This window comes from Cygnus olor, chromosome 3 (genome assembly GCF_009769625.2).
Source record: "Cygnus olor isolate bCygOlo1 chromosome 3, bCygOlo1.pri.v2, whole genome shotgun sequence".
Classification (NCBI taxonomy): Eukaryota; Metazoa; Chordata; class Aves; order Anseriformes; family Anatidae; genus Cygnus; species Cygnus olor.
In genome coordinates, this window is record NC_049171.1 from 19018435 (window position 1) to 19081625 (window position 63191).

Genomic DNA, 63191 nt, shown 5'->3' on the forward strand with positions numbered 1-63191 from the left:
CAGGACCCGGCAGCCCTCGTGAGGGAGGCTGACGAGGCGTAGGCGGAGCCAGCAGCGCCCCCTCCCCGGCCGTTCAAAAGCAGCCCCTAGGGAGCGCGAGCGACCAGGCCGGGCAAACAGGGCGTGGCGCGTCAGAAAGGCGGGGCGCGGCAGTGCGCGCAGGCAGGGCGAGGAGGGAGGGCAGAGAGCGCAGAACGTTCCCTCCGCCCATAGGAACAACACCTTTAACGGCTGTCGACCGCTAACTAGGCTGCAATGGTCTACACCAGGCAGAGCGCTCTCTCCAGAAAGTCAGTAACCACCCAGACTGACCGCCTGCTCAACAATGCGGCAGTTCAGGTCTCTGGGTGCAGGGAGTGTCTGAGCCTGTTGCTGCCATCTGAGGTAGGCAGAGGCACCGTGTGTGTGAGGTGCGAGCAGGTGGATGACCTGGTCCGCCTGGTGGCAGAACTCAAAGAGGAGGTGGATAGGTTGAGGGCTATCAGGGAATGTGAGCGGGAGATAGACTGGTGGAGCGACTCCCTGCAGGGCCTGAAGGAGAGGTACCAGGGTGAGACACCCCAAATGGGGGTGGACCCCCTGCCCTGTCGCTGTCGGGCAGAGGGAGGTGACCTAAGAGTTGAGGAGGAATGGAGACGGGTCCCTGCTCGACCTCGCAGGCAACACCCCCCCCCCACCGGCCCCACCTTCCGAGGTGCCCTTACATAACAGATTTGAGGCCCTGGAGCTTGAGAGACCGGTGGGTGAGGACGAGGTAGAAAGTCTACCCAGGAGGATGCTTAGGGCGAGGAAGCCGACTCCACGCGTCAAGACTGCCTCCACCAAGAAAGACAGAAGGGTGATCGTTGTAGGCGACTCCCTTCTCAGGGGAACAGAGGGCCCTATTTGTTGACCTGACCCTACCCGTAGGGAAGTCTGCTGCCTCCCTGGGGCCAGGGTCAGGGATGTTGCCAGAAAGCTTCCCAACGTGGTTCGCCCCTCTGACTACTACCCTCTTTTGATAGTCCAGGCTGGCAGTCATGATATTGAAGAGAGAAGCCTGAAGGCTATCAAACGGGACTTTAGGGGACTGGGACGGTTAGTGGATGGAGCGGGAGTACAGGTGGTGTTTTCGTCTATCCCTGCAGTGGCAGGGAGGGGTACCAAGAGGACACGGAAAGCCCACCTGATTAACACGTGGCTCAGAGGCTGGTGCCAACACAGAAATTTTGGGTTTTTTGACCATGGGGCGCTTTACTCGGCACTCGGCCTGGTGACCGCAGACGGGTCCCTATCTCTAAGGGGAAAACGGATCCTAGCCCAGGAGCTGGCAGGGCTTGTTGAGAGGGCTTTAAACTAGGAGAGAAGGGGGATGGGGCTGAAATTAGGCTTGTTGGAGCTGTACCAGGGGGAACAATGGTAAAGCCAGGGAAGAAGGCAATGGCCCAACTGAAGTGCATCTACACTAATGCACGCAGCATGGGTAACAAACAAGAGGAGCTGGAAGCAGCAAGGAGCTAGCAAACAAGAGCAGCAGGAAGGCTATGACTTGGTTGCCATCACGGAAACGTGGTGAGACCACTCTCATGACTGGAGTGCTCCAATGTCTGGCTATAGGCTCTTCAGAAGGGACGGGCAGCACAGAAGGGGTGGTGGTGTGGCTCTCTATATTAGAGAGTGTTTTGATGTTGAGGAACTTGAGGCTGGGAATGATAAGGTTGAGGCTCTATGGGTTAGGATCAGAGGGAAGGCCAACAAGGCAAGCATCCTGGTGGGGGTCTGTTATAGACCACCGAACCAGGATGAGGAGACAGATGAGGAGTTCTGCAGGCAGCTGGCAGAAGCCGCGAAATCATCAGCGCTTGTTCTCGTGGGGGACTTCAACTTCCCAGACATATCCTGGAAGCGCAACACAGCCCAGAGAAAGCAGTCTAGGAGGTTTCTGGAGAGCGTGGAAGATAGCTTCCTGACGCAGCTGGTTAGAGAGCCTACCAGGGGAGATGCCCCGCTAGACCTTCTGTTCACAAACAGTGACGGACTGGTGGGAGATGTGGTGGTCGGGAGCTGTCTTGGGCAGAGTGACCACGAAATGGTAGTTCTCTATTCTTGGCGAAGTCAGGAAGGGGAACAGTAAAACCGCTGTCTTGGACTTCCGGAGGGCTGACTTTGAGCTGTTCAGGACACTGGTTGGCAGAGTCCCTTGGGAGGAGGTTCTGAAGAGCAAAGGAGTCCAGGAAGGCTGGGCACCCTTCAAGAAGGAAATCTTAATGGCTCAGGAGCGGTCTGTCCCCACGTGCCCAAAGACGAGCCGGTGCGGAACTAGACCGGCCTGGCTGAACAGAGAGTTGTGGCTCGAGCTTAGGAGAAAAAGGAGGGTTTATAATCTTTGGAGAAGAGGGCGGGCTACTCAAGAGGACTATAAAGATGTTGCGAGGCTGTGCAGGGACAAAATTAGAAAGGCCAAAGCTCATCTGGAGCTCAATCTGGCTACTGCCGTTAAAGATAACAAAAAATGTTTTTACAAATACATCAACACAAAAAGTAGGACTAAGGAGAATCTCCATCCTTTACTGGATGCAGGGGGAAACTTAGTTACAAAAGATGAGGAAAAGGCTGAGGTGCTTAATGCCTTCTTTGCCTCAGTCTTTAGCGGCAAGACCAGTTGTTCTCTGGATACCCGGTACGCTGAGCTGGTGGAAGGGGATGGGGAACAGGATGTGGCCCTCACTATCCACGAGGAAATGGTTGGCGACCTGCTACAGCACTTAGATGTACGCAAGTCGATGGGGCCGGATGGGATCCACCCGAGGGTACTGAGTGAACTGGCGGAGGAGCTGGCCAAGCCGCTTTCCATCATTTATCGGCAGTCCTGGCTATCAGGGGAGGTCCCAGTCGACTGGCGGCTAGCAAACGTGACGCCCACCTACAAGAAGGGCCGGAGGGTAGACCCGGGGAACTATAGGCCTGTTAGTTTGACATCAGTGCCAGGGAAGCTCATGGAGCAGATTATCTTGAGTGTCATGATGCGGCACTTGAAGGGCAACCAGGCGATCAGGCCCAGTCAGCATGGGTTTATGAAAGGTAGGTCCTGCTTGACGAACCTGATCTCCTTCTATGACCAAGTGACGCGCTTGGTGGATGAGGGGAAGGCTGTGGATGTGCTCTACCTTGACTTCAGTAAGGCTTTTGACACTGTTTCCCACAACATTCTCCTCAAGAAACTGGCTGCTCGTGGCTTGGACTGGCGTACACTTTGTTGGGTTAAAAACTGGCTGGGTAGCTGGGCCCAAAGAGTTGTGGTGAATGGAGTCAAATCCAGTTGGAGGCCGGTCACTAGTGGAGTCCCCCAGGGCTCAGTACTGGGGCCAGTCCTCTTCAATATCTCTATCGATGACCTGTATGAGGGCATTGAGTGCACCCTCAGTAAGTTTGCAGATGACACCAAGTTAGGTGCGTGTGTCGATCTGCTCGAGGGAAGGAAGGCTCTGCAGGAGGATCTGGATAGGCTGGACCGATGGGCTGAGGCCAACTGTATGAAGTTCAACAAGGCCAAGTGCCGGGTCCTGCACCTGGGGCGCAACAACCCCAAGCAGTGCTACAGGCTGGGAGATGAGTGGTTGGAAAGCTGCCTGGCAGAGAAGGACCTGGGAATACTGGTTGATAGTCAGCTGAATATGAGCCAGCAGTGTGCTCAGGTGGCCAAGAAGGCCAACAGCATCCTGGCTTGTATAAGAAGCAGTGTGGCCAGCAGGTCTAGGGAGGTGATTGTCCCCCTGTACTCGGCTCTGGTGAGGCCACACCTCGAGTATTGTGTTCAGTTTTGGGCCCCTCGCTACAAGAAGGACATGGAGGTGCTCGAGAGAGTCCAGAGAAGGGCAACGAAGCTGGTGTGGGGTCTGGAGAACAAGTCTTACGAGGAGCGGCTGAGGGAGCTGGGGTTGTTCAGCCTGGAGAAGAGGAGGCTCAGGGGAGACCTCATCGCTCTCTATAGGTACCTTAAAGGAGGCTGTAGCGAGGTAGGGGTTGGTCTATTCTCCCACATGCCTGGTGACAGGATGGGGGGGAATGGGCTAAAGTTGCGCCAGGGGAGGTTTAGGTTGGATATTAGGAAGAACTTCTTTACCGAAAGGGTTGTTAGGCATTGGAATGGGCTGCCCAGGGAAGTGGTTGAGTCACCATCCCTGGAGGTCTTTAAAAGACGTTTAGATGTAGCCCTTAGTGATATGGTTTAGTGAAGGTCTTGTTAGTGTTAGGACAGAGGTTGGACTAGATGATCTTGGAGGTCTCTTCCAACCTAGACAATTCTGTGATTCTGTGATTTCAACCTGTACATCTACTAAAACTCCTGAGAACCACTACTCTTAGCAAAGAACTTTAATTAGAGCAAAAGACTCCGCTTAAACTTTTACTCTGATCTTTATCACAGGCTTGCAATGATATGGTTCATAAATCTGATTTCTTCGTGTCTTAGTTTCTCATACACATAAAATTAGATTATTACCTAGTGTGCAAGGATGTTGAAGACCTTAGTTCTCAGTCTGTAAAACCCTTTTTGATCTTTACCTAGAAACAGAAGTTTACTTTTCCTCTTGTATCTTTACATGCTAAGTCATTCAGATATGGAAAGTCAGACAAATACTGAGTTTTTTTTATTCTTTGAGAAAAGATTTCCTCATGTGGAGTTCTTCTAGAGGTTGGGAGAAAATGGACTGTCACGTGGATGCCAAGAGCCTCTGACATCCATATATAAGATGGGAAACTGGTTTTGGATACACCCATATAGCTTCTGGAATAAAAGAAAAGCAAAACAGGCACACACACCCCTTGTGGTGGAAGGATGATTGTGGGACTACAGTGAGGGGAAGCTGAACACATTGCAATGGAGGGATAAAAGGAAGAGAGGTGCCTTGAGCTGGATATGGGGAAGGTGAAGAAGGAAAACTGGAAGCACCAACAGCTATAGGAGTGGGGAAGGGAATGAAAGACCTGCCCTTGAAATATATAATTTTCCCACAGTACAAATTAATGCTATGTTTATACACCATTCTGGTCCAAGATTCATAAAGGGCTAAAATTGTTAATCCCTATGAGCAACAACTGAAGGGACAGGGAAAAGAGATAAGTTAAAGTAGATACTATAGCAGTCTGTTGATTTGTGGGGAGCAGGTGCAGTATGGAAAGGACTGATTCTCTGACACAGTCTCTTCCTATACAAGTATCAGCAATTATCAAAAGTTAGTTGGAGTCATGGTCAGTACAGGCAAGTGACCCAAATGTTGTGAAATCCTACTTGAAACATTTACAAGATTTCTTCAAATTGTAGAAAAGAAATGCTTAAATTGGAGCACTTAATTCCAGTGGAAGTACCCTCATATTTCTGTGAAATGTAACTTAGGTTCTCAAACATATTATTTAGAAACAACTTTAAAACCAAAAACAACAAACAGACACCTTATGCCTGTTTCCACTCCAGTATCCTCTGCAGACACTTTGCTAAGAAATCAAAGTTGGGAAAAGATCATAAAGAATCCAAAGCAAACTTATACCTCTGAGCAGCAAGCAATCACTGGACTTAATGTTTATTTTAAAAGGCCAAGCCATTAATGGTTTATCTTTCCTTACTTTGGAATGATATTGTATCAATGTGGGTGTAATTCTTTTTGCAGTGTAAACACATATGTCTATTTATGTCTTAATATTGCAGCAGTTAGTCTGACATGCTCACAGTGAGATTTCATTTGGGACACATTTTCCTGGCTGCGTTTGGCCTGTGTTGCACCGTGCCAGGAGCACAGTGCAGCAGCAGCACTTGCATTACCAGCCACAGGAGACTCTGTTATTACATGATTTGCCCTTGGTGCTGAGCCAGTCCAAAGGTGCCTGAGCTACAAACAAGAGCTGCAAGGGATTTGGATAGGAAAATCAAAAAATCCCTAGCAGCTACTGGAAATCATGCAGAATAATTATGCATCCTTAATGCTGGGCGAACATGGGTAGGTGGCCAGCTCAGTGTACAGCTGGCCAAGAAGAAGACTCAAAATCCTTTTTGCACAGTTGGTTTTCACGCTCATTATCAAGCACTGAGTATCTGTGTCTCTCTGGCAGGAGAGGTAGCCGTAGCATCATGGCAGCACCAAAATGTTGGCCTGGAAGGGACCAGAAGAAGCTACCTAGCCCAGTGGCTTTCAAGCAGCAAGGTATGACCGTCATGACAGTCTCATATGGGCCTTTTGTGTTCCCTGACACCACTACTGGAAATGGCAATTACAAGGTAGCATGTGGAGGACAGAACAGCAGCAAAAAGAAATTAAAACCTTCAGATCTTTTCTGCTTTTCATATTTATTTGGCCATTTGTTCAGTTTTTCCTATGTACTGTACTTTTATTTTTCTGGTATTGTATTTCATTGGTTGATGTGAAGCATTTTTCCACTGAGTTCTTGAAACCCTCCTTTAATTTAGACACTCTTCCTTTCTCCCCACCCAAAATAATCCATTATCATTCAAAACATCAGTATAAATACTGAGTCAAATTGTGTCTAGGACAGATGCCACAGTGCTCTGACTTGAAATGCCCTCTTATTTTGACCCAAGATAACTGATAATGTTCCTTTGACATCAGTTTTTCAAGTAGTGCACCAACTTTCTGAGAATTAACCAAAGCAATTGCCTATTTGGCATATGAGCATATCACCTGGGATTGCACCAGGTGCCACATATGCTAGATCAGTAAAGATGTCAAAAATAGAAAGGTGGATTTGACATGGATTGTTCTTGACAAAGCCACAATGACTGTCTACATTACTTTATTATCTACTTGGTGGCTTTACTGAATTGTTTTATTAATTTTTTTTCTAGTATCCCATTTAAGCTGCCCGATGTGTTAGTTTCTTTTTTCTTCTTTTAAATTAGAGGTGCTATGTGAAAGCTTCTCTTTGCCTCTGGGACCTCTTGATCCTCTATAAGCATCTGAACACAATCACTAATAGTTCAGCAATTAATTTCTTCCGTAAGTTTCTTAAATATTCTGCACCAAATTTCACCTGACCCTGCTGACTAGAACATTTATAATTCAACTTAACATTCTTTAACCTGCCCTTCCTCTACTCTGGCCTGCAATTCTCTTCCCTTGTTAAAATTAATTGCACCAAAGATCTGATTGCAATTAACCTTGAGACGGTAAATCTTTCAGCCTTTCCTATTTCATCACAACAGACAAAAGCTTTTTCCATCAAATTAAAAAGAAATACATTGTCTGTGGAGTACCAGCGCCTCAGTAAAGCATTTTCATGATGCATCACCAGGCATTTGTTCTCTAGGTAGAACAAATGCTGTTGTGCTCTCTGATGCTGCTTCTGGATTTGCAGGCTTGACCTCTCTCTCTGTTGAGTAGTGCTGGCTGCTGTGCCAGGACCATGCAGTGCCTCCACATCCCCCCACAATGGCACTTCTTCCTGGCAGACACTCAAAGGGCAGAGAGATCACACACACAGTGTTTTGTGGGAGATTTTTTGCAGCATATGTCTTACCTGGCAGCCTAAACCTTTTCAGAAAGGCCACCAAACCCAGATTTTTTTTCACCATAAATAAATAAATATATATATATATTTTGGGGGAGGTCTGTTTTGCATGAAAAAGTATTTTTGTTTATGCTCTGAACATACCTTTTACCTTCAAGGAGAAGGCGGTAAGGAAGGTCTAATAATCCAGCTCTGTGTAGGTGGTAAAGAAGGTCCAGTAATCCAGCTCTATGTAGGACTACACTGGGTTTTTACAAGCTAGTCCTCAACACTTTGTCTCAATCTATGAGGTAGGAGAGGAAAAGAAAATGTTTCTTCTTGAATGAACTGTGCAAGATAAAGAACTCAGAAGGCCATAGGGACAATGAGAAAAGCTGAGGGAAAGCTCTCAGGACAAAAGAAAGGGAGAAAGCTGCCCCAGAGACCTCTGGAACAGTCATGAGGTGCTAACAGCAGATCTTGCAAGCATAATGCTGTTTCTATTCTGCTCAGGAAGACCTGAGGAGGACCTTAGAGTCAGAGAATAGAATTATTAAGATTGGAAAAGACCTTTGAGATCGTCTGTGTTGAGGACAAGCTTGTAAAAACCCAGTGTAGTCCTACGTGCAGCTGGATTACTGGTGGACTATATTATACTTGGGTTCACATTTTTAAGCAAGAAGTTTGCATCCTTTTTAATACATTGAACACAGTATGTTCCCACCTGGGTTATGGAGCACACCCACAGTGCTTCTCTGCCAAGCTTTTGCTACTAAATCTAGACAAATGAGACGCTGTGCATAGAAGTCACTGAAGTTATCTCTGCCATGGCTGAGCTTGTGGCTTATTCTTTCTGCTGGCATTTTTATCTCACAAATCTGCTGCTTATTGCTTTGAAGCACAGGCAGGGAAGGGCACAACGAAGCCCTACACATCACTGGTGGCAGGGAAGGAAGAAGCAACACCAATACAATAACAATGTGTATTGTAAATACAATAACAATGGTTATTCTCTCTCTCGGGCTGAGTGGAAATTCAGCTTGCCTCTGATGTAGTGATCATAACTGCCAGTTTGGGAAGGGAAGGGAGAAGAGTTATCTTCTGCAGGCAGAGCACTGAGATTTTCCTCAGTGTGACTCATGAGTCAGTGCCATCCTGGGCTGCATGATAGAAGCAGCATCTGGGTCTGCCATGTGACGAAAAATCACCTGTGTCTGGTCATGCTCATCTAGCAGAGGTCACACATCTTTGGCCACCCCAAATAGCCTCTCTTCATAACCTTACGTGGCAAGCACAGCTGGCCAGCAAGGGGAACGTGTGAGTGGCAGCTCTATATAATGGGGAGTGGGGGCTGCAAGCTCCTGAGATGTGGTGGGTGACATTCATCTGATCACACAGAAGTGTCTGCGTTTTAGGTTGTCCCCTTGGTCTCACCTGAGAGAGTCTGAAAGAAATAAGCAGTCAGAACAAGGAACATTCCCATCTCAATTTAGACATCTAAAATAGGACAGATGAATCACACCATGAATGTACTTATTTCTCCCCACAGACTATAAAGAGAGCGAGTGTAACTAGCTCCAATGCAGATATCTACAGTGCTGATGTTTAAAACTAGAGAAAGCAAATCCCACCCAAAGAACATGAGCCAAGGGTTCCGGCAAACCAGGAGCAGCTGGGGGAGCGAGGGGATCTGGACATCTCCATTTAAAAGTCTCCATTTAGGTGTTAGCCTGTGTGCATGGAGTGGAAACTCTCACAGCCTGTAGAGATCTCCTGTCAAAGAAGTCAGTGGTGATTAGCAGGAGGCCAAACTGGCAGACATGAGGGACTTGTGAGGGACTTAGCTGCTCACACAGAGGCTCCTAGAACCCTTTCAGACACACTAAGATGGCCAAGTTCAGCAATTTCTTTGCTATCCTCTCTTCAAAAGGTTGTAAAAGTTTGGCCTTACTAGACAAAACATCTGCCAGGCCAGGCTGTCTACTGCATTGGTATCTCCAGCACAGTATCCCATACACACTGTCACTTAGATCAGGTGACGTGTGTCAGCAGGTCACTTACAGCAACCATCTTCTACTAGGAGACTGGCAAAGAAGTCAGGAATTTGAACACGTGAAGCAACCTGTAAAAAATAAGCTAAAACCAGTACCAATTTAGAATAAACGTATTTTTTTTAAAATCAGTTGAGAGTAATTAAATGCAAAATTGACTCAACAGAAGCCACAAAAGTAAGGAACTACCCAAGTAATTATGCTCCGTGACTGCTTACCCTCAGTCCTTTTCACATGAAATAGCACTTTTTTTTCTTTTAAAGGTTAATTTTATACATAATATTTTAGTTAATATTGATTTCTACTGTGTTTGTCTTTGATTTCTTTTCATTTTCATTATATACCTAGTAATAAACCTAGTCTGCATAATCATAATTGTACTTCTAAGATCTTTGAAAATTTCATAATAGGTTTAAATATTCCCTCTAACTCCTCTCTCTATTCCTAAAACAGAGTTTTTCCCGACCTGCTCACTATTAAAAACTGAGTTCTGTGAAGGCACTTATCTGTGGTCTTCAATCACACATAAATATTATTTTTAAACAGAGGAGAAGGCCATTTTTAATCTATAACTCATTTGAGAATGAAGAAGCTAAAGAGTAAGGGAAGCAAAATACAGCCAGTGGGGAAAGGCATAAAATGCTGTATCAATGCAAACACAAAGCATGTAGCATTCATCCAGCACAATGGGTGGGATGCACAGGACCCTATGTTGCCCGTCATTGTTGATGCCCTTTATTGTTCCTGAGAAGAGCCAGGACAATGTTAAGTTTTTGAAAAACCTGTCTTCATCCCTGCTTGGTGATCTCAGCAAGGGGGGAACATGACATGGAATCAATGCAGGCTTAAGTCAAAAATTATCAGATGTCATTTACGGTTAAATCACCGTGCGGCTAATTCAAAGAGACGTATGGAAAATGTTCTCTCTAGGATAAGAGGTGATCTAACCATCCCTTTTCGCTGCAGCCAGCATACCGTCAACTGAACACCAAAAGACAGATGAGCTGTACTGTGAGCAATGGAACTGAGAAAGGTTGGTATCCTATAGTATGTCCCACTATTGTCTCAAGTCCTTAATACCTAGAAAGGTCAAGTTCTAATCAGATCTATTCCTGTAGTTAAGATTGTCTGTCTCCAAGATGACTCTTTGGAGTTTAATAACAAATGAGTTCACACTGCAGCTGTTTCCTCAATAGGGACTGAGGGAAATATTTTTTTCATTACCCACTTACATCTTTATGCAAAATGTTTAGAAACTTCATATCTCTGAGAGCTTCTGTTATATCTGGTTGAAACTGGCTAAAAGGTTCCAATGTTATTAGAAGGAGACATAGCATGTGATCACATTAGCCTTGTTCTTCGAAAACAAGACCTAAAGTTGATGACAGAAGGAGCAGTCAATAACTGAGGAAGATCACAGAGTCACAGAATGTTAGGGATTGGAAGGGACCTTGAAAAATCATCTAGTCCAATCCCTCTGCTGGAGCAGGAACACCTAGATCAGGTCACACAGGAACACGTCCAGGTGGGTTTTGAATATCTCCAGAGAAGGAGACTCCACAACCCCCCTGGGCAGCCTGTTGCAGAGTTCTGTCATCCTCGCTGTAAAAAAGTTTTGTCTCATATTTAAGCAGAAACTCCTATGTTCCAGCTTGCACCCATTGCCCCTTGTCCTAGCATAGATGTCACTGAGAAGAGCCTGGCTCCATCCTCCTGACACTCACCCTTTACATATTTATAAACATTAATAAGGTCACCCCTCAGTCTCCTGTTCTCCAAGCTAAAGAGACCCAGCTCCCTCAGCCTTTCCTCGTAAGGGAGATGCTCCACTCACTTAATCATCTTCGTGGCTCTGCACTGCACTCTCTCAAGCAGTTCCCTGTCCTTCTTGAACTGAGGGGCCCAGATACTGCTCTGGAGGTTGCAGCAGAAACAGATTTTCCCTACGAAACTGGCCAAACATAAGGCCCACAAGGCACCAGAGCAGATATCTCCAGCAGTGTCTAATAGGGGACATACTACAATACAGGCTAGTGCAAGTAAAATCATGCCCTGCTACTTTTAAACCATAAGGTCCATGGACATTTAACTTTTCATCTGTTAGCAACAAAAACGTTACAGTTTAATTTAAAGTTGTGAAACATATTTGACTCCTGGGTTAGTTTTGTTGATCTTCTATTTACTCTAAAGCAAAAAACATCTAGGCTTAAAGGGGATTCATCTTAGTTAATGGCATAAACCACATTTTCAAAGAATCCATTTTAAATTGCTTATGATTGAAAACAAATGCACACACAGGCAAATGAATTTCTAAGATAATGCAATATGGAATATATACTAAAAGCATACCGTTAACTTTCCTTGCATGTCTGACAAGATGAAAAAGGAAGAAAAACTTTAAGAAGAATATGGAAAACATTGCAGAGACGAGGACAGTAGTCTCAAAGAGTATTTAAAAAAGCAGATATTATCATAAGTGTTAGGTATGGCAGCAACATATCAGTTGTAATGCATTTATGCTTTTGCAATGCAAGATTAAGGGATCCATAACTCCTCTTCCACTTTCAGAGGTTTCTGAATACTAAGACATAGCCAAAAAAAAAAAAAAAAAAAAAAAAAAAAGCATGGAATAAGAATTGCCTATATCAACGTTCACTGTAAACTTTCCTGCCAATCTAATTGGGGATATTCAGAAGAGGTACTAAATTTTACCTAAGTCACAATTTGCTATACTAGATTTTCTTTTTATCTAGAGAATAAGAGAAGTGATGCTGGGGAAGCAGTGGGAATTGGGCTTAAATAAAACCAAACAAACTGATTTACAAATGTGGAAGGCACTTTGTAATAAGTAAGTTAGCATTTCGCATTTTTATATCTTCTTCTTTCTCAGTGTGCATGACAGACACAGTGAATTGAACACATTGCTCAATTTCCCTCTTCCAAAATGTTTGTCTTTCTTTATCATTCCAATCACACTAATAATGAAACAAGAACAGAATTGGATTGTGGCTCTTTAGACATGTAACAAATCTTTTCTTCACTAGATGGCACCAGTCTACTCCTATGAATCAATGTCGAGTGTGGGGGGGAAAAAAAGTTTTCATAGAATATAAAGAGGACCCTTTCTGTACTCTCAAAAGTAAAGTTTCACATTTGTAACATACATCTACTTCAATTGTTAAGTTCAATATTTGTGTCAAAACTGATTACAGTCTAGAAATTTCCATGAGAAATGAATGCATTATACCAGATCAGACTTTGAACAAAAGTGATCAGAATAAACTATATACATCAAAATACTTACCTTTCTCTTTCCTTCTGAAATAAGCATAAGTATGAAACGTTTGAAGACACTGTGCCAGATCCGCAGCAGGTATAAATCAATTTGGATTCACTGAAGTTGATTGATGCCAGGAGATCTGCACCTGCATTTAGATGCTGGCCTGCAGGGCACAGCTTGACTTGTTTCCTTTTTCTTAACTCCAAGGCATGATAATTGAACTCATTTGGACACAATTCTCACTTCTTAGTCAAAAATCCCACCTAGGCTTTGGTATTGGACTTAAAATCAGTGCACATCTCTTCATTAAAAATCAAAATAATCTTTTCACAAATAAGAGAAAAAAGCTGACTAAAGACTTCAGGGATGGGAAATTGGTTGTTCAATACCACATTAGTGGTTTCATTCAATAACATGGTAACTTTGATGCAAGCAGAAGCAAACTACTGCTCAGCTCCATCGTTTTGTATTTAGTTGCCTCTTACTGCCACTAGATGATAGTGTGGTAACACGTGTAGTTGAACTGCACACCAAATCTTCAGTTGCTGAATTCTTGTCAGTATTCACACCTTTATATGAAAAGAATATACAGAAAGGCATCAATACTATGTAGTTAGCCTTTGAATATCAGTGCTTATCGAAAGAGTAGTAGTAGATAATATTTGGCTATAGACATAAACTGGACTTTACTTAGGCACAGATATTATGCTGAATCGCTCACATCTCTCCATTTTTGTAGATATCCAGCCAGAGCCATAGCGATACACTTTGATGGAAAGGACAGGGTAATTATATTTCCCTACCAGAAAGCACAAGAACGGCTGGAGGTAACATTTACATTTCTCCTCATGGGCAACCCACTCACTTCTGGTTCTGAACATCCACTTTCTGCTTCTCCCAGCTTTTCTATTTCATGCTCTCACCCTTGAGAGGACTCCCCTCCTCATCCAATTCAGAAGCTCCCAGCTAGGAGGAAACATGCAGCCAGAACAGCACCTTGGGCACACAGCTATCATCCCCTCCACAAACCCCTTTTCTCACAATTCAACTGTTTTTTTTCCTCTCCTAATACAGCAAAATTAAAAACAAACTCTTCATTCTCTCAAGCTCCTCTGTAAAGTAAATAGTCAAAACCCTCCACCACATGTTTTTTTTCCCCTATGTAAATATTAAGACTCCCATTTCCTTTTATCCACAATAACAAGGTCAGTTCTCCTCTCAGTAAGCTAGTCTGCTTCTCCCCAACCAGGAATAGGCACTGCAGAGAACAGGTGAGTGGCTGGCTCCAGTCCTGCACAACATGTCTCACATCACAGCCAGTTTCATGGATGCACTTGCACTTCCAGATGCCCCAACAGACGAACAAGTGTTTTGGTCCATAGCCTCTGACAGACAAGTTGAATGATGTGGATCTATTGGCACCACAGGGTAAGAAGAAAAATTGAAAGGCAATCTCCAGTGAGGAAGAATCAACCCTTGGGATATATTCATACATGCATTTATACAGAGAGCTAAGTGAGGAGAATACCTGAAAATAAAGGCTAAGAGAAAGCTGCACAAAAAGTGTAAAGGGTAGAGTAGTATGTAATCATTGTTTGGGCTCTAAGATAATTTGTCTACTCTAAGATTTGGCCACCAGCACTGCAAGTCACAGACTTTCTCATCAAAATGAGCTGGATATTAGGAGAAACCTGAAATTTCCATTTTGCTGAAAAATTGGTTACTTTGATGTATTTTTGTTTTAATCTATCGGGATGAAAGTATATCTCTAAGATTTTTTTATTTAAAATACTTGTATTAATTTTAGGTTATGTAATGATTAGACACCTGTAATCATGTATAAGTTGCTAGTTATATGGCATAAAACTTAAAAGAGTCATTTTCATTATCAGTAAGAATATCTTCTACTTACTGTTGATTGACCTATCTATTGTTTTGTATTCAGAGTGTTAACAGTGCCAGAGCAGTCCTGGAAGGAGAAAATGATTTAAGCATCAAACTCTTTCAATATGACAAATAAGAGAACTCTCAAAAAGAAAATAACTTGTTGCAACTGGAAGATAAGACATAAAGAATAAAGTAAAACATTTCAAGCGTTATACTGAATACTTTAACTGACATGGTGTAAAACACATTAACAATGGTATAAAAAATTGAATCCTTTAATAGGTCAAAATGAAGCTTCAGAACTCAGAAATGGAATTCCTAAAGGAAATAACTTGAAAAATGTCAACTTCAAAATTCTTTGTCCATCTTGAACTTTCACCTTATTTTACACTGAAAATGTATTTAATTTCATTTTATCTCACTTTTCTTCAAAAACCATTGAAAAGAAAAATCCAACCAGCTGCAATTTTATAATTTATATTTGAACTGGCATTTTCTGCGTTTATGTAAAATGATGCACTCCATTTTTCTTGTATCAATAAGAATGGTCTCTATCCCATGTATAAATACTAAATGTTACAGTTCTGCTCTGTGACTTTAGACATTTTAAAACTAAACTCACAGCCAGGGACAAGTTCTGCTGTTAACCTGCAACCTGTCATGAAACCATATTTTCAGGGATTGTCACATCAGCTGTCAGGATGCAGTAAGGACCAGCTGGTCCAAAAGGGATAGCAAACTGGGAGCCAAGCATGACAAGGCAGGTGGAGATAACACCTTACACTAAGGTGCTAGGCTGTGGAATGGCAAATCTGGGTTAGGATCAGGACCAGGCAGTGGTCAGGGTCAGGCACCAGGTGATCTCCTGGGAAGTCCACAGCGACGAGGAAGTTTGCTCTCAGCCAGCTAAATGCTTTATCTTCGCCATGTCAGCTCTTAGGAGGGGGATGCACACCTGGCCTGACATCAGTAAAACAACACATCCTTAACATTTAAATGTGAGGAATACAGTTGAATAAAATCTGTATTTTGTGTGAAGAAGTCATTCAAGAGCATTCATAGGTGACTGTAGTAAAATAAAAATAAATAAATAAATAAATAAGCTGTTATTGTTGCTCTCTTAAAATGCATCAACTTGCCCATTAATTAAGAATAAAATAGATAATGGCTATGGGGAAATTTCTATAAGGAGAAACCATCCATCAAGAGTAAAGAATGCAAAAGCTGTTTGGGAAACCTGTCAGTGCATGCTTGACAGACAGACATGCTCAAAAGGTTTCTGTAGAGCCAAACAAAATGAGTAATGATCTAATGAAATAGGTTCTAAAGCACGTGGAAAATGCCTCAAATAAACATTGTATGATTTTTTCCTCACAATAGCTCTGAATTCTGGAAGCAACAGAAGTCTTACCATGCTCTTCAGCAGGTTTCGTGCAGGCTGAGCTACACAGAGCATTGATTTCTGCCTCCAGCAAGGGTCCACCTATGGAGGTCAGCAACTGGAGGATGATAGAGATGATCAAGGGCTCAGTCATTTCCACACTGTCATTTCTTGCTCAGTTCCACACATAGGTAAATATCAGATGCTCAGTCTCTGCTCCTTACAGGATAGCTACAGACCTTACGCATCAGCCTTGTTCCTCCCACTCAAACAAGGAAATAAGGACTGTGGCAGACAAGAGAATACACAGGGCTCTGACAATACAACTAATTTCCTTTCCATTTCGTATATCAAGGACTGCAAATATATATATATATATATATATATATATATATATATATATATCCTGACAAACATGAAAACTGGGGGAAGTAAATGTTTTTTACATTGCCTTTATTTTTCATCTCAAATTTTAATAGAAACTCAGACTGTTTAAATGTTCTACACATCAAGGCAATCATTATAAATGTGGTGTGGCTTCCAGCTAAAATAGGAGCATTTGGCATCTGAAAAAGCTTCCCACCTCCTCAAAAGGCCTCTTTTCATGTTTCTGAGGAAACTAAACATTACAGCAGAGACTTTGAAAACCTGGGTGAAAAACAAACAGTTAGCAACTTCAGCACATACATAATGAGGGAACTCCAGATATCTGTAACTCAAGTTTAGACTGCTTTTAATATAGCTTCAATGATTTGACAGAAGTGTGTTGGAGATTTGAAGGGCTTCTGAGGATTTCTATAGCAGGCAGAAAACAACCATGATATTCATAAGGTACTATTCTAATCAAACAAATTGCTCCACTAGAATTGTTAGCTCCCTGCAAATTCCGTAGAGTCTTTGAATATTAGTGTAGAACCATATTCATATTATTTAATAGATTTCAATATACAGTTTGAAGAAAATCTGGCATACAGAAATCATACCTACCTCCAGAAGAAAGAAGGTAAAGCAATGAAAGATCATTTATTTCTTAGTGTGGTTGCTCTGGAGATGGACTGATATTCAAACACTATAGGAATTTACTACTAATCTTCAAAATTAATAGTAAACAGATATATATATAATAGATTCAAATTCACAGAGTAAATATATCAAACAAAATGGTTTGTTTTCTTATGTATATAATAATAGCGTCACATCAAATGTTGTTGGACTGTGGATATGAACAGAACTGTGTGATCATTGGTTGCTTAGGTACCATGGCACTGTAGAGTTGATTTGAGTTTGTCTTGTCTTACTGTAGGGCAATCTCTTGAACCAGGTTAGATCCATTCTGGATATGCTGCAAACCTCCCATAACAATCAGATATGTATATTGATTACTGTGTTATACAAAGGATCATTTCTCCTTAAAGATTGTCTTAAACCATTGTGCAGGGTATTGTGAAAAAACACAGTCAGAGATTTTGTAGTCATCTTTCTATGCCTAACAGCAAGATAAGATGGCATGCCTCCTAGGAAGACCCAAAGTAATTCATCATTTATTTTATGAAATTATGTTGCTGTTTTTTAATGTACATCAGCTTTTCCATCAGATGCAATTGTAAATTGGGTACATAAATTATTTGTACAAAATGACATTATTGCTATATACATAAACAGGAAAATTTTGGTAACTTTGCCTGCTTTTCAGAGGGTCACCCCTGCAATTTGAGTAAACACATAGGCTGCTTTCCCGCCAAAATGAACAACAAGCTAAACCACTCCTGTGAAATTTGTTGTCTACTTAGGAAGTCTGTCTTAAACTGCGGAGAGTTGTTTTTTTTGTTTGTTTTGTTTTGTAACATGATGCACCAAGATCATCTTATAAAATTGAAACACATTTACTTTAAGAAATTATGTGGGGCTTTAAATAGCTCATTCACTGAGTCATTCTCAACCAAAGAATGCAGAAAATCAAAATCATACTTTGACCTTTAGCCAACCCCGAAGCACCCATCTGGCATGATCCCTCTTTCAGTACTGAATTACAAGAAGCTAGTTCCACCCCAGCACTAAAACTCAGTTTACTGAAGGGCCTTCTCATGATATATCTGTGAACATTTTAATAAAGAAACTTTACAAAATTGGTAGGGCTCCTGATTTATTCACTTGCTTTAGCTATTTAAAAAAAAAAAAAAGTTGTAACACCTTCACATCAAAAAAAAAAAAAACCTTATGGTAATATTTGTACTAATTAACTGGAGTATACAAAATATTTGCCTTCTTGCTGAAATATCCCTGTAGACCTACAAGCAATTAACATTTATAACTACAAAATTTGCTAAGGTAAAAGAATATCAAGAATCTACTTCTTCAGAAATGATCAGTCTAAAAACTAGAGGCCAAATTCTGCCTTCCCCTACAGTCATGCCAACACATTTGATAACTGTTGTGAGGTCAGAATTTAGCCCCAAAACACTTTTTCTTTTTTAATCTAAATAGTTACGTTTTCCTACCAAAAAAAAAAAAAAAAAAAAAAAAAAAAAAGCTATGTATTACTTATCAGTGCTCTTCCCTTCTGAAGGGTAAATACCGATATTTGAAATACCTACACTGTATTTACAGCTGTACAACACCGATGTCACATACATGTAAAATATCACTTGTACTCTATAAACATGGGCTAACTTGTACAACCTGCTTGAAAACATTTCTTAAAATAAAGACCAGACAAGCTTACACATTTTCTTTGTCAAATTCACAAACAAAATACATGGTAATGTGGCATGCAACATCATTCCACCCTCCAGACGCCACCATCTCCACACAGTCCTCCTCATCATAAGCATTGTTGGGCTCCCCACTGCGCCACTTGTTGAAGGTCTGCATGGGCGATCTGTCAGAATAGACAAAATTTCCCTCTTTCTCTAGGTCGTTAATCCCAATGAAAACTCTGGTGAGCCCAGCTTGGTTGATGTACGAGGCAATCAGATTGTTGGCATTCTCATCCTTGGGCATGCTCAGCGTCCCTCCTCTTCCATGGCAGTAGAGCTGGGCTTCCTTGTATCTTTTCTCTTCCTTCACCAGCAGATATATCTTATTATCTGTCTCACGCACACCAGCAACAGCTGCGGGGGAGGGCAGTGCTGAAAAGTGAGCACTCGCATTTCTATAAACCAACTTACTGTACACCCCAAATAGCTTCACAAATCCGATGCAAGATGGTGATACTCTCTACGAGCAATTCCACCGGTAAAATGTAGCAATGAGAGAGGAAAATATTTAAATAAAATTAACCTACCATTTTTTATGAATTTTAATTCTGTCGTCAGCTGGGCCACTTGGATATCCATTTCACCAATAGCCTTCCTTAGCTGGCTACACTCACAGGGGATGCCTATGAAATGACACAGGCACACTGAAGTGAAAAAGCTATCTAAATCCAGTAATTATCTTAATAAGATCATGAAAAGGCCCAGACATCCACTGGGAGAGGGACACCTGCCTCATGAAAAATGGCCAGAAACCTGTGGCCTTTGCTAGCATGTGCCATCAAACAATTCTCACCATTGTTTCAGCCTAACCAGAACACCTAATTTTCTTTCCTGTGAAGCTTCAGCCCTGCATGGTTAGTGCTAAACTGAACACAGATACACCCTGAAAAAAAAAAAATTTTTTTTTGAGCTAAAAATACTTGTCAAAATTTCATACGGGTAAAATTGTTCTCTTCGGTCTTCTCCAAAGAGCACTTATTCCACAGCAAAAATCTACCATGTGCATTGTTCACCTATTCGTCACAAGGAATCTTACACAGCAGATCAAAAAGGCTAATGTTCTAACTATGTAATGCACATAATTAGCTGAAAAATGTAGTTCTGTACATTTCAAAGTAGAGAAGTTACTGCACCTCTTTCAATAAAAGAAGACAATAGAAAGCCATCTATTACACCAAATTGATATTGGTTTGACAAAGATAATCTGAATGAGAATACTAAAAGGACAATTGTTACTTCTATGAGTTCAAATCTCAAAAGGAGGATCAATTACATTTTCCAGTTCTGTGTGTAATTATTCAAATCTGCATTTAACTACCCTATTACTCAGCTTAGGTATCTAAGTCAAGTCTAAGTACTGGGTAGTTATACTACAAAACTGTCCTTCTTGTCAATGTATATGGTACTCTGGCTCAAGAATTAGCGTGACAAATTATGTTCTTGTGAGAAATCTAATAGGTGAACCTTTAGTGCACTCTGCGAGGAAGGAACAAATTGGGCAAAATCAGAAGCCACTTTTGTAAGGCTCACACTTCTTATGCCAAATATTCACCTTTCCTTCTGGAGGATCTGTATTCCTCGTAAGCTCCTGTTGCTACAATGATAATTGATGGAGGGGGCAGGATCTCCCAGCCTGCTCCTTTGTGTTGGCTGGAAGCCAGAGCAGGATATACAGAGATGTCCCTTTCCACCAGTGACGAATTATATTGACAGTTGCATTTCAGTTCCCACTGGAGTGATCAAACCTCTAAGAGCTCTGAGACGTTGTTTCAATACACTCTAAGTCCAGCAACTACTGCAGCTTCAATAATTTTTTTAAGTGAATTGATAATATTACAGTGAATAAATGAGGAGTAGCTATCTAAATATTTAATTTACCATCATTACTCTCAGAATTTTAGAAAAGATATATTTTTGGTGATGATGCATGCATCCTCTAAAATCCTTCACATCATAAACAAAGTATGTCATAGATTACCTGGGTCACCATTAGGACCCGGTGGTCCTATGTCACCGTTATCTCCTTTTTCACCTAAAAACATGAAAAAGAATATGAATTTAAAGCATATTTTTAGTTAACAAATAATTCAGCACTTTTTTTTTTTTCTAATAAAATCCAAATGTGCAAAGTAGAAGTATGACCAAACAAAAAATCAAGATTTTTTTTTGTACTAGTCAGTCCACAACAAAGGCAAACCAAAGCTATGAAACTTGAACATAAAGCATATGTATCAGTATTCATTTTTTTGACATTCATGGGGTTTACAGAACTAATACATTCAGAAGTTGTAGAGGGAAAAGGGCTGTATATGCTACGTTGGAGTCCAAAGCTTGATTTGTAATCCAAATGCTTATATAAACAATGGTCCAAATGACTTAACCAAAGGCATGTAGGGAGCCCATGGAGTATGCAGGATTGTAATTCAAGTCTTGTGGTTCTTAGAAGTCTACCAAAATATAGCACATCTTCCCATGTACTTCTCTTAAATGTCCACAATTGTCTGTTGGCACACCAAGTTCCTTATTTAGCCTTAAACCAGGATTTCCAGCTCTTAATGCTGCTGTCAGAGCAAAAGGTAATGGGCTGACAGATCTGTTTGGCTGGCTACAGTATGAGTAACTCCCTATTGCAATGAAGTCTGAGAGTAGCTAACCAAACATAAACGATCAAAGATTTTTCATCTGAAACAATGGAAAAACGATTGTACTAAGCATACCTTTTGAACCAATAGGACCAATTTTTCCATGCCGCCCCATGCTGCCTTTCTGTCCTTTGTCCCCCATTTCTCCTATACATAGCAGAAAGACAAAATAAATTAACAATGTAGTCTGATTCATTCAGATTCCAGCATATTTGCAGTACAAGTTTTCACAATGAACAAAAACATGCTATATTCCCAAAATTCACTAAATTTCAGAGGTTCAGTTCACTCCTTGTGAAGGACTTATGATTTAAACTTTAAAAACCAACTGATATTAAAGCAGCTCACAGGTGTAAATGAAAACAGGTCTTGGCTGAGAGCCATTGGAAGAACTTTTATAAACTTCTCTCAGATTATCATGCTAAAATTATGTTGACAATAAAGGAGACTTCCATCAAAACATGTGGATCAATGTATTAAAACTGTTAGGGAGTGTAAAAGACCTAAGGGATCCAAGCACAACTGACAGTTTCATCTGTCAGTAGTTAGTTTCATCATTAGTCACTAGTTTCATCTAATACGGTAGCTTCACTGTAACTGAGGGCTGAAATTGGACTTCATAGCTTATTTCTACAGTAGCAGTCACATCCTCAGTCTTTGTTCTTTCATTTGAAGACTACAGTAATGAAAAACGAAAACTAATGAAAATTGTATATGTACATAGACGCACGCACATGTTCATACAAATGTGAAGTCTGACAGAAGCACAACAAACAGAAATGTTGAATGTTACTTATTTTAAAGACAGTCCTACGGAATACTACAAACTGTAATTGTAGCAAAGGAGCAACTCAAAACTCATTTTCCTCAGCAGTGTTTCTACAAATAGAAAGCAACCATCTACCTCTTAAGGTGAATTGAAATTGTCAACAAATCTGAATGAACCTGCCACTGTCACCTACCTATATATATATCCCTGATATATAGCCAGAAATCTAATGTAAGACAGTTTGATTCACTTACTTTGCCTGACTTTGACCTCTTTTCCATTAGTTGTACTTTCCTATGCAATGTAAAGTGAATATTAGAATGGCTTCAGGGGAAACAGAATTTGCACTGGAACAGACAGTTTCTTTTATCATCATTGTCTTCACAAACCAAGCTGAAGCATTGTTACTAATAAAATGTGTGCCACAGTCCAAGTATTAATGTAATTGACTTGAATTCCTCCAGAGCTCAAATAATAAAACAGATAAAACATGTCTGTTACATCATGCCTGGCTTTTCTGGGTGGCATTTCTCAGACATCATGAAAAATAATTATCATAATGGTGTGAATCTGAGAGAAGAACTTTAGACTCTAATAGCAAAGCCTCATTCTACCCCCATATCTACAATGCTCATCTTCAATTGTAGGGGATTAGCAGTTGACAGAAATTCATTTGCAATAGCCACTTAATAGAGTAAGTACAACAGGCTTACAAATAACTGAAAGTTTTGGCTTAAACCAGGACATTTATAATCAATCAACTCCACACCTAGTCTACGCTTGTCTCAGCTGCAACTAACATTTTAGATTATTATTTCTAAATGATACTTCATTTCTGTCATTGGTTTAGAGAGGATTACATGATTTGATTTAGGTAGACTTTCTGAGACCTATGAAATGAGACCTGGCATTTTGTTACACTCAGTACATGGTGAGTGTGGCAGATTTGTCCTGATTTTACAGCCTCTGTGGCCCTGAGAGCCTTAGGAAATAATACCATATCACATTGCACATTGGTGATACTTTTTCCTGGGTGCAACACCCAAGAAAATCAATGCTCTGCCATCAGGCTTAGGCCTCTTTGTATTACACTGTCATGGAGCAACATGGTCTGGAGGCTGCACAGCTGTACAACTGTCATATGAGATAGGTTTTCTACTGTACCACATAATATTAATGGAGAGCAGGGATGGAGGGACTACAGGGACAAGAAGCCAAATGCCTCCAAAGGCACCCATCCTGCAGAAACCCAAGACTGCTTAGTATTAGAAATATTTAGAAATATTGATACTGTTTTGTTTTTTTTTTCAATGATTGTCTCAGCCAAGATTGTTTCTTTACTCAAAATAACACCTGTTTGTTATACTATGTTCTGCTACACAGAAGCAAGGAATCAAACAATCAGGAAAGTTCAGAGGAAAATCTACCACATGGATCCAGTAACTGAACCTCTGTAAATTATCATAGGTCAGCCTCAGTTCTGGAACTACAACAACTGAAGATCAGTTGTCAGGATGTGGGTTTCAGCGCAATTGGACAGACAGCCACATACTTTCTGTGTTTAAAAACTGGATAATTTTATGACAGATTTCATCATTTCAGCCAAAGCTCAATTGGAGATGAAGCTGGACAGTACTATGGGGGACACTAATAAGGGTTTTATAAAATATTTTAAGAACAAAAGGAGGACCAGAGAAAACATCGGTGTGTTACTTGATGTGGACGGTGATCTCACAAATAGGGATGCAGACAAAGCAGAGAATTTTAACACCTTATTTGCCTCTGTCTTCAACACCAATGATGGACTCTGGGACCCCAGGTTCCCAAGGCTGGAGGACTGTGATGGTGGTAATGATAAACTCCCAGCCAACCCTGAACATTTGCAGGACCAGGGGGTGTCGGTTGACAAGAATCTCAACATCAGCCAGCAATGTGCACTTGCAGCCCAGAAAGCCAAACATATCCTGGGATGCATCAAAAGCAGTGTGACAAACAGGTCAAGGAAAATGATTCTCTCCCTCCACTCCGCTCTTGTGAGACCCCACCTGGAGTACTAAATTCAGCTCTGGGGCCCCCAGCACAAGAACGCCATGGATATATGAGTCCAGAGGAGGACCATAAAGATGATCAAGGGGATAGAGCACCTCTTCTACAAAGACAAGCTGAGGGAGTTGGGGTTGTTCAGCATGGAGAAGAGAAGGTTCTGGGGAGAGCTTAGAGCAGCCTTCCAGTACCTAAAGGGGGACTACAGGAATGCTGAGGAAGGACCCTTTTCCAGGGAGTGCAGTGGTAGGACAAGGAGTAATGCTTTTAAACAAATAGAGGAGATTTAGATTAGATATTCGGAAGAAATTCTTTTCTCTGAGGGTGGTGAGGCACTGGAGAAAGTTGCCCAGAGAAGCTGTGGATGACCCGTCCCTGGTGGTGTTTAAGGCCTGATCAGATGGGGCTTTGAGCAACCTGGTCTAGTGGAAGGTGTCTCTACCCATGCCAGGGGCATGGGAACTAGGTGATCTTTACAGTCCTTTCCAATCCAAAGCGTTCTATGATTCTAAAAATTACTGCTCAAGCTGGATGCATGTAAGTCTATGCGGCCTGATGGGACTCATATCAGGGTACTCAGAGAGCTGGCTGTTTTCATCGGGAGACCTCTCTCAATTATTTTTCAACAGTCTTGGGAATCTGAAGAGGTTGCACTTGACTGGAATCTGGCAAATGTGGTTCCAATTTTCAAGAAGGGCAAGAAAGAAGACCCTGGTAATTACAGGCCTGTCAGGCTCACTTCAGTGCCTGGTGAAATTATGGAGAAGATTATTCTGGGAGTTATTGAAAAACACCTGAAAGACAACACAGTCATTGGTCCCAGTCAACATGGTTTCATGAGGGTAAAGTTCTGTTTAACAAACTTAATCTCCTTTTACGACAAGGTCACCCATCTAGTTGACCAATGGAAGGCAGCTGATGTAATCTTTTTGGGTTTCAGCAAATCTTTTCATACTGTTTCTCACAGTAAACTCCTGAACAAAATGTCCAGCATACAGCTAGACAAATACATAATATACATGATATGGGTCAGGCTCAAAGGGTTACAGTAAACGGGGTTACATCAGGCTCATGGCCAGTCACTGGTGGGGTTCCCCAGGGCTACATTTTACAGATGGTTAATGTCAATGTTTTCATGAATGAATTGGATGTAGGACTAGAAGGTGTTTTGAATAAGTTCGCAGATGATACTACATTGGGAGGAGCTGCTGACTCTGTTGAGGTTGTGAGGGTGGAGAGGCCTTGCAGAGAGATCCTGACAAATAAGAGAGCTGGGCAATCTAATATGAAGTTTAACAGGAGCAAGTGCTAAATTCTGCACATGGGAAGGGGCAACCCTGGCTGTATGTACAGAATGGGGGAGGAGAGGCTGGAAATCAGTCCCATGGAAAGGGATCTGGGGGGGTGTTGGTCAACAGCAAGTTCAATCTGAGTCAATAGTGCGCCCTGGCAGCCAGGAGGGCCAACGTGTCCTGGGGTGCATCAAGCACGGCATTGCTAGCCGGTTGAGGGAAGGGGTTGTCTTGCTTTGCTCTGTGCTGTGCTGCTGCGGCCTCACCTTGAGTACTGTGTGCAGTTCTGGACATCACAATATGAGAAGGACATAAAATTATTAGAGAGAGTCCAAAGGAGGGCTATAAAGATGGTGAAGGGTCTGGAGGGGAAGATGAATGAAGAGTGGATGAAATCACTCGGTTTGTTCAGCCCAGTGAAGAGGAGGCTGAGGGGAGGCCTCATGATGACCTGCAGCTTCTTCATGAGGGGAGTGGAGGGGCAGGCGCTGAGCTCTGCTCTCTGGGGACAGTGACAGGACCCAAGGGAACAGCATGAAGCTGGGACAGAGGAGGGTCAGGCTGGGGGTTAGTGAAAGGTTCTTCAACGAGAGAGAGGGTAGTTGGGCACTGGGACAGGCTCCTTAGGGCAGTGGTCATGGCAGCAAGCCTGACGGAGTTGAAGAAGCACAATTGGACACATGGTCTGATTTTTGTGTGGTCCTGTGCAGAACGAGGAGTTGGACTTGATGATCCTTGTGGATCCCTTCCAACACAGGATATTCTATGATTCTATTTGATCATTAGCTTTAACTTAAAAATGTAAATAGTGATATGTTTCAGAACATAACATGATCACCACTGGGAGATGTCTTCTGCATTTCTATACATCTCAAGCAGCCATCAGTTGATGGGTTAAGTCAGGAAGAAAACATTTTCTCTGAACTGAAAGAAGCCAAATGGATATGGCTTATTGGTCTAATTCATTACTGGCAAGTCCTACAATCAATGATTTCCCTCTGTTTCCAAAAAGGATCAGATTGAGCTGGATATGGATATGGACTCAATTTAGAAATTTTACCAGAAACCCAAAAATCGGTCTCTTATCCTGTATATTCTTACTGGAAGAATGGAAGTAACTCACTCAACCAGCTGGAAATCTATTTTCTGGAATATAGCTTTACTTTCAGAATAGATTCATGATTTGCTTTAAAGACAAAATCCATGGGGCTATGAAGGTTATAAAGGTACTGATACTACTAGTGGATATTTATCCAGTATAGGTAGCATATTGAGAAGGTATTTCCTCAACAATCTCAAAAATACTACCTTGCCATGACTTGATCAAGTTGCTCTGAAAGTGACCTGTCTTGCTCTGGACATTTATGGATTATATATGAATTGCTTATGGATTACAGTAACACTGTCAGATGTTTGAATGTTTTCTGATGTATAATAACTCTTTTCAGGCTGCTATACCTAAAATTAAATAAACATATAGATATAATGCATAAATGAAATGTAATATATAAAAAGACTTAACTTTCTTTCTCATAAATACTACCCAGAAGACGAACAACTACTCAGTAATAGCCAGCAAAAACTACTTGGTCTGATAACACAAAAAGTGTGTTATCTCAAACAATGAAGACATATATTAAGTCTCCTGTGCTCATTAAAAGAACTGTTTGGATTTGATTTTCTCTTACAGTGACTAACCCCTGCTTCTACTCCAGGGGCTTGCTTATTCTGCTTCTTCTGCAGAATAAATCAGAAGGCTTCAAGAGAGACCAATCTGCCTTGAGGGTTTCAAAACTTTTTAAACCTTCTGTAAAGTCTTTTTTAGTGGTCCTGTGATTGCCAAAAATGCAGTCTGAAGAGTCTTAATGAAATCAGGAAGTGAGAGTTGGAAAGAAATGACGACAATGAAAGTAAGTCTCCATAGACCAAAACTAGGAAATTTAACTGAGAGTTTGAATGGAGAATGTGAAGCAAGACATCTGTCATTTCTCAGATGAAGGTGATATACACTGCAACCAATTATAGAAGACTTACAGGATTTCAGAGGAACTGAAGAGAATGAAATTCTAAATGATCTTCTTGTTGGCCTTTTCAGGCCTACAAACAAGAGAAGAAATAAAACCCAGAGACGAATGGTGGGCTACACAACTGGTGAAAAGATGAGGGTTTTGGCTCAGTACAGCAATATAAAAGGGGGTGTTCACACGGTATGGCCAATCTTTTCAGACAGGACTAATTGGAGCAGACAAGAAGGTGTAAAACTACTTAAAAAAAAAAAAAAAAAAAAAAGAATTGTGCCAAAGACAAATCCAGCAGAAACTCAAATTCACCATTTCACAACAAAATTGAACTGAGCCATGTCAAAGAGGAAAAGAGAACAGTAGTTTACTTGCCAAACTTGAGGGTTTGAAGACAAATCAGAAATAAATTCTTCATGATTTGGCACAATAGACATCATGAAGACCTACCTAACAATATAAATAAAAGCGTCCCAATCCAGACCACAGGCCTGTCAACTCAAGTGCCATCTTTAACAGCAGTCGGCTAAGGATACTTTAAAAAAAAAAAAGAATGTAAGATATAAATAAAGCTTACAATGTCTTTCCACAGCATACCTCCATAGTCTTGCAGTCAGTATTCCCAATGCAAATATTTAGCCTGACTTGATGAGAATAAACAGTATTTTTAAAGGATATAATGATGTTACGGCATAGTAGTAATCTACTTTCAGGACACTTAACTTTTTAGAACCTGACAAGTGGAAACCAGAAAATTCTGAACATACCAGTAGACTATAGTACTGCTTTACACCTCATAAAACTGAATTATCCGTGCCACTGAAGGTTGGTGGTTGGGTAGGGAACAGTGACAACAACCCAGTTACATCTGATATGAACAAACAGCGGATAATCTCAGGTAGCATTTTATGAACTCATTTCACCCAGCATTAGCCACCTGAATGCTAGCTTTTTAGTCTAAGCTATTTTTCTAAGCTCCCTTGGTAGGCAACGGATAAATAAACACCTCTCAGCAGTGATCCATCCCACTCATTATAGGCAGGTATTTTAGTGACAAAGTGTATCTTTAAATCTTGGCATAATAAACAGGGGGAAAAAAAGGAGGAAACTGTTATCTATGCTGACTAGAAGTCAGAAAGGCTAGAAAATTTGTAAAGGAAGCTATAGGTAGTACAAAAAAAAAAATCCAATCTAGAAAGGCAGCGGAAAAGTTTAAACCATTTTAAAGTACATTCCAAACAAAAGCAATGGAAATAGCATGGTCCATTCCTGGAAGGGGATTTCCATTCAAAAGCACAGTTACACAAATAACTACACTTATAAAATACGTACCTTGCCAGAGTTATGTTAAGAACCTAATACCCAACTTGTTCATATCAGTGGTCCCTCTGATTCAACACTCTGATTACCACAGAGACAGCAGGAGGTGTAATACAGAGAGATCATGCAACCCTGGCTACTACCTGCAGTCCACTGCAGATGAAGATGCTAAATCAGTCTCCCAGAAGCTTCAGTGAGTGCCTCCTAACTTGGATATGATGGACCTAGTGAACAGCAGGTCACCTTACTCACAGCTTTCATGATTCTGCAGACCTCAATCGTATCCTCCTCAGACTCCTCCTTACAGCTGGAAGAGTCTCAACCTGTCCAGCTTCTCCTTAAAAGGCAGTTCCTCCATCTTCACATTTCTGGTGCCTCCTTTCTAACCTCCTGCGTAACAAGCCACACTTGTTACTTGAGATAGTGCACGTCAGGTTTTGATACAGAGCAAAATCAGCTGCAAAGAAGAGCTTCCTGTTTTGTTATTGTTATCTTTTCTGATGATGAGCAGAGTTTGTTGGCTTTGGGACTGCTGCTAATGATTTGAAAGAGGTTCTTGAGTTTTAAGTGACAGTTCTTTTGTTTGGCATCGTGTAATTATGGATTAAATTATGTATCCCTAAGGTCCCTATGCAATATATTTATTTACACTGAAGCCCATCTGCCATGTTCTTGTCCACTCAGCTTAGCACTGTTTTTCTCAAAATCCCACTGTGTTCTGATGGAACTGAAAGATAGTTTTGAATAAGATACCCACTTTGTGAATCCACAACTGTCAATGTCAGGACTTTTATATGGAATTCTGCCTGCAGCACTCCTTAGCGAGCAATAAATTCGTGTAAAAGTTGGCTCAGAAATGTGCAGAATTGATTGATTACATATTAATGAGCAATCAGTAATACTAAAATATAAATTAAGATATTATTACCACTCTTTAGAATTTGATTATACAAATGACTGAGCACTCTGGCTCCAATCCAGATAAATTAATGAGTCTTTTCTCATACTTTGAGGCTATGTCTGTACTAGTAAGCTAAATGCCTGGGACAGTTTCCTAGCACTGAGAAACAGGTGGCCAAGAATGGGACACTCCACGGTTGTAAATTGTCTTTTTCTTCAAACCAGGATAACCAGTTGCAAGCTGTTCACTGTGTTAGCTCCCAAAATGTGCCCAAGAATTATCTGAGAAAGTGTTAGCTGCCACAAGCCAAAATCACACCATGGACTGTGCTAACACTGCAGACGTAGAGAGAGTTGTGTTCCATGCCCAACACTATTGTGTGACTGTACTTAACATACCCATATAAACAAAGCATGATGTATAAAGGCTGGAATGAAAATATTAAAATAATCTATTTTCAAATGCTTGTGGCTCTACAAGAAATTAAATATCTAAACACATTTTTAATGTGCTGCTCCTTTGATTATGGTTTCCAACACTAAGTTCACCCTCTCCTTATTTTGATTGACATAAACAGAATCTATGCTACTCTGAGAATATTCATAGCATTGTATTGTTACTGAAATATCTGTTCAGAATTTGTAAACATGTAAGTTTTGGTCTCACAGATAGGATCAAATCTAAATCAAATAATTGACTTCACTCCCAACTTGGGAGTGTGCAGTCCAGCTATCAGAGCAAGTGGAAAAGTTATGTCCATTAACCTCACACCCCAAAACTTGCATTGCACTACACATTACTTTTGTCTGAATCAGCCATTTTACTTGATCCAGTGCTCTATGCTTTACATAAGGCTAACACAGTTTTAAATTCTGCTGACATGCTATGCATCATAATTGACCTATACAATTAATTATAAGCAATGAAGAAAGTAAGTGGAATTTAACCTTAATCAGTGCCCAAAGACATCAGGATGTCTGATGTCACCTGAAATATCAGGACATTTAGATTTATTTCAAGAAAGCAGCAGAAAGTTTTAATGGTTATCAATGTCTGAATTACTAAAATATGAAAATATTATGAGGAAAGGATATGATGAAAACATTTGCAGAACTTTCTAATTTTGAGATGTTCACTTCAGGTCAAATATACCATAAGAAAAACATTTCTTATGTATGTTATTTATTCACTGATTAGTATACTCCTAATTTCAATGAAACTAAGCACATTTCCTTAGGATGAACTTGCCTAAACAAAACAAAGAAAGGGAAACAAACAAACAAAAAAATAAATAAAAATATGATTCTGATATTGAAAATTGACAACAAAAGTAGAAAACTCTCCAAACTTCACAGAACAGTAATCTTTCCCTCATGTAAACCATCACTTACTCAAATAGCAGCAATATACAATGAAATGCAGCAGTTTCCATCCATAGAAGGAGCCAAATATTAGCCCAACAAGACAGCAATTATCAAATTTCAATAGAAATATGCTTAAAAACTACAGGAGGTCAAATGTGTTAACACAGTGACTGCAGTTTAACAGACTACTGCACAGAAACAGGGCTGCTGTATTCATCCATGTATGCTTCTAGAATGAGTCAAATGCAAAGTGAGGCAACGATTTTATCATTCATTACTCACCAAGCTATGCGTTAAGTACCTGGATCATGGATCTAAGCTTTCTACCAACTGAGATTTTAAAATGCTTGGCCAGGAGTATAAAGGACATCAGTGATGTATGCCCATCAAGAGATCAAAAATAGAGCAAAAAAGCAAAGCCAATAGCAGGTCACAAATGGATCTGCTCAGGAACAGTTGCTGAACTGGTTATTTTTGAGAACACTGTACTGAAATTTCTTACTACGCTAAGATATAGGTGTTTACAAAATATTCCAAGAACATATACACATCAAGTCAAATCTGGATGCAAAAAGGAAAGCAGAAAAAATATGTTGCTACAGAAGCAGTAAGGAACTTTGCCTGAAAGCACAGCCTGGAAAAATATTATATAGAATGCATTAATATTTAAGTTTCTTTCATCTCTTTTCTGTTTCAAGTACATTTTCTTGCAGTGAATTTTCACTTCAATGTTTCCTCATGCAGTTGCATCAGAATTTTTGACTTTTGGAGATATTAAAAAAATGGAAAATTATCCTAATTATTAGAATTCATCAAGCTTTCCTTTTGACAATAATTTTCCAAGTAAATGCAACATTACAATATAAAATTATATAAATTAGATGTTACACCGTGCATTGGCTGATCATACAGCAGTACTTCCATTTCTCAGCCAATTCAAAACATTTTGAATACATTGACATACATCAATCATCAAGTCCAACTCCTGGGTCTACACAGGACCACCCCAAAATCAAACCATATTTTCAAGCGCAAATGTTTATTGAACTCCAGCAGGCTTGGTGCTGTGACCACTTCCCTAGGGAGCCTGTCCCAGTGCCCAACCACCCTCTCGGTGCAGAACTTTTTCCTAACACCCAGCCTGACCCTCCCCTGTCCCAGCTCCATGCCCTTCCCTCGGATCCTGTCGCTGTCCCCAGGGAGCAGAGCTCAGCGCCAGCCCCTCCTTTCCCCTCGTGGGGGAGCTGCAGGCCGCCATGAGGCCTCCCCTCAGCCTCCTCTTCGCTGGGCTGAACAAACTGAGTGGTTTTATTTAGCCTGCAGAAGACAAGGGTAAGAGGGAGACCTAACTGCAATCTTCTGCTACCTACAGCAGTTTTGTAGAGAAGATGCAGCCTTCTCTTCTCAGAAATGCACAGCAAAAGGACAAGAGGCAATGATCACAAGATAAAAGCAGGAATTTTTCAATTGGCCCTAAGGAAAAGATCTTTCATAATGAGACTGGAGAGAAGGCCTATCAAAAATGTTGTGGAATCTCCACCCTTGGAGATTTTCAGAAGCCTACTGGACAAGACCCTGAGCAACCTGACCTAAATTTGAAGTCTGCCCTATTTGAAGCAGGAGATTGGACTAGATGACCTCCATATCACCTTTTAATCAAAATTATTCTGTAGTACTTTTACTTCTCTTCATGCTGCATTACCTTGTAGGAGTTGAAATTTTAGTTTGCAATATTTTTTATGAGAGTCGTCCTTGAAGGCTACATATTCATATGGTAAGTACACAGACTGAACATACACACCTTATGGGAGTTGTAAGTTTTTTAATGCATTTTAGGGGATGAGCTCTATCCATAGATCTTGGTCCCAGGAGAAATAGCAAATATAAGGTTTCTGTAACTGCCCAAAAGAACTACGTAATGGATCATGCATCGTCATAAGGAAGTTACTACTGTGAATGCTTTGAAAGAAGGCTTGTAAATTAATTTTGGTAAAAACACCAACACTCTGATGACAGTAATGTCAAAAATTTCATTTCAGTATTGAAATAAAAGGTTTTGACTACTCCTAATATGATTTTTTTTTCAGAATATGCAACTCCTTAAAAATATATATATATATATATATATATGAAGGTCACATTTCCTCCCTGTTTCAGGAGGAAAACAAATGTAAATAGACAGAATTTCCTGTAAGACGGAAATGCTGTATTTCCCCCAGCTCTGTAACTGAATACGATTGAGCACTATTCCTCTCAAGAGCTCCAAATATTTTTCAACTACAGTGCAAGCAATGTTAATACCATCTTTCCATAAATACTACTGAACTGTGATCTAAGAAATGTGGAATCACTCATGGCCACCCCTGCCTATTAAGGCTTAATACCTTCCCACAATGGTTTTAATTAAGGTATTGTGAGTGTTCACATTTACAAACAAAAGGAAACTACCTCATGATTTCTTCCCTCTGCTACAATATGAGGTTTGCATTTGCAGAAGGCATTATGATGTCTTTCTTTATTAAAGACCTTACTAAAAATCAAGAAAAAACATTTTTCCATGAACCTTTTGGACCAAAAACAACAGCTAGTTTACAAATGAGTGTGTACGGTACATGAAAACACCTAAGGATGGTTTAGTGATCCAGCAAAGGAAGAGAGAATTCTCATCGACATTGCCTCAAAAGAAAAGGTAGTATTTGGTCAGTATTTACTTTCAAAACATATTTTCTCCTGGAGTTACCTTTTTCTCCTGGAGGCCCAACCCTGCCTGGACGACCTGGAGCACCTTTTTCCCCCTTTTCTCCAGCCTCCCCTGTTGACAAAAAAGGAAATAAAAAGAAGAATCAAATTAAGCCAGAACTATTTTCAGTTGGTGTCAGTGACGAGTGCTATTATCCTCACTGAAAACACAAGCTTATTATAGCATGGGGAAAAAATAAAAGCAGATGAAACCTGACTCAACAGCTTTGTTTCATGGACTTTTCTGCAATGGACGTAGAAACTGACAAAACCAAAGTCAGTATGTTATCAAACCCTCGTGATTCTAGTTCTGTGGATGTTACTCATATCACCAAGCCCCCTCCAAAAACGCCACCACAACACAATTTTTTTAAGCAGAAGCTTCAGAATCCGGCCTCAATGTAGCACATGTTCATGTTCATTCTGCCACCATGTTCACCAAACATTCTTGAGTTTCTACCAAATGTTGTCCCTTTTCAGCAAAACGTGCTGGAGGACATGTTTGTCTCCAGTGAAAATGGCTTGACCGTAACCTCAAATTACAAAAAGAAAAAAAAAACTTTATTCCATGTACTGAGTAATGATGGATCTATAGGAAGGCATTGGTACATCTGTCATTTGCAGGATAATTTCTGAGGATTAAACAACAGTTACTTAATCTGTGTTCTCACATATACCATACCTTTTAATCTTTGTGGTCTGAACCATAGTGCATTGTACTTATAGTCACATGGCTCATGGTACGTGGTATGTATTCAGCATATTTAAAACATGAGTTTCTATAAATGTGTCCCTCGCTTGTGTCTTTCATTGGATATTTGGAGATGCTTACATTATTTTGCCCCCTACTGTTGTTGTTTGCCAGGGACATAAAATTAAAAATCTCTTGAACAAACAGAAGTTTAAAGAATGATTTTCAAAGTGACCTTTATTAAAAAGATGTACGTGAAGGAGAGGAAAGTTCTACGACTTCCACAGAAAATAAAATGTCAGAATCTGAAATCCAGAGCTAATGCAACAGGCTTAATACCCCAACTCTGTATTTCTGTAGAGAGTAAACATTAGCTGCTCTCCAGGAAGCCAAAGTAAGCACCATAGCAGGAAGGTAAATGGTTATCGTGTACCCCTCAAGCTCTCCGGCATAGCTGGAAGATGCACTTTAGAGAGCGACCATGTATAAACAAGCTGAAACATGGCATGTTTCAAACATGCAGCCTCCAGCCCTCTCTCCTTATTGTAGACATAGGGGGCTGTGAGCTGAACTCAGCCCTTCATCTGTTATATTTTCCTTCTTCAGGCTACCAGCAAGATCCAGCCCATCTTCCCTGCCTTCAGACATGCAAAAATAGGCCATTCTCTGACCTTAATGAGGACAAACTTCACATAATCCCCAGTGGACAATATTGTTAGTATGAAACAGGCTATTATTTGGCACATTTGGGAACGTCACCTTTTTTTATTACCAGGTAACCAATAGTCTTTGTATGATTGTCTTTCCCCCCTCAGGGCTGGTTATGAGTTCTTTGCTTCCCAAAGATAAATCCTGACAATGACTTTTTCCCTCCTCTCTGGAGGCTCAGAGCAGGCTATTACAGCCTATTGCTTTACATGTTCTTCAGAGTGAAAGCTGTGCATTAGGGATCAATAAAATAGATCACTCCTGCTTCAGGCCATTACACTTGCCTGCATTTATTCCTATAATAAGATGACACTGCATTCCTTACTGGGAAGTTTAAGAAACTTTCCCTGGGAGGAGATTACCCCATTACAGGCCCTGCTACAGACCACTTTGCAGGTTTTGTTATCAGCTGTTTTAAGCAGCAAGACCTTGGCTAAAAGGGTCAGTGGCCAGTTCAGCTCTGCAGCGTGTAAGTCCCTGTTTCTGCTACATGTACCCTGAGTACTGGGCAGGTGTCATAGACAAAAAAAAATCCATCAAGGAATTAAATATATATATATATTATAAATATATATTGTGTATAATTAACATAATTTTTTACCTCTTTTTTCCTGAATTAGGAATAACAAACAAACAAACAAATAAATGAACCTCAGGAAAGACACCTTTGCTCCCCTGGTCCCTTTCTGGTCTCCAGTCCCTGTGCTGTACATCACACCCCGTCCTTTCAGTGCAGGAGGAGCCTGTGCACTGTGATTCCTACTCAGTGGCTCCAGTTTATCTTCCTCCACCAGTTGCAGTCCCTTTGCAGCTGTACCTCCTTCTCAGACTCCTCTCCATCCTGCCCGGGTGGCTCTTTGTCCCGGCCCTGCTACATGAATGCACACCTCCTTCCTCGGTGCTCAGCAGTGTCTGAGGCAGGGTGAGATTGCCCAGCAGTGCTCCCCAGTGTTGTGATGCCCCACATCCCCAAAAGAAATCAAGCTCTGGTACCAAACCGAGCTGCAGCAGGACCTGAATATCAGGCACAATCCTGACATTACTGCAGACTTCTTGTCCCGTCATCTCTGAGAGTAATACCTCATGATTCCGATGATATATCTTACTACTGATGTCAATTTGCCTTCTCATGTGAATTCTTTGGTACAGGATTTATCCCTGATTCTGTTTGCATCATGCTTACCTTGAGCTGTACCATCTACTGTAATAAAAATTGCATGCCAAATATTAACTCCATAAGCTATTAAGCATTCCTGGGCTGGTGATAACTTTCCTTCATTACTCATATTCCCTGTGTAAGTAGAAGCATCAAGTGTGGGTGTAAAAAAAAAAAAAAGAATATTGTTTTTATTTATGTAGCATCAATTTTTTTATGTATTGCATGCCATGGAGACTAAGATAATTCCTCCTTTAGATTCTGGAAGGGAGACAAAACAAGGTGGCGAAACAAGAAGTTAAACCTTGAAAGATTTTTGTGTGTAATGTTTTTTCTTTACAGTAAGTTCAATCTCATGGACCTAACAAAAGAAATGGGAACTTAGGAAGAATATGAATGAGCAATATAGTGAGGCCTTGCCATCCATTTCTTCTTCACACAAAATGCACTTTTCCCATTATTAATATTGTTGGTTTTCTAAAACACGGATCATTCTGCTGTCTGGATTCTCAGAGACACGGTATTTTTCCCTCTCACATTTCATCTTTCTCCTTTATAAAGTTGAGGTTTAAAAAAAAAAATGCATCCCAGACCTAAGCCGCTGACCTTAAACTCATTTGTGCCTTTTTTCTATTCTGGGTGTCTTCACTGGTTTTCATCATCTTCCATTTCTACCTTCATTCTCATCTCATCCCCCTTCCGATAACCTTTTATTCTGTGGGGTCCTAATTGGCTTTGTGTTATTTTCTTCTTTTTTTTTTTTTTTTTTCTGGTTTCCAGTCTCTGCTCAGTCTCATTCTTTGTGCCCTTCTTTCCTCTTTCCCCTTTTATCTCCTACTGTTCTTCTAAAATTTCTACATTTCACTCCCCTACCTTTGGGTACTTTTTCCTGGTGTATTTTTCCATCAGCCCCCACTTGGGCTCCACTCTCTGCACCACCTCTTAGGCCTAGCTTCCCCTTCTACTTTTACCTTTCACACATCCCATGGTCTCCGTCACTTCTTCCATGCGTTCCCAGTACCCATTTTTCCCAAATCCCAACAGGCTCATGCCTGGCAGTGGGGAAGGGGTCTCTGTTCTTCCATCACTGGAGATCTTGCTCAGCAGAGGAGGAGCTGGGGTAGAACTAAGAGCCACAGTAAGAAAACCCCACATTGTGTGGGAGCCAAAATCTGGGCACACAGCCTCATACATGCTCAGTTTGAAGGCAGCCTTGGCCACTGAAATGGGTTGGAGTTGTGTCGGTGGGGGACAGCAGCTTCTCATTACCAATTCTCTGAGCCAGTCCCCCCGACAGCATAGCTGGGGCAATGACAGCTTTTCAGAGACTTCACGTTAATGGGGGCTGCGTCAGGCCATTTTGTGCTTCGCTGGATTTGTACATCAATCTCTCTCACTTTCACAATGCCTTTAACTTGTGAAGCAGAGTGAAATCATTAGCACATGATGGTTTTCAAGCTTCTTTACTGCTCCCTAGTTCAGATTTGCCTTCTGGCAAAGGGCCAAGATTATTATTTCTATGCTTATATGTTTAAAAAAAACTGCTATATACAATAGTAATAATGGTCCTCTCGTAACAATGGTAATTACAGGTGTTAATTTTGACTGATTAGACAAATAGGAAAACTAAGGCGAAGAAGTTATAAAGCCTGACTATGACTGACAATGACTTTGTAATGAAAGATTATCATGATGCTCCAGTTCCCAGTGCTGAGGCCTGATCATTTGATGGATCTGTGTAACTTTACACAATGCATATTTACCTTGATTGTGTTGTTCTCTGTGAGTTACATAAACAGCACTACCTTATGCCTATTCCACTGCAAATACATCAGAGTGAAACAACTTTACTCAAGTCTTAGTCAAACTCAGAAGATTTGGATGTAACAGGCGAGAGCTGTTCTTCCCGACTAGAACATTACCCTCCAGTAGAAATACCATAGCCTCCAAAATGTACATTACAGTTATTGACTACAATAACGGGGCTGGGATTTCACGCTGTAATGGATGCTTTTGCTTTAAAATGCTAAATTCTTCCCAGATGCTGATTTCCTATCCAAGGCACTTTAGTACATGTTTTACTATGGAAAGATCAATAATTTATTATGCCATATTTTGGGGGCATAATTTGTGAAAATGGTGCTTTTCTCCATGGAAACTATAGAAATGCCAAAAGACTAATTTTAATTTTTTATTCCTGCTAAAAGGTACTTGGGCATTTAAAATCAATGGAAATTTAGCCCAAAGGAAGACAAGTTTAAGAGTAGAAAATACAGAATACTTCCCTTAGTACATAGCAAAATGGCAATGAAAACCTCTCCAGGTATAACATACAGCCTGATTTTACAGTATGTTTTTCTGTGTATGTGCACCAGTTGTGTGCATAAACACAGAGAAAACAACTAGGCAGAGTATCAGAGGAACAAACATTAAAGATCAGAAGCAAGTTTGGGAAACTTTGGCATGCGTTCTCTAAGCCATGTTAATTTTAACAGACTTAAGTTCATCTTAAGGACCTTAAAACTCCATGTATAAGGAGGCTACAAACTGGACAAATAAGAAAGACACCTTCTTTGTCTCTGTAAGAAGCTGTCAGTGGTGCAAATTAGCCTGTTAGAAAAAATGGATTAGTATTTGAATGATGGAGTAGACTTCCACATTACCTTTGAGGCCTGGGACAAGGATTTGAACAGAGCAGGAGTCCTCTGCAATATGTTGAGGATATCCAGACCTTAGCAGTGACAGGAAGGCAAGGCTAATTAGACTCACCAAGAAAACCAGATCTCTCTTCATAATGAGCACTTACAGGTCACTGACTCCTAAACAAAAGAATGAATAAACAGTTATAAGAATTCCAAAGACTTTCAGCAGTTTCTGAACATACGCAGCAGCCTACTACAAATACAATATATTTTTGTGTGCCATAACCCACACAGCATGAGAAGGATGTATGCAGGTCCTCCAAGCAGGTTGCATGTGCCACAAACATATGTAAAATATGTAGCAATGCATTCAGCAGTTTGTTTCAGTGCTAGACCAAGATAAAGCTCAGAGTAAATTTAATTAAGAAGGAGAAGATCAAGTAAAGACAATGACAGGCAACTCTGTTCGCTATTTTTCATTGTAGGCAGGGATCTGGAAGTGTCAAAGGAGAAAATCTAGTATACGGACTTGCATTGAAAGATGTCAGTACTAAGTTGTCACTTAGAAGGAGTACATAGTGCTCTAAAGAGGCAATTCAGTAGGTGATGAGACCAACCTAAAGGCCTGAAATTTCTCTTCCCATCTGCCTGAGCACTGAAATTGTGCCCAGCAAATTGTCTGACACAATAGCCCTCTTGTAACTCAGCAAGAGTGGGAGGGAGATAATATTTCACTACATCATGCAATGAAGTTACATCAGAGCCTTCAATAAATCCTGAAAAGATTCACCCCTGAAACATACCCTCATCTAAGCTTACAAGTAAAATGACTTGCCTGATATTAGGCTGTGAAAAGATCTCTTGAAAACAACAGTACAGAAATGGAATTTGTGTGAAAAGACCATGAAAAGCTGATATTTAGGAGGTCTACAGAAATACCCTTTGACAAAAGCGTTATTTATGTACTTCTGATGTTTTTCCAGTCGTTCTTTCACCAAGGTTTTGTACTGCACAAACAAGCTAGAAGTCATATCAGGGTGTCAAGACAAAGTATCCATGGATCAGTTTTTATAGCCCTGACAGAGCTGTGGGCATTTTACATCTAGAACAAGATTGGCCTGTATTACTCTCCACTTTCTTTTTTCCTTCACATAGTAGGGTTAGATAAGGGTAAGGGTAGGAACAGTACACAGGGCTGTACATCCCAGCATGCTGGGGTCTAGAAGGGTGGATCTGTTATTTTGGGGGTGGTCTGAAGGAATAAGTGCCCTTCAGCAGCAACGGGAGAACAAGGAGCTTCAGGGTGAGAGGGAGCTGTTGAAGCAAATATCAAAACATAAGGGATGGAGCAAGAGGAAGGCAAGCTGCCCTCCACGTGCAGCAAAATACCATTTTGCCCATTCTATTCCTTGCTCTGATTTTAAATTCCACCATCCCCTCTATAATGTTTCGTGGATGTGTCAGCAGCAATGGTAAGTAAACGAATTTGGAGCTGCAGGAATAAGTTAGTCCCCTGAATTGCTGTCCATTTTGTGTTTCCATTATCCTCTAGGAGATAACACAACTGGACCACAGCAAAGGAGTCAGCTGGGAACAGATTTCATCTCCCTCCTCACATAGGGAGGGCGTAGCATGAATTACAGGGTAGGTTGCTCTCCCTCACAATGCTCTCACCACACCATCTGATGCTACCTCTGTACTGAAGGGCAAGGGTGGTCCACAACGCACCCTGAAATTCTTGGTTACTGGTCACCCAGATCTGGGCACAGCAGAGTACGCTGTGAGCCCCTTGTGACCCAAGTCTTCACCAGCTTTCCCTCCAAGAGAGAGCAAGGTGCAAGAGGGGGATCAGGCCTGAAAAAGACAGGATGTATGCACAGACCTGGGAAGAGTTTGTGGGTCAAGAGACCCAGGAGAATGTGCCCCTCAAAAAAAAAAAAAAAAAAAAGATTCCAATAAGCTGCAGTGTAACAATTTTATTTTTAAGGCTTCTGCTTCAGTTTTATATTAGCTTTTAGTCTAGCAGATTATAAAACAGGCAATCTTACAAGAGATGTATTTTGTACCCTCACAACATTCCTGCCAGATTGCTAAATACTAATGCCATTTACAAAAGTCTCTTCTCATAGCTCAAGGTGTTACGGTGTAGGCTCTGGAGGGACAACACTCACACATATACAGATGTTTACGGTATTTCTTTCCCCTTCAAGAGTGCTCAGCTCCCAAAATTTTGCTTATGCTGCCGTAAGTAAGATGACTGCAGCTCATGCATACGTATCTAAATCAGCTTTAAAATACCTAGCTCAGGTATTGCTAGGAGCACACAAACCCACGGAAGTACAAACCTCAGCATGGGCTGCTCGAATATTTAGGCCACATTAAGTTTTGTCACAACTGCAGCAATATCACTCGCGGCTTCCCAAGACCACAAGCAAAATTGGATTTTTCTACCCCAAGGATGAGGAACCAGAGCTGAAGGAGAAGGTATATAATAAAGATGGACCTGAGAAAACAAATAGCAGAAGGGAGGAAAAAAAGAAATAAAGATAATGGAAATATCAATATTGGATACAAAACTTCTAGTGCCATGGAGAAGCAGCAACCAGCCCAGTTCTCCATGGCTCTGACAGACAAAACCAGCAGGAAAATATTTGCTGTGCTGCTGTTCTCTGCTGTCATAGAGGTTGCCTTCTTTGCCCACCTACAAAGCCAGCCCTGCCTGCCAGAAACCAGGTCAGGTCACTGGCCACCTGATGGCTCTTTGCTAAGGTTATGCAAACCACTGCCCACATCATATCACTGTGATAGCACTCTTCTCCCAAATGCCTTCATGTGCATATTGGATTACTTCAAATACGTTAGGTTTGAATCCAGCCACATTTCCCCAAGAGGAGATCCCAACCCACAGGTAGAAGGCACTATATCTTAGTGAACTTGACAGCTTAGAGGGGCTCACAATATCCACAGTGGATGGTCATGGCTCTATTTGACATGTCCATGATTCACAAGACAGCAAGTGAAAGAGAGAGAGACAAAAAATAGCCAAGAGGAAATGTTAGGAGAGGTAGAGTTGGTAGAATAGACTCTTTCCAACACCTCAACGTGTTTATCAGCAGGAGCCACCTTTGAGGGATGGGGAATGGGACCATCCTGGACCAATAGCTGGAAGGGATCTTCAAAGATCAAGTCCCACTGCCCGACCTCTTCATGGCTAACTTTAACTTTTTATATTTGGAGACCAGAACTGTACACAATAATCAAGGTGAGGCCACACCAATGCTAAATACAGTGGGAGAATCACCTCTTTAGACCAGCTGTCTACATTGTGTTTAATGCACCCCAAAATGCAGTTTGTCCTCTTGGCTGCAAGGGCACACTGCTGGCTCCTGTTGAGCCTGCTGTCAACCAACACCCCAAGGTCCCTTTCTGGATGTTTCTCAAGGTCTTCCCTTCAGTGTCTGGTAGGGCTAGACTTAGTGAGGGCTTCAGCACTTAAATGTCAGTGCTGGAAGACTTGAAAGTGAGGGGGGCTGTACAAGAAGAGGCTTTGCAATGCCGAGTTAGGGACCACCACTCCTTACAGGGGAAGGCATGGAGTTGTCACTGCCTCAGCCAGCCAGGAGTATTGGCAGCAACTCATGGCTAGAAGTCGCCTTCCAACACCTGAACATAGGTATTTATCAGCAGGGGCCACCTTCGAGGGTAGGCAATGGGACCATCCTGTACCATAACCATATTGCAGAAACGGGGGACGTGGGTCCTGCCTCAGCCCACAGCTACAGCCCCACAGCCCAAGAGCATGGCTGGTGGCCAGCCTGCAGGACATCCCACCTTTCCCTGAAGCTGAGGCACCTTGGGAGCCAGAAGAAGATCAGACAAAGGCTTTCAAACCAAGCAGTCCAGGTACTCAGCTGAAAGCCTGAAAATCTGTGCAGTTTCAGCACGAGCATCCAGCAGCCGGGTGATAAGGATTCTTGACAGATGAATAGGAGAGGGGAATGAAACGGCCTGAGATAGAAGGAATTGAAATTAGGAGGGTGCTCCAGTCTCTGCATCAGTGGATATAAAAGCAGAACCACCTCAGCCAGTTACATTTTATGACGCTTCAAACGTACCCAGACTACAACTGAAAGATCAAAGCCTCAGGGTATGTTAAATATTCATCTGCCTTTGCAAACTCCTACGCAGCTTAGGCATGAGACAGGCATCGAGCAGCAGAGAACTGGCAGGGCTGCTTGGTGGTTCTGCTCAGCAGCCAAAAACGAAGGATTTTCTCATCACATGAAACATCCCATTCACCATCCCCTGCTGCTGCTCCTACAGAGTTTACAAACCCCAGAGATACCAGGGATGCACCTCACGCTCCCCCATGATAGTCTGACTCTCCGACTCACACAGAAAATGGACTGTCACAGCACAACCTCGAGGGAACCATTTTAGAAAACAGCTCCTTGGTTTTGGGCAGGCCACAACACCCGGGCCCCATGTGAACACTCAGAAAATTACCTCGGTCTGAAAAGAGTCAGTAGCATAGGAAATCTCTGAAGAGGCTGCAGATTAAACACTTTTATAGAGTCGGCAGCTGCAGTAAAGGGACAAATTAGTACTAGAAATCAAACCAGAAACACTGTGGATAACACTTTTTCCACCTTTTCCTTTCCTGCTTTAAGAAGAAGCCTTCTCTTCCGCAGCTAAAATGGCCTTACATGGTTGAAATAAAAGTTTGATCTCTGTGTATGTACTACAGAAGTACCTTTCATTTTAAAGTCCTAGAAAATTCCTTGTCTTTCTACCTTATCTTCAAGTCCTTTCAGACCCAGACTCATAAAGCCATTTAGAAAATTAAAGCCCACTGAAAGTAGTCCTCAGAAAAGGGTGCCAGTGTGTTTTTCAAACACCATCTCAGTCCTTGTTTTGGGGATTTCTTCAGCATTGGAATAACCAATATCAGGAAGAAACCCAGCACTTGTAGAAGTATGAACACTTTCACACACACTATCATTGAATGGTTTGGGTTGGAAGGGACTTTAAAGATCACCCAGTTCCAACCCCCCTGCCATGGGCAGGGACACCTCCCACCAGACCAGGTTGCTCAAAGCCCCATCCAGCCTGGCCTTGAACACTCCCAGGGATGGGGCACCCACAATTTTTCTATGCATGGGTTGAGTCAAATTTACAGAATCTATAATGGTGGTCATTAAATCAGAGCAAGTGGAAAGCTTTGAAAAAAAAGAGGAGGAGGAGGAACAGGAAGCATTTACATGATTTTCCATTAAAAAAAATAAGTTAGCAACACACCTTTAAGAACAACAATTTCATAACAACTTTGGAGACAGCAGCTTTGGGGAATCTGCCTGGGTTACTGAGAGATGAGATTTATGGAACCGGATTTCAAGTTCTTTCAAATCCTTGAGAGAGCACTGGGGAACACCTGAGGCAGAGCACACCAGAGGCTTGCTAGAAAAAATTCTGGGGCCAGCCAGGACAGCTGGAACTGGGTACTCCTTGAACCACCCTGCTGTGAATGGAAAGCTTCGACACCACTTCAGCCAGCAAAAGGCTCAAGTGTGAGGACCCTGCAAATGCCAGCAGCTGCTCTACAAGGGCCAGTGGCTTACTGAACTTGGTTAGTTTGGACCTAGAAGCAGCAACACAGGTGTTCTGCCTAGCTGAATCCAAGTCACTGAAAAATGCAGAAGGAAAATGATGCTCACTGGCATTAATGCTTAGCTGGCCAACAACAAAAGACTATAGTCCTCTATAATCCTACACAATTCTTCTTTAAGGTTATTATTTTAATTCTTCTTTGATTTGTTTTTATTTTACTGACTTATTTTCTCTTGAGTTATAGAGAATAAAATTTAAAAAACATAATTATGCTCCATTCTCAGGGATCTGAGCTGATTTATCTGCATCCTGAGTTGACTATATTTCCTGCTACAGACAGACATGCAAGTCTGCAGAAGCAGCCTGTGGCTGGAAGCAATACAATGACACTTGAGGGATGATTTTGAGTCAGTGCTACAGTTTAATTGACAGCTTTCAGCAGTTTTCATTTCCCTGACTTCCCAAGTCTGTTACACCCACCTCCCGACACCTCCCAGACCTAGCTGGCAGCCTGTGCATCCTCAAACATCCAAACAGGCATCCCCATAAAGCAATGCCATTGAGATGTCAAGCTGACACACACCTCGCACTGTTTCAACCACTTTGAAAAAATATAAGACAGATTAAAAAATAATTAAATAAAGTTACCTGCCAGGATTACAAAGGTAACAACAGAGGTAGGTTTTTGGGAGAAGCAGGAGGTGGCAGAACTGACAAGCCTCCAGCCACGTGCATGCAGGCTGCTTTCCAGCACTTAGCCCGAAGGCTATGTATCATCCCCTAGAGAGGATGTCTTTCACCCTGGAGATGAAACCTGTGCCACTGACCTTTTCTTTCTCCATTACAGCCTCGCTGATAACTCTAACCTACAGATGTTTTGTGTACCAATGTCCTTACTTTATCTAAGTGTTCTCTCATTTGTCCTCCCAGCTCCCCCATGCATTCATTACCTTGGGTAATCAAGAGTTCACTCTTTAGCCAAAATACGAAATCAGAATCAGTGGTAATGTTTAAATGCTAAAATGATCATCCACTGTTTAACTTTAAAGCCCTGCAATGCTGCAATGTGTTGATTTAAAGGTTAAAGCAATGAGCTTGAAAGAAGAAAAAAATACCTAAATGTTAATGCTGTAGGATTGTGGAAATGGGGATCATAACTGCTGTGGTTACAAAGTCTCTGTGAAACCTATGGAGCATGGAGTGGCATAAAGCAGTAACAAATTTCAGGTACTGGTGATGCTGAAGAACAGCAAGGTTTGCTGCAGAGGACAAAAGAGTGAGTCTAAGCTGACGAAAAGCTAACATTACCTAAAAGTCTAACTGATGGGAAGTCATCGGTTACTCCCTAAAGTGCACTTAATTCTGGCTCAATAGAGCTATTTCCTCAGCCAGTGTTTGTGAGGTGTAAGGGACTATTAGTTCTGACTGCACCATGTAGGTGCCCTTGTCACATGTAGGAATAGTTGCCTCACTTTTCATTGAGAATAATGTTTTTAAAAGTTGTGAGACAAATTTGTTCCTGATGTAGTTCTGCTGAAGTCAACGAGTTTATGGCAGAATTGACTTACCATCATCTGTGCTGAAAATATAAAATCAGGGCTTCAGCAAGGGTGAGAGAAAGACTGGTGCCAGGAGGCAAGTACCTTTTCAAAACCTACAAGTAGAGGGAGATGGGACCCTCATGATTTCTTGTCCTGAGTGTCAAACATCTCACAGCAGTTCTCTGTGGTGTGTTGGGTGGTAACAAGTAATATTCCTGTAGAATTTTCTGTGTGAAGTATTTGCCAGAAATAACTAGAAACGCTAAACAAAAATGTCTCCCACAAGGTTTTAATTAAAATCACCCATTATACAATCTCTCTGCAATAGCCTTGCTATAATTAGGAGAAGTAGTTTGTGATTTTGGGTGTCATGCTTGAAATATGTCAGATCAAATTATCAGTATTCCTAATCACCCCCAAATCCAAAATATGGGGGTTCAAATATAGGTGTCAGTACTTTTAGGAACCCATGCCTAAACTGTCTCAGTTCAGTCCCACTCCTTTCAAGCATCCACAAGAAAACCTGATGCTATCTCCACACACATTACTGTAGGAACTAAAACACCACGGAGTCACTGAGAATCACTGAATAATCTAGAAAACACTGCAGGAAACATTCCCTTACATAAATGAATACATATTGTTTACATATGCATTTTTCATCTCATTTCTGAAGCTTTAGGGCACCTCTTTTCAACACTCCACATCCACAGAAGCATAGGTCTGGCTGCACAAGTTGGCGTATTTGTGCAATATTTAAGTGTTTAATGCCTGTTCAACCAACTTACTCGTTCCAACATGTTCTAGCCCTCCAGGCGCCTAGAATTTTTCCAGATGGGCCTGACCATTGACTTCTTGAGGGTGCTGGAAAGGCTCTCAATGCAAACTTAATCTGGGGAGGGTGTTCCCAGATCCCCAGCTAAATCCTCTGAGGTGCGGGGACCAGACAAAAAGACCCCTCAACCTCCCCAACACACCAACAGCAGTATGTGCCTTTTCCACAGCAGAAATGCTACTCAAGTATTGATCCAAAAGGTGAGAAATGCCAGCTCTGGAACAGCCTTAACCAAGAAGGATGTAAGTCCACAGCTCCAGCTCCTCAGGAGAGTAATGCTCACACTGGATGGATGCTACAGGTGAAATCAGGGTACGGTCAGGCACACCAGATTAAAAAATGGAAGGCAAGCAGAGAATAAGCCTGCTTGAAGGCAACTCAAGCCTAGCAGTAGGACACTGGGCTTAAAAGAAAAGGAAAATGAGTCTATTGTGAGACATAACAGAAAGCAGTGAAGGAAGAACACTCATGTATTGATACAGGGTCAGGAATGTCTAGACAGAGGACAAAATCTAATTAAAGTACATAATAATGAGACTATAGGAGAAGTAAAGAATAGAGATAAGATGTTCCTCCTACTAGCAGAAGGAATAAAAGGCACTAGTGAAAAATGTGGGAGGCCTAACCTGAGGACAATGGCAGAGAAAGGACAGAGACGGCACCATCCCAGAGCACTCATGGATTGGAGAAAGGTTTGCTTTCTGTTCCTCCGAAAGAGCAGAAGCAGTTTTAGCCCCCATTTTCTCATGCATTAGATATCACATCCGCTCAACTTAAAGGAGATTCTAGGATCAAGGAAAGCCACTTGACTGCTGCTCAGTCTTTCTGAATGCTCCAAGCGCAGCATCTCAGAAAAGTGAGCTATGGGACAGAACACCGCTGGCATTAAGGGATGCCTATTTATCAGGACAGCTTTGCTTAGATCCAGAGCTCTACCTTGCAGAAATTACAGGCAGACCCTTGGGTGGGATTCATTCGTTCTGGCTTAGATTGTAAGTGTGAGAAAAATCATCCTGAGCTCCCTATATAATCAAGTCAGAGAAAGGCACCTATCTATGACAATTCATTTCTTCCTAAAATAGATCAGGTAATTGGCTCTCTAGAGGCATGCATTCATTTCCCAGCCTCATAGGTATGTAAAGTTAGGTGAGGGGAATCCCACTGTCACCATTAGCTAAGCCCATCTACATGAGGAGTAACACAGGAGTCTGGCTCCCCTGCTGCAGTCACACGTTACCCTCCCCTTCTTCATACTGTCACCAATAGCCATCTGATCCCACGTTGAGCTAGCACAGCGTGCTAAGCCAGCAGAAAACTATTCCTCTTTCTGTAATGTTATTTTTCAGTTGATTTAGTTGCTTGGCTCCCGGTGAGGGTAAAAATGGCCATCCACTCCCATGAAGAATGTTGCCAGCCAGGGAAAGAAACACTCTTGGCAGGAGTTGAGGTAGCCTTCAGTGTGTTATAAAACTGTGCCCTCGCATGCCAGAAAACAGAAAGATATGTAAGTGAAAGTAGTAATGGGACTAAATTCTCCAGAACAGGGAAAAAAAAAAAGTGGGAAGATAATTAAGGAGTGGGAATATTTGTAAAAGGATGAAAGATATGGCAAAATACCAGGCTGCAGTGGAAACTAATATCTAGCAAAAGATACAGAGCTTAGGAGATACAGGATGAGACATTTTGCAGTAGCATGCAAGCCACCAAGTGTCATGGAAGTGATCCAGGAGTATTATCCTCAAATGACAGGGACATGCTTCTCAGAAAGATATCCTCAGCATAACAAAACACCATGGCACATAAGCATGCATGATCAAAATCTTGCATTTGAAATGGGGCAGTGTCAATGCAATATCAACAATATATCCATATAGAAATAGCAATAGAAGTGAAACGGTGGAGGGAAAACAAACAAGTTCATATGGATCTGATGTAATTTCATAAAAGCATATGCAAAGACACGTGATTATTGCAGATGACTACATATTAACAAAGTTCTCAGAAGATAAAACATATTCTTACATGAGGATGCTACAGCAGATTTGGCCACTCATTCCATATCATTGGCAACAGTCAAGATCCTACTTAGAAGACATATCAAATGGTAGCCAGCTTAAAGAAGATCTTCAGTGGGAAAGTATTTTCCAGAGCAGCTTTCTTACCATAGCACGCACATTTGGAGTCCTTTGCTATGTACAATGCACTGGCCTAAAAGACTCAAAGAATTAAGAAAAAATACAAGTGGTTGCATGCAGTTTGAAGTGCTTTTAACAATCCGGTCTCATTTTGAGAAAGAAATTTTAATTCAGAAAGAAGCAGACAAATTGTAGAACAATTTGCAAACAAGGCCATTTAAACTGGAGGTGTTACTTATCCATATGCCAAGATGCTTCTGCTGCCAAGACTCCTGAGGATGACAACTCCCTTTGGGATTTTTTTCATTAATTTCCTTTAATCTAACCAACTGCCCTGAGTGATTCCTTTATTTTAATAATATATGTTTCTAAGGAAGAATATAACAAGCCCCATTAAGTAAGTGATAACTGCTGGCATCTCCACCTGCTTTGGTGCTCAGCAAATTCATAGAATCATTAAGGTTGGAAAAGACCTCCAAGATCATTCAAATTCTCCAACAATAGCCACAGCTGCATCTTCACACAGCCAGAACATGACCAGACGTAATTTGCACACATTAAGAAGCTGCACATCAGCTATGATCACTTGAACTTTCAGATGCCTCAGCGTGTATATGCTTAGCATTTATAGGACACTTAGAAGAGCAGAAAGTAATGCTACAGCTCTGATTCTGCAGCTAACAGCTAAAGAAAAGGCTTCAGAAGCGTTAAAAACTGCATTAACCTTGTTCTGGCTGAAATCCCAGCACCTGCCAGTTGACATAAGCAAAGGAAGGATAAATAACAACAACAAAATGAGACCTGCCACAAAGTTATTTAGTGCTGCCAAAAAGGAATGCAAGAATCAACTCTGAACATATCAGAAACTTCATGTGCACGACACTAATTGTGACATTTAACATCATTACTCCTAAAGTCAAGGAAAAATGTGAATGCAGTCACATGTAAACTCAGTGTAAATGGGCAAATACACGCTTAAAAAGAGAGTTGCTTAGAAGACTATAAAGAAAGTTATTACCAGAGCCATTAAAGAACCTGAGAGACTCTGGCATTAAGTGCCACCAGATTCATTTTACAGGCCAGGAGGTACACTCTGTTGGAGCTAAGATAGCATCTTCTCTGGTCATTGCAATTTAGTGTTGCTTATACAATTTTAACACGTGCCATCCAGAAACTAAACTAGGGATTTGCAAGGCATGGAATGCCCAACCGTCCTCTTTTCAGGTGGAAGGGATTCAAGTTAACAATGAAACCTCCCTAGGATTTATAGAGAGCGCTCCTTCAGCAGCATACTAAGATCCCATTATACCTGAAGCAACGCAGAAGAGGTAGCAGTGTATACAGTTTGTGAAAAAAAATAAAAAATAAAAATCAATGGTCATTTAAGGCACTCCTGGAATATAGCTCATTTACCCATCTCCACAGATCTTGTGAAGATTATATGGTTGCCTCCACATCTGATTTTCAGAGTTTAAATTTAAATAATCCAACCTGAATAATTCTGGAGACATGGTACTCAGGACAAGAAGATATTTGGAAACTGATGGAAATTCGCACATTCTACCTAAGAAGAACATCATAAAGACTTCAAATAAATCAGGTTCTTCTCTGCCATTTATCAACAAAACAAGCAAAGACCATATGTGAATACTACATGAAGAAATCTGCCTTGAATTTTCAAGGGCAGTCCTTGAAAGGCCAAAGAAAAAAAAGATACTGAAAACCCTAAAGATTTAAGCTTTAGAATAACGTTCAGAATTACTCATGGAGCAGACATGGTGAAATTGTTGTGTGTGTTGTCTAATGATTTCAAACTAATTTTGAACTGTTTAATGTTAATATATTCATGACTTTTATATAACATTTATTAAAAAAAGAAAGGAAAGCAGAGAGTGAATAGAGTTTTTGGCATACCAAAATTACAAGAAAGGCAATTCTGATGGGAAGATATTAAACAGCAAAGAAAGAAAACCACTGAAAGATTTCTTTTCAGCTACAGCTTGTAACACAGCTCTTGCTATGGTCATCCATCTCTCAATTGGTTTTGAATTGTGAGTGCACTGCACAACTAGAGAAACAGTGCAAATGTGTCTGTGGATGCTGCTGAGAGCACACACGAGCAGTGCTTCTCTTGCTCTACCAAGAGTTCCCAGCATCTGTTTCCCTAAGATTTCTTGTCCCTGGCTCCACTAACCAGTCAGCCATCAGGGATCTAGTTTCTCATCGACACCCCTCTGAGACATTATTCTTTTCCTGTGAAATAAGGTATCTTTTTGTTGCTTCCTGTGCTAAGTTTTCAATAATTTCTAGTCTGGTCTGGTGTTTGTATTTTGACTAGTCATAATTACCATGCCATCCAACATTGCCAGTTCATTCACATCATATATAGTTGGGTATGGGCTTTTTTTGAAAGACTTTTGTTTTAAATGCCAAACAATAGGTGATCTATATTATAGGTGTCTCTGATGACAATCAAAAAGTCTAACATATATTATGTCCTTGCTACAGCTTCCACACTTTCTTGTCTCTACTTAATTCTCGTACACCAAAGACTATAGATTACATCGGAGTTATTTAAAGAAAGATATGCTTGTGAATCCTTTTAAAATGGATGTGAGTTATTCTGGTGCCTTCTTTAGTGAAGGTGAATGATTTATGAACACTTCAGTCTTTCTTCATGATGTTTTCTTTATCAAGAGAAGTACTACTTCACACAAGCTTTGCTGTTCAGCCCTTGCAGCATGGACAACACTGGCAGACTGTCCCCAGCATTCAGACCAGATGGAGACCAAATCAATTCATGATCCATGGTCTCTTGGAGGCCTATATCTATATGGAGACTATATCTAAGGGGTCCACTAGAGACAATTAAATGCATGACTTTTATCAGCAAGTTCCAATACATGCTAAAATCACCACCACCCTCACCACAGAATAATTTAGAGGGACCTGCAACTAAACCTGAAAATAACTGAACAAATTAAACTGAACATCTTAGAGAGCTATCAATAGGATTTCTTATTATCTGTGCTTATTATCACACAATTAGTGAATCATACTAACAGCATCAAAAGTTACAGTGAGCCATAAAATCTCAGTTGGAAAAGACCTTCAAGATCATCAAGTCCAACCATCAACCTGACCTACTGAGTCCTAATAATAAGCCATGTTGCTTAGTGCTATATCCAGAGGTCTCTTAAATACCTTCAGGGATAGGGACTCAATCACTCCCCTGGGCAGCCTGTTCCAATGCTTGACCACACTCTCTGTGAATAAGCTCTTCCTCATGTTCAATCTAAACCTTCTCTGGAGCAACTTGAGTCAGTCTCCTTGCATCCATGCTTAAAACCAGACCAATAAAGATAGATACCTGGAACCTAAGCACAACTATGGACAGCTTTATTCTTCAATGCCCCCCACCCAAAGAGCAGCCAAGAACTGAAGTAGTTACCCTTTCCATTCTCCACACTTTAGCCCCATTCTTCATTAAAAAAAAAAAAAAGAGACCAACCTGCTTAACTCAGTTGCAACACTACCACTGGATCCACACATGTGGCCTCTTCCCAAGTTCAACCAAATCACCCCAAACCTCATTCTCCAAACAGTTCTGTCATAAGAGGATGCACCTGTAGTTTTGTCAGGCTGGTGACAAGGGCACTGTTCCAGCAGATAGGAGATGGGCACTGAAGCAGTGGAATGAACTACATGCATATCCCCACTCCTGGCCAGTAGATTACACAGAAGCTGGGTGTCAGCACTCAGCTTTCCAAGAACTATTTTCAGCCAGTTTCTGAAGTCTCTGTGCCAGAAGGACAACAGGCCACACACCTTCAAAACGTTTCAGCTTCTGGAGCCCAAGTTCTCACAGGCACTTGGCACTACGGACAGCACATTTGTCCATTCCCACATCCAGTGGCAGGAATTCTGGAGGAACTCTCACAAGTGTTTTCCTGCTGGCTGAGGTGAGTCACTTTCTTCAGCACTTCACTCTCCTCCTTTCACTCTGTAGAGCACTTCAGCACATGAACACCGTGGGTTCTTGGGCTGCAGCCAGGTGCCTCACCTGCAGCTTTGGAAATAGTTTGTCCATGCCCATATTTTACTCAGGTGCTTTATTCAGTGTAGGAAGAAACCGACATAATAATACCTCAAACTTCTCACTATCTGCCTTACTACTCTGCTCTGGTCTCTAGAATGCCTTCATAGAATGGCCTGGGTTGGAAGGGACCTCAGGAATCATCTAGTTCCAACCCTCTGCCATGGGCAGAGATGCCACCCACTAGATCAGGTTGCTCAAGACCTCATCTAACCTGGTGTTGAACACCTCCAGGAACGGGGCATCCCCAGCTTCTCTGGGCAACCTGTTCCAGTGCCTCACCACCCTCTGAGTGAAAAACTTTCTTCTGACCTCTAATCTTAAAACCATTCCCCCTTGTCCTATCGTTATCTACCCAAGTAAAGAGTCCTTCTCCATCCTTTTTATAAGACTCCTTGAAGTACTGAAAGGCTGCGATGAGGTCACCTCAGAGCTTTCTCTTCTGTAATCTGAACAGTCACAGCTCTTTCAGCCTTTCTTCATAGGAGAGCTGCTCCAGCCCCTTGATCATCTTCGTGGGCCTCCTCTGGACCCACTCTAACAGCTCCACATCCTTCTTGTGCTGGGGCTCCAGACCTGGATGCAGCACTCCAAGTGGGGCCTCACCAGGGCTGAGCAGAAGGGGACAATCACCTCCCTCGAGGTGATGCCATATGGACATCCTAATCGGTTTCCTGATGCAGTTCGGAGGAAGCATCATCCAAATAGTCACAACAGATAAGAATCCTTGGATCCTAATAAGCAAGTAAGAGACTGGTCCAGCAATGAAGAACTCGAGCAGCTTCAGTTCTCTTCTTGCCTACAGACATCTTAAGCACCTAAGGGCATATCATCCAGGCCAAGATTTGTTTTAACAGGCATTTAGACAGGTGAGACAAGACCTCGCTGGATTTTAAGAACCACCACTTCCAAAAGCCTCGAGCTCCTAGGAGGTTTTCCTCTCGACTCCTTCACAGTTTACCTCGCTCCCAAAATCCCGTCATACTGTGTATTTGCAGCTTGCAGTTCCAAGTATATAAAATGGAACACTTCTGGCACAAAAGTTGGCAGAAACACCAATAAAGTTTCAGAAGCATTTTTAAATGCTTTCTCCCTTGTATGGCCTTTTGTGCGGATGGAAACAACAGAAGGGTTTTGAGCCTCCTGCTGACACACCTAACCCTCCCGACAGGTCACGCTTTCAAGGCCCACAACAAACTGGGTGGTATGGGGCTCACACACAAACTAGAGCAAGGCATTCAAGCTTTAAACTAGCTGTCGATTATCTACTAGCAATCGGAGGGGCTTTTCCTACACCTCATTCCTTACCAGCCTCTTTCACTGGAGCGCACTTCCCAAAATACAGCACAGTGCTGCTTGCATCAAGGGAAATCACACAGAGTCCCTGGGCACAGGGCCTTACGGGAAGCATGGTTCAGCCGGGAAGTCCAGCCAGTAGTGAAATGCAGTGCAAAGCACAAACTACAGTTCCCAGGAGACACTGTGAGTATATTTTTGGCTAAATTCTTCTGGTTTTCAGCCAAAATACTTTGACAAAAGAACTAAACTACCCTGGAAAGCTGACACTTCTCCTAAAAAAAGCTGCTTTGTCAAGGGCCTTCCCACTTCAAAATGATTCTCAATCGAGATTTTTTGGGTAGCCCTGAAGCTGACTAAATGGAGCTTTTGAAATAGAGTAAAATCATTCAAAATTAATCAGAGAAACAACACTCATCATCATGATGCACAATTTATAAGTTACTGTGCAATTCTCCACTGACTGTAGGAATATGCCATGTTTTAAATGCCTTTTTGACTATGAATTTAAGTCACATATTCTTTCCTGTATTAATTTCGTTTTAAAGAATGCATGCAAGAATTTTGTGAAAGACAGTCCTAACAATTTTAAGAGGAGTCAGCTTGGAAGTGTTACTTATTTACAATATCTACATACCTTATTTATGTTGCAACAATCAGCAGAAACAGTAAAAAGTATTATGGATACGTCTAACAAGTTGTCACAGACAAAGACATCCTAACATTATTCTCATGAGTAAGAACTTTAAATCAGCGTTTGTTTCATATTCTTCAGCGTTTGTTTCATATTCTTCAGTCACTATAATGCCTTAAAATATCATGATTCTGCCTTAAATGATCATATAAACATGAAATGTCCAAAAATGTGAGATCTCATTTTCGAAAACAGAAACATAGGACAATAGTTTCCTAATGTATCCCTAAAATTTTTCACTACCCAAATATAAAAGCTGTAGTATTTCCAGCCAAGAGTCTCTCTGTTTCACAGTATGGCAAGTGAAGCTGTGTATTTCAGTTTTCCAAAGTCACTTGATTTTGTCAGAAAAGAATCCCCCTCCTGAATTTCTCTAGTTGAGCACAAGTATGTATGCACAGAGGTCAGAATGGAAATTCTTAATTCCTTTTATGAATCCTAAGTTTTCTTATCCCATAACTGAAAAGCAGGCATGTGGCCTTCTGGTTACTGAACTGTGGCTTACTCTCATCGTCCAGCTCATTTAGATCGTTTTCTGTCTTTACAAAACCCTAATTTTCATTAGACAGTCCTGTATACTACTGCTACCAACTTGATTTAGTTTTAACTAAGCTTACTCTTAATTACCCACTGGTATAATTCTAGCCCTTACTGGATCCGCTGTCATCTGCTTCACTTCTGCAATGTCAGTCTGTATTCTCTGCCTTCCAGCTGTATTAAAAGCTCACTTTGTAAAGTAGAAAATAGCCAGCCACTTAGGAATAGAAGCAGAAGGATGGAGAAAAGTACTGAGCACTTCCAAAATTAAACTGAGATATCAGTCATGTATTACCAGGAATCATAGCCCCTTAATAAGCTGCATTAACTTTCCATTGCATGAAAAATTAAAATACCACTTCATCCTTTGTTGCCCAAAGAAAGGAATGAGCTCCTTCAATGGCATTTGAACGTTTTATATACAAATCTCACACTGACCAGGAATTCTGCAATCTAACCCACATGGGTGTCTCAGACAGAAAGGTCCCACATTATCTGCTAGAACAGAGCAAGCTGTTATTCCCCTTACCTTCCCCTACTATGCAGCCATTGCCAATCATTTTGCTGCTTACAAGACAGCCCCCTAACAAACATCCAACCTTTCTTCCTCTGTTTCTAGAGAGCGAAAGCATAAAAGCCTCTTACCTTATGGTTGCTGAGAAAATGGGAACTGCAGAACACTCTGTGCCTGCAGGGACACTGCACAGATGAACCTCATTGCTGCTGTTTACAGAAGTCTGACAGTTTTTAATTTGAAAAGAGGTTGTCTTTTGCTTTTCGACAGTTCAACAAATCAGACAACACAGTTGCAAGTGTTATCTGTAAACAGCTTCCTGTTTGAAATAGATCAGCTGTCCTGTAGGACAATAATTAGGAAAGAAGTGTGGGAAAGCTGAAGAGGTCCATGATGTAAGCTTTTTATTTTGGGAATGTACTTTTTTGGGAATGCACTCTTACTCTCCCCTCCTCCTCTCTAGCAGAGAACCCCTTTTTAACCATTTAGATCTATTCAGCTCTAAGTTACGCATGCAACTGCCCTAGGACAGCGCTTTCCTTGCTTTGCTTCATTTCTAACAACTGATATGACAACACAGAGAGTTCAGCAGTGAATATGACCGAGTTATGTGACTAACTAACACACTTTCCCTAGTTAAACTCTCCCCACTCCTGCTGTTAGCTGTGGCATTCTTGACTTACTGAGTGGAAACATGCAAGTATTTCAGAGCTCAGTCTCAATTCTGCACAACAATGCTGTTATCCATATGACAGGCTTAAAGATTTAAAAAAAAAAAAAACACCTTTGACATCATTTTGTGTCAGTGAGAAAGAAAAAAAAGATACAGAAATCCTTCAGTATCCTTTCACACCCCTGAAATGTGAGAAGAATCACCAAAAAGCTTTTGGACTGTGAGACAAGAGAAAGCTGTGATAGGAGCACATGCTCACTTCACTGACTTTCTGATTTGCTCTCGTAGGGGTGTATGTCCTCTCCATCGAGGGTTTCATGCTCTGGTCAGGGCTGTGATATGCACTGATAGACTGCTCCCACTCTGCTCACAACTGGCAGTGTCCTCTCTCCCTGAGAAGCCCCCTCCGTGCACTCCTCTCCTGGCCCTGGGGCATGCAACCTCCTTCCCCACCACAGCCCCCACTTGAGGCTTCACCACTCCACACCTGAGCGTTTTACACACGGGAAGGGTGCTGTTGGCAGAGCTATCCCCCTCTCTTCTGGAGGAGGGGATTTGTTCAGCCAGCACATCCCCTCCTCTGGGGAGGCTGCAAAACAGGCAGTAAGGGAAAAAAAAAAACAAACTGGTACCGCAGATTCCACAGTAGTGCAGAGGTAGCAGTGCCTCGCATTCAGAAACCACCTTTACAAAGGTTGAACTTCTACGCCACCCCATTTTCAAGCTGGGCTGGAACCCAGCTAACTCTCCTCCATCACTACCAGCTTCTGTGTTTCAACGCCCACCGGATGGTCACAAGAAGTTAAGAACTGATGCTCACTTTCAGATTACATCAGTAAAGACAAAAATGTAAAGTGTAACAGGGTAAGCACCCCACAACTCCAACTTGATGGCTGTTTTATGCATACAAGCTGCATTAGTTCAGAGGGAGCAGAAGGCAATTAGCAGGATTGGGCCCTCGCAGCACTCTGTTGGCAGCAACTTGCTACGAGAAACGTTTGATGTAAAGAATGCAGCCAAGTGACTGCAGTCCAAGCCTTTGAAGATCATATTACAATGGCAAAGGCAACGTCCATTTACATACATATCTGCTCTCCCTATATAAACAGGCAAATAACTTTGAGGCCAGAGATGGAATTCAAGGGAGAAAGAGCCATATCAGGGAAAGTAGAAAAGGTATTATTAAACACTGGGCAAACAGAAGTGAAGAATAAATGTAAGTGTCCAGAGTTCAAAAGGGAAGGCCAAACACAATAGATGCAATAGAACTCTTTTTTCTAGAAAAGGAGAAAACAAGTATATGGCTTTAAGTATATGGCTTTGTTTCACCTCTGAGGAAAAAAAAAAAGGGCATACTCCCCTTACAGCTGGACATGAGCATCCTTCCTTCACCCACCCAGACAGCTGACCCGAGGCTGTACAGCCATGCTAGCACATCGCTGGAACCAGACTATGGGCAACCTGGGGCACTAAGACACAGACTGCACTGGAGCAGCTCAAGAATTCACCTCTCCAGCTTCACCACCTAGCCCTGTCCCCATCCACAGCTGGGGCAACCAAATTACTGTAGGACAGCTGTTCAACCCCAGCAGGTCGCAATCGCTGTGGGCTATGGAGCTAACTTTTTTCTTTATGTTAATGTGCCAGACTGAAAGCTGTAGCTGTTCAAGAAATGGTTCACAGGTCTTTCAGCCACCCTCTGCAGAATGCAGAGGGACAACCTTCAGAGGCCACAGTATACAAGAAGACAGTGATTTAGATTAGCTATCATGGTTGATCCACAACCAGACATCCACCCAGCCTTTAAGCTCAGGTTAAACACCAACTACATAAAAGAGCTGGACTGAAATAGTTAAAAAAAGAAAAAAGCACAAATCAAAATCAAATTGATTATTGAAAGGTGATTTTTGTTTTTGTTTAAAAAAAAAAAAAAAAACATTTTCACAGCCTTCAGGCAAATTCTTGTACTCTCTCCAGAGAGAACTGGCATTATCTCCATCTGTAAGAGGATTAAATATAATGCTCATTTTAAAATACTACCTATTTAAAGATGTTGTTTTGAAAAGATGACAAAGCCCTAAAATTCTCCCCTCGGTTTGGTGAGGCACCCAGTGGTGTCAAAGGATCACAGAATGGTTGGAAGGATCATCTGGAGATCATCTGGACCAACCCCTGCTCAAGCAGGGCAAACAACAATCTGGATCAGATTTTCTTAAGGGATGAAAACTGCCAATACCCAAGCTCTTTAATTCAAAATGTGAGCTCAATTGCCGGAGCTCAGCTTATTACAGGTTGTGTCACAAATACTGCTCTACTTCTTCAAAGCCAGGGCTGCCTCGCTAACCAGCCCTTGGTAAGCCTCCAAGGACAAACTCCTGAAAAAGGCAAGGAGATGCAGCAGGTCCACGACTTCCCAATGGCAAGCTGAGTGCATTCCCTCCTTTGCTCCTGTGACAACCAAAAACACATCCCCTTCCCTCTGGCTTCACCTAACAGTAACTGTTTAGGCAAGAAAACAGGAACCAGTTTTATTAAGTATCAAAATACACCTGGGGAAAAAAAGGAGCCTGTAGAGCTGCCTGGCCCGTGAACATCCCCATACGTACCTCATCCCATTAATGCAGCCCCATAGGGTGGACACCACCCCTTCAGTCTGATGGACAGAGCAACAGAAGAAACTATACTTAGCACCTTGTCTGTACAACACATTAGATGTGTGGTGGGAAAGTTCGGCATGGAAACAGCAATACAATTTTTAACTTTTACTACACTGTAAAAAACTAGCCTTCAACTTCTTTAGTGTTGCTGCACCAACATTATTTGCACAAAGTTTCTGAGCAGCATTCACTGCAGCAGTAGTAAGAAACGAGAACTGCCTTTTCTGTTATTTCTCATCTCTAAATTTGGTAAAATCTCTTCAATGCCTGGCTCCACTTCTATCTTTGCTGTTCCAGGGGCAGATCAAAACTGAATCAGACACATCAGCACAAAATCATGAAAACCATGGTGCTGCCCAGTAGCTATTAACTATTTAACAACATCTAACAGCAGAAACTCATTGATAAGGTTTATTTTCCTGAGAAATGGCAAGAAGGAATAGCAGTAACCTGTGGGTAGACGAGGAGATACCTAAACTTGCAAGCTGTAACAAATTCAACAAACTTTCTCCTCTTGATCACAATAAGATCAATTACACATAATTCCTGCAGGGAACAGAGCACTAGTACAAAGAGATACTCCAGTGTCACGTCTTTCTCTCGCTCTCAGCGAGCGCAGGTTTTTCCACACATGTGCTCTAAAGGCAGGCAATAAGCCCACCAAAGCCACCTGCTTACAAAGGGGTCAGCCGTTTGCACTGATCAATGCTGCAGTCAAGCCTGTATGGAGGAAAGAGACTCACGCTCCCCCAGCCTAGCCTTAAGGCTTCTTTTTCTGGGAGCACATGACTTCCCATAATCGATATTTTGTCTGCCATTCTGATACAACTGTAGAGACCTACAAAGCCCATACCACAGAAGATGAAAAACAGTTTAAGTTTTAAAGGTTTGTTGTTGTTTTTTTTTGTTTGTTTGGTTTTTTGGCATCACCCTGGCTTTTAGACTAGGCAAACTCAGGCTTCCTACTTAAAAAACTTAGGAAAAGGGAAGGCACAGGAAATAGATTATTTCAGTCCGTAACAGAGGAGCCATGGCGTGTCCTTTAACACTGCTTGATATAAGGATCACTCTATTAAAACTTGCCAAATGCTTCTCTATTTATAATCAAGGGGGGGGCTTATCAGACATGATCTAATCATGCCTCCAATTAAACACATTAATACAAGACAGGTCAAGCACTTCAAGCAACTTGTCACACCAGACCTGTAACACGTCCATGAACCAGTCCTAGTGGAAATCAGCGGGGAGCAGCTTTCCTCACAGACAAAAATATTTGAAGATATTTGTGAGAAGACTTACGTGGAAGCCATATGGCAAGCTCTCGTATCAGGTGCAAGCCTCGAGAGCACCTAACAGCGTAAGGCCCTTGTTCCTCATTTTGTTTGACTGGGCCACGACAGGCAAGAATCCATTTTTCTGTGCTCAGTATGTGATCTGTCTCTCCACATTGACACTATCCACGTACTATTGCTGCACAGGTCTTGCTACAGAATAACGCCTCATCACTTTCTCACAAAAGCCAGACCATAAGCTCCCAAGGAATCACGCTTTCAGAGTTCCTCTGTGACAGCGCATGAAAGGTATAGGGAAAATCTAGCATCATCTCATACGGGCGCTCCTTTAGGTTAAGGTAACATTTGACACCAGTATTCCAGCAGCCTCATTAGTACTTGACCAGATGGCATCAAGTGACTTTCCAGATTGCAGGCATTCATTTGATATGCTTGTCAAGGGAGAGAGGGAGTTGTGTGACTGTATCACTGACACTAACACACACTGGAGCCCGTGCATAAAGGTAAACTATGACAAAAGTCTTTTGCAGAGCACATGGCCTGCTATTTTTACGTTACAAAAACTCACCTCTACTCACAGCTTAGTTTATGTAAGAACCATAAATAGTTTTAAGCGTTACCCTTTCAGAGAATTTGCTTATAGAGTCATCATGGGCTTTTGCATTTCATTTAGTTCAAAGGGCTTACAGCAAAAGCCAAGAAAAAAATTGTATAGCCAGCTGGCAATGCCTGGCAACATTTGCCATCTTCATATTCAGTTTACTTGATTCCCTTCAAATCCCCAGCGCGTCAAAACTGGAACTGCTACTGACATTTTTGTTACTAAGAGATCAAACCTGAGTTATATTTCACCATGAAAGAAGAAATACTGTCTACTGAAGCCTGCTGTCTGAGCATCACCTCTACTTGCAGATGTTACTTGGCCCCAGTAGACTCACCAACCTCTAATTAAATGTAGTTAACATCTGGTAAGTCTCCAAACAGTCCCCTAACTGCTTCTTCCAACCCACAACAGCAAATATCTATTTGCACAGGCTACCATCTGTGACTGTTATAGCAGAAAGATTAGTAACATGTCTGACTTGAGACTAGATTTTTTACCCCTGCCATCTTCAACCTGCATAACGCCCATTATAGCAGCGAGAGACTGAATTCTCAAGTTCTATAACTCCTTCTGTTGTAAGATCTTTGGGAATTACTCTGCCCACACACAGCCAGGATTCAGGGCTATACGCCAGAGACAGAAGTTTGAAAATGCAAGAGGAAAAGGTCTTAGACAAATTTCTCCAAAGACACAGCCTGTTTTTCTGTGCAAAGTCAAGCCTTGTCAGCAAGTAGCGGGAAATGAACTACTAGTTACAACAGGGTATGTGTATTTTCTTTGTTCTCTTTGTATTGTCTGCAGCAAAAGTAACAGCCCACTACTATCTGCCCTTTGCTACTAAACAGGCACAACTTAAAAAGCTTCCCTGTTCCAATGCAAAAGCAATGTAGAACTTGTTTTATAACCTTTTAGTTTTTTCCACAGTTCAAGAAGAGATGCATCAAGTGGGAAGCAAGCAAACCCGCAATAAATGAGAAAAAGGAAGCAAAGGTACAAAGACCCTCAATAAGTGCACTTGTCTTCCATTTACTCCCAGGTAAAAAGACACAAGCTATTACGAGCTCCTGGTATATGGGTTGTACCTACTTAGCTCTCCATCTATTAGGCTGTCTCCATAATTAGGCACCTTTTATTGCATTAACCACTTCCTCCTATGTAATACGATAGTCTGTTCAGCAAGGTTAAGTACTAAATTCATATGAATTGCTCAGAACATTATAAATTGCTAAGTCCAAAGAGTCAAACTCCCCCGAGCTGGAAAAAAGTTACAACTTGCTGAAAATGTTTCTAGATATATGTACAGACTTTCAGTGTGGGGCTTTCAAAGCCTTGGCTGCTATGATAGGGCTATGCCTGCCCCATATGGCCAAGGATGTATGGGAACTACAATAGAACACCATCTACAGATCGTAGATACCATTCCAGCAGTTCTTCTTTCACCCTGGCATATCTATCCCTGGTTATTAGTCATGGCCTGGCTACCCCAGATTACCCCAATATTAATTTACATATATAAACTGCTAATAGGTGGAAACAAAAGCCATGACTTCCAAAGCAAAACAAATGACTGTAAAACTGTAGTTTGTGTACAGCA

At 41.5% G+C, this 63191-nt stretch overlaps 1 protein-coding gene across 3 annotated transcripts; it reads right to left on the bottom strand.

Annotated features, from left to right (window-relative positions):
• Window positions 1-18205: 18205 nt before the first annotated feature.
• Window positions 18206-57601, bottom strand: COLEC11 (collectin subfamily member 11). Of its 3 annotated transcripts, none has more exons than XM_040552401.1 (7): window positions 56503-57601; window positions 39138-39293; window positions 33921-33992; window positions 21549-21620; window positions 20810-20863; window positions 19359-19454; window positions 18206-19203 (listed from the first exon to the last, which is right to left on the bottom strand). In XM_040552401.1, exons 2-7 carry the CDS (start codon window positions 39265-39267, stop codon window positions 18794-18796), a joined length of 834 nt encoding a protein of 277 aa, XP_040408335.1. In that variant the 5' UTR covers window positions 39268-39293; window positions 56503-57601; the 3' UTR covers window positions 18206-18793. The 3 variants fall into 3 exon arrangements, with proteins under 3 accessions (XP_040408335.1, XP_040408337.1, XP_040408336.1); XM_040552403.1 differs by having other exon boundaries at window positions 18206-19185; window positions 56503-57593; XM_040552402.1 differs by lacking the exon at window positions 56503-57601 and adding an exon at window positions 46292-46445.
• Window positions 57602-63191: the final 5590 nt, after the last annotated feature.

Coding starts and splice junctions, on each gene's coding strand:
- COLEC11 (XM_040552401.1), bottom strand. CDS start 39,267: ATGAAGAGAGATCTGGTTTTCTTGGTGAGTCTAATTAGCCTTGCCTTC. Junction 21,621..33,920: donor TGGGCCTCCAGGAGAAAAAG/GTAACTCCAGGA, acceptor TGCTATGTATAG/GAGAAATGGGGGACAAAGGA. Junction 20,864..21,548: donor TGGTCCTATTGGTTCAAAAG/GTATGCTTAGTA, acceptor TCATGTTTTTAG/GTGAAAAAGGAGATAACGGT.